Genomic DNA, 72,089 nt, shown 5'->3' on the forward strand with positions numbered 1-72,089 from the left:
GTTAATTTAATGTCAAGGTAAGTTAAGTAAATTTCATACGAAATTACTAAGCAATAGTAATGCTTATCTTGTTTTGTTTTCCTATCTCTGTTTAGGTCTTATTACAAAACGCGTCGATAGAATCAACTCGGGATTCACACTATCCAACCTTGATTCGGCATATTTTCTATTGTTCCTAACCTAGTTAAGTGGCATGTATATAGGTTCCATATTGTATAAGTGAATATCGGGATGTATGTGATATTGTATTTAAATGATGTTTGATTTTGGAAGTGTGTATGTTATGCATTTAAGTGTGCAAGATGCATGATGACAACCTACAAATGAAGTCATGAATGGCAAAATTTTGAATGTGGAATGATTGGGAAAATATGATAAATATGATTATGGAATAAGAATATGATGGCGTATAATGATAAATTCAATGCTTCAATTGCTAATAAATGTATATAAGTAAGATGTTTAATAGGTTCAATTTGGCACTTTGGTAAGTTATGCTTGAAACACATAGATGGACTATTTAGATGACACAAAAGTTATGTTTGATGAAGTATAAATGGCCACCTTGAATTGAAAGGATTTGGCATGTTATGGTATGAATTTTTGTATGTCTTGAACAGGTAGTGAATGTGCATTAATTATGTTTTGAAGTGTTGGAATGGTTGGCTTGAAAAAAATTGGTCTAATGGTCTAATTTTTTTTGTCTCACACAGTCTGCCACACAATTGTATGAGATACGCGGTCCAGAGGCACGACCGTGTGCATTGTGAAAAATGTTTTCAATATAGCCCACACAGTTACAGTTTGTTACACGATTTAACCATGCAGCAATGTAACACTTGCACACAAGTTGAGACACAACCGTGAAACACAGCCGTATGAGACACACGAGTTATGACATAGTTGTGTGATAGGTCGTGTGACTAATGAAATGTATTTAGAAGTTGCCACATAGGCACACTGAGTTACACGGTCTGGAGACACGACTGTGTAACCCTTGTTTTGCATGATTGTTTTTAACTTTTGACAATTTTGCAATGTGATCCATATTTGTTTCCAAGTTCATTCTAAAGCTCACGTAAGCTCGTTTGAGGCTTAGATATGGCTGTATATTTTATTTAATGATTGATATGAAAAAAAATTGCCATGTTTGACTGTGAATTACTTGTCATAGTTTCTGTTTGTTTCAATTCAGTCCCAGTTGGATTCCAAATAGATTTTAGAGCTTTGGCAAGCTCGATTTAAACCCAATTTTCTTCACAAAGCATAATTTATGTGAATGTATAGGATTTATTTAATGTTTAATTGAATTAGTGAATTAAAGTTGCATGAAACTGTTCTGTTGACTGTTGTAATATCTTGTAACTAGGGTCTAGCAACCAGACCAGGTGAGGGGTGCTACACTTGTATCCCTATTTTGAGAGTTCAATTAAGAGGCAATTAAAGATGTAGTACTACAAGGCTTTTCTTTTGGGGGCAAAAAGATGTAGTAGCAGATAAGTTTGGTGAAAGTTTTCATGGTAACTATGGAGAGAATTTTGTACCCCTTTTGAGAGAACTTTATGAAAGGGTTTTGTTTTTGGGGTTTGAGTTTGTACGTTTAGTACATTTAGGTTTATTTTCTCCATATTTTAATGTCGTTTATTTACTCATTTATTGAAAAGTAGAAGGCTCCTTTGCCCGTGGTTTTTTATCCTCTTCGAAGGAGTTTTTCATGTAAAATTTGTGTTTAATCTTCTCTAGCTTTTTTATTTCGTTGTTTATAAGGGTCAATCCCCAACAAAATTAAACCCCAATTTCAACAAATTAAAGCAATTATGGAACTCAATGTGATCTCTCTTATTAGCTATAAACGGTTAAGCTCCTCACTGTCGGCTGAATTAAAGCGAGCTACGAAGAAGGTAAAAAAATAAGGATCCATTACTAGGGGGCAGTGATGATTTGGAAATGGAAAGGTCATTCCATACAAGGCGATGATGTGGTTCTTGACAAAAATTTTTAATATATATTTTAAATTTTAGAAAAAAATTCTTTTTTTATTATAATGACTTATTTAGCCCTCTAATTTTATAAAAAAAGTCATTTTATCATTTATTTAATTTTCACCTCTTTTTAACGTTTGAACTTGTAATTTTTGTCAAATCATCCCAAAATGAATAGAAAATGTATTATAATTTTTTTTTTCAATTTTCACATCTTTTATTTGTTTTATGTGTATGTCGCCGCGTCAACCATTAATTATTTTTTAAAAATCAATTTTTTTAAAAAAAATCTAAAAATATAGAAAATTATTAAAATTATTTAAAAGTTTTGTAAAAAAATGTAAAAAAAACTAAAAAAAAGGTATTATAAAATTTTTAAAAAATTCAAAAAAAATTAAAAATTGATAGTGGATTTTTTATGGAAGAAAAATGGCAAAGCTAAGAGATAAAATCAAAGCTCTTATTACCATCACCTCATTCTCTAATAGTGCCCCTTATCTCCTTGTGTGTTGTTGTCATTTTTCACCTATTTTCTTCAAACTTCCATCATTTTCTCTTCAGTTGAAAAGGAGAAGAATCTCTCCATTTATTTCCTTTTTCATTTTCCACCCCTCTCTCTTCAAACTTTCATCATTTTTCATATTTTTTCTCGTAAAATCATTTTCTAGAAACCATATTTGAATCTCTACTCATCATCATCTTCATCACCTGCTCGTCTAGGGTTTGGTAGTCAGTGTGAGAAAGTATTGAGAAATGTAAGAGCTATTGGATTTTTGACATTTTAACATCTCATTTCACATTTATAAGTTGATATTTGGTTGTTGAGCCATTAAAATGTTCATTTAACATTAGCTCCATGTGTCGTTGATATGTATTTATTCTTCTTTGTATGAATTATAGAGAAAAAAAAAACTAGCTATAAGAGATTCTAGCAAAGGGAAAGGAAAAAATGGTAGAGTGAAGCCATTAAAAGAGCTCTCTTTTTATCTAGAGCAAGAGTTAAATGATTAAATGCATTAAATATGCTAAGGAATATTTGAACCATAGTGCATTTGACATTTTGGCATGACATGTATGATACTTAATGAATGGTTGTTTTGCTATGTTCAAAGGAGTATATTTATTATCATTAATGAGTTTGGAAAATAAATGTAAGAGAATTATGATTAAATACATAAATGTGTCTTGAAATGATTTTTGGTATAAAATATGTGAAGTTATGATGTAATATGAGACTTGATGTTTTGGTCATGTGAAAGTGATATGAATTCCTTTGGATGTGAATTGGAAATATGTTTGTCTATGAAAGACTATGAATACCTTTGTTATGATTGGTAAGTAATGTACATATATATATGAATAGTTGAATATCATATATGACCAATGTAAACTTAGTAGAAAGGTTGGGATATGGTTGACATGCTGTGTAACGACCCATATTTTACGGGCATCGGAAAAGTGAGTTTAGGGCTTCCGTCTTAAGAAAATGAGTTTGTAAATATTTATAAAAAAATATATTTACAAAGTTAGTTGTGAGTTGAATTAGATTTTAATTAGGTTAATTTATTTTTAATTAGAAGTAATTAGTAGAAAGGATTAAATTGAATAGAGCATAAAAACTTAATCATAGAATAGAGAAAGGATAAAGGATTAAATTAGTAATTAAACTAAATTAGTGACATGTGTAAGTTGGAAAATAAATACATGCGTATTTAAATTATTAGTACAAGTGTATATAATATATAAATCTACTTATAAATTAAGTAAAAGATATTTACTTCTTATTATTATTATACTTTATCAATTAATTGAGATAATAACAAATGTATGGTGATGAAATATTACATGTGTAAATACGTGTATGAATAAACATGTAGTATTTTTATTTGTATTGATTGGATATTTTATAATTAATTATTAATTTAGTAAATGAAAGAAATAAAATGAAATAAAGAATAAAGAAAAGAAAGAAAAACAAGAAAAAGAAACAGAGAAGAAACGGAATAGAAAGAAAGAAAGAAGAAAAGAAAAGAAAAAGGAGAAATTAGGGTTTGAAAGCTTGGAAGTTAAATTGGTAAGTAATTAAGTCCCTTTCTTAGTGATTTTAATGTTTTTAAAGTTCTAAAGTTGAATATTTTTGAATTTGTGTGATAATATTGAAAGATGATATACTTTTAAGTAGGGTTTATGTTGAACTAATGATGAAATTAGGAGTTTAATTGATAGAAATTTTGATTTAAATTGATTACAGGATTGAATTGTAAATAGGGTCATAAGTTTTGTGTTGTAGGGACTAAATTGATAGAAATTCAGAATTATGAAAAAAATGATAAAAGTTCGATGGTTTGTAGCACCCCAAACTCGGCCCAGACGTTATGGCCGGATCTGACATGCCACATCGAAGCGTTCAAAACATTTTATATTGTTGATCCAGAAAAACCTAATTAGTGTTTTAAAAGATAATTTCATTATAGGTTAAAGTGAATGGAAGCTGTGCACCAGGTAGGAAACCGAAAAAGAGGAGGTGAGTCTATCGGACTACTTAAGTACCAAGCTCCCTTTGGATCCAATCCTAGACATGCACACCACCATTGCCACACCTTAACGTCATGTATATTTCTAGGAAACCGATTTGGTTAAGTCATTTTTAGGAAAAGTGATTAATTTTGGAAAATACTTTCATTGCGGAAGCTTTGCTTATTGTCGTGTTATTTTGAAATCAATTGTTGTTTTTTTTTTAAAACGCGCCCTAAAGCTATCCAATTTCAACAGTTAAAATAAGTAATACCTATCTTAGTAATACATATTAAAACCATCAAAAATAATTAAGCGGTCTTATTACATTTAAAAACCCAAACCTCAACGTAAATAATAGGATGTCCAGTTCACCAGAAGAAAACCAAACTTTCAGAACGGGTGGCCACTCCGAATTCCCTCACAGCTCCAAGCCCACTATGGTTGGGGATTTCCTGCGTGGATGAAAATAAAAGGGGTGAGTTTGGGGAAACTCAGTGTGTAAGGAAAACCCATTCAAAGCCCAAGTCAGCTCAAGTCTATTAGGCCTAAGCCCATTCAGGTAACAGTGGTACTGGACCAAAGCCCTTTTCAGATTACAATAAACTGGGCCTTAGCCCCTTATTCAGATAACAGTATGGCCCATAGGCCCATTTCAAAATACATGCAACATCAATAACATATGCAAGCCCATTTGGGGAGACTACTCAACCCACCAACCACTACACTCCATCCGTACCAGCCCTACACTCCATGTGGGGAATAGCTCAACCCACCCAGCCCAACACTCTACAGTTGCAGCCTTGCTGCTCAGTTAACAGTAAATTGAGGCAAAGCCTCCAGTACGTGGACAAGCCACTTTCAGTACTTCCTCCGTCAATATCCCAATCCCATGCATCAGATAATAACAACATGGCATGCAGTAAATAACAACAGTCAAACATGCATTTAGGTTAATTTAACCTTAAGGGTATTTCGGTAATTTATCTACTAGGGATAAAACTATAAATTTTTCACTTTTAAAGGTATTTCAGTAATTTATCTATTTTAAGGTTTTTCATGCATATTCCCACCTTTCACGTACTAACAGAATCACTACTGAAGGTTCTTACCGAATTGGGCCCATTGGCCCATCATTCCAATTTTGGCCCATTAAGCCCAAAAATATCGAGGGCACAGAAATCATGCACTTTGCAGTCCAAACATTGCAGCTTACCAAAAACATTAATCGATTTACCTCACGAGCATTCGCACACTCGCAAATCAACAAAATATCAGTTTTTGGCATTTCGACTTTTCGACTTTTGCCGATCTAGACTAAGAAAGAGGGTGTTAGTTACACACCTGTTTGCGACGATATGCTGACGAGATCCACACATGAACCGCCTACAATTGGATTACTAACACGTTAATCTAACTATTCAAATACAAATTACGTATTAACCCCTTACAATATTCGGCCAACCACACCTACAGATCATAGTAAGCTTATAAGAAATCAATAAGCAACTCATTAACAAATTTTTGTCAATGTTTACCACATAATCATAATTTCACTGCAAGTTGTCTTCCTGAGCAACAGTCACTAAATCATTTATAACTGGAGCTACGAAACTCCAAATCAAGTGCCATTAATTTTCCCTGAAAATAGACTCATATATCTTATATCCATAAAATTTTCAGAATTTTTGGTTTGGCCAATCAATACCAGATTTTTCTCAAAGTTTCGCATGTTTCACTGTTTGGCTAATCTGACCACTCTTCATTACGAATCAAATTTCTCATTGTATAGAATTCAAAATATGTTCTTGTTTATTCCATTTAAAACTAGACTCATTAAGCTTTAATTACATAATTTGTGCAGCTTCTAACTCATCTCCCACAATTTATCGTGATTTTCCAAAGTCACGTTACTGCTGCTGTCCCAAGCAGATTTATTACCAAATCACTCTTTCACACATAACTTGCATGCATGTTTTTTTAAACATGTATATCACCAATCAATCATCACATATCTATGATTTTACTTAAGTATAATCTCCATTTCATCATTTTAAAGCACAACATATTAGCCGATTTTTCCCCTTAGCATCTAAGCACATGCATGCTCATTTGTTTGGCTCAACTTCACATATCTTCCATTTTCATCAAAAGAACATGAAACAACAACCATTTCCTTCATTTAATCATGACCAAATGTCAAAACAAAAAAAAAAATTCAAGATAAGGAAAAAAAATGAACATCAAAAAAGCAACTACATAAATACCTCAATTTTCCAAGACTGAACATTCAAGCTTTCCTTTCCTATGATGAACAAAGATGGACAAAACTTTGTTCTTTTCACCCCTTTTTCTTTTAATATAATTTCATATTTCATCCATTTAATTCTTTAATACAAAGACATGAAATTCCAATCATGGAACATTTACCTAACCCATTATCATGAAAAATTTACCTAACCCATTATCATGGAACATTTACCTAACCCATTATCATGAAACATTTACCTAACCCATTATCATGGAACATTTACCTAACCCATTATCAATTTGTATCAATTTGTACCATAAATTATGGATATCAAGTGCACATTTTGTCTACAACAACATGATGGCTGGCCACTTCATGTAAAATGGGAGGTTTGTCATGCAAATCCTCCTATTTTGCACCCCTATTTATTTGGTCACTTCAATTTAGCCTATAGCATTTTCAAACATTTTCACATAGGTCCTATTTCATAATTTCACTCACTAACGACAAAATTAAAGCATGAAATTTTGCCAACATTCACAGAATTCCCGAAAATTGGGGCGTTACATGGTTGTATTGAAGTTTTGATGGAAATTGAATAAGGAAATAATATGAATTATAAAAAGGAAGAAGATGAAAATAGTTAGGATAAATTTGGGATTTAGGTTAAAGTTGCATTGAAAGTTATTATTTTCTATAAAATAAGTGTGTTATTAATTAATTATAATTATGCTAATTTTCGTAGCAAACAAGGAAACCGAGACGTTGAATGTGAAGGGAAAGGAAAAAGTGATCGAGGAATAGCTTGAGAAAAATATCGGTTTGTATTATCATAATTCAAGTTATTTCTTATTAAATGTTTAATTTTAATATATGTGTATGGAATTTGAATGTGAGGTAAGTATTGATATTTAAGTTGAATTTGAATTAGATTTATTTAATGAATAAATATATGTATGTGAAATTGAATTGTATGAATGAATTGAGTAATGTTGGTATGCATATGAATTTGAATTGAGAAATATGTGAGAAAATGTTGTCAAAGTGAAATTTATGTGAATTGACTGAAATAGAGGAAGTTATCCGATACCCTATTAACTAGTCGAGCTTAGTGGATATAGTTGGCATGCCATAGGATTGGAAAGGTTCAAGGATACTTCAACTTCGAGTCGATGAGACACTTAGTGTGTCATTATTGCTTCGGATAGATTCGATGAGGCGTTGGCCGCCACTTTGCTTCGGCTTAGCTGATGAGACGTTGGTCGTCACTTATTTGCTTCGAACTATCTGATGAGGCGTTGGTCGCCATTCTGGTGTGTTTGGTTGGATCTGTGTATCCGTAAAAGTCCGAGTCATGTTAATAGGGGAAAATAAGTGAAATAATAAAGTCAAATGAATTTGATTAATTGAGCTATTGAATGAGATGAGAAAGTGATATTGTAAGATAGAATGTGAGGTGAAATTTGTAAAGAGATTGAAGGTATGAATCAAAGGTTCATGAGTTATTTGAAATTTCATTGATGATTTATTGGATCTATCATTGGAAATGATATAATGGAAATATGATAGTTTGGTATGAATTTATATATATGATTTGTATGTATGATTTGCTAATTATCTATGTATGTTATGCTATTTTATTGTTGTTATAATTTGAATTATGACAATACCACTGAGTATTTCCAATACTCAGTGTACAGTTGTTTCCAGTGCGCAGGTTAGGTAGAGTTGAAGTTCAGTCAAGCATCCGAGTCAATCCCGACCTCAGCTCAATTTTGGTGATGCATCTATCTTTTAGAAATGTGGCATGTACTAGGTTTGGTGTTTGTCACTTGTAAATGTTTTATATTTTGAATGTAAATGTGGTGCATAATCCTTAAGAGGTAATGAAATAAATGAATAAAAATTTGCTATGTTTGAAATGAATAGATGAATGTTATTTGATCAAGATTTATAAGTAAATGTTTTGGGCATGAATTAAGTGTGTTTAGTATGTGAAAATAGCTTTAAAATGGTGAAAAATCATGTTTTCACACGACCAAGTCACATGGGCGTATGCTCAGGCCATGTGGTAAAGTCAGAATTACTTACAAATTAGTCCCACGGCCGTGTGAGAAAGTCAGATCTGCCCATGGGCTGGCCCCACGGCCATGGGAGCCCCGCGGGCAGGCCACACGGGCATGTCCCAAGCCACACGGGTGTGTGCCCCTATTTTCAAAAAAAAGTTTTTAAAGTTTCTGGTTTAATCTTAAAACACTTTCTAAGTATATTTTGGGCCTCGTAGGTCCATATTAGGGAGTTAAATGTGGAATTTGAGAAATTTTAAATTGAAATACAAATTTATGACTCGGTGTTGTTCGTTTATTAATATTTATTTCTGGTAATGCCTCGTAACCCTGTTCCGGTGACGGGTTGGGGATAAGGGGTGCTACATTTTATTGGTATTAGAGCTATCAGGTTTAGTCAATTGTCAAACTAAATCAAGCTCGTAAGTGAGTCTAGAAGTACATGCCACGGTCAAGTCAAAACTGAGTTGGGATTTTTAGATGCTGACCTATCTAATTGTTTTTGTTTTATAGATTAAAGATGTCTGATGAACACCTTGATGATATAAATGAAGAAATGTTCATTGGGGATGAAGAGTCGTACGATTTAGACGAAACAGAGTCAGCTACTCCCAGTGTAAATCCAGTTAGAAACCAACCCCTTAATGTAGAAAGAGATGAAAAAGGTAGAAGTGAATCTGAATTAGTAAAAATATTAGCTGATGCTTTTCAGTGAGCAGTGGAGTCTATACCCACTACTACAGCTGTATCTGTTCCTAGATGGGCCCTAATTAAGGAATTGAGAAAATATGGTGCCACAGAATTCTCGGGTCTGAAAGGAGTTGATCCGTCTATAGCTGAAAATTGGATGGAGTCGACTAAGAAAGTATTGTAACAACTAGAATGCACCCCTCGAGAAAGTCCGTTATGTGTTGTATCATTACTGCAAGGGGAGGCTTATGTATGGTGGGAATTAGTGGTTTGACATTTACAAGAGAATCAAATAACTTAGGATCTATTTCAGAAAGAGTTTCAAAAGAAATGTATATCGAAGACAAGAAGCAAGAGTTTTTGACATTGAAACAGGGTGACATGTTAGTAATAGATTATGAGAGGGAATTTTTGAGATTCAGTAGATACGCCTCAAAGTTGATTCCAACTAAAGCTGACAGTTGTAAGAGATTTTTACGGGGTCTGCGAGATGAGATCAAATTACAGTTGGTATCTCAACGTATTACTGAATTTGTTGATTTGAATGAACGGGCCAAGATGGTAGAGCAAGTCTTAGGATTTGACAAAAAGTCCGGAACTTTTAAATTGGTTGGGAAACGTATAGGAACTACAAGTTCGAACCCTTTACCTAAAAGATCCAGGGATTCCCGAAGTGGATGGAGACCCAGTTTTAGATCAGATAAAAGAGAAAAGAGTCAGGGGAAACAAACTACAGTATCCATCGGTAGTGTAAGAGGTCCGTCCCGAGATGTTAATACTCCAGATTGTGAACGTTGCAGGAAAAAGCACAGAGGTGAATGCTGGAGATTGACCAGAGGGTGTTTTAAATGTGGATCTATAGACCATTATATTAAAGATTGGCTGAAGAATGATAGTGCTACACCTGTGACATCACAGAGATCAGTCTCTACTGCTAGAGGCAGAGGATCTAGTAGAGGTGGATCAGTATCTAGAGGAGGAGGTACGAGAAGAGGGAATGGCATAGTGACCTAGCAGTCTGAAGCTAGGGTACAGGCAAGAGCATATGTGGTTAGAAACCGCGAAGAAGGTGATGCTCATGATGTGGTAACAGGTATATTTCTATTATATTCTGAGCCTGTTCATACTTTAATTGATCATATATCTTCGCATTCCTATATTAATTCAAAATTAGTTGAGTCGGGAAAATTAAAATTCGAAATATCTAGAGTGTCTATTAAGGTGTTGAGTCCGTTGGAGCAAACAGTGTTAGTGAACCAAGTTTGTCCAAGATGCTCGTTGATTATACAGAATAAAACTTTTCCGGTTGATTTGTTAATTATGCCATTTGGGGATTTTGATATAATATTGGGAATGGATTGGTTATCTAAACATGAAGTGATTTTGGATTGCTATAAAAAGAGATTCAGCATTCAGACAGCGAGTGAAGGTCGGGTTGAAGTAAATGGTATTCGTACTAATGGGCCAGAATGAATTGTTTCAGCAATAAAGGCTAGTAAACTACTTCAGTAGGGTTGTTCAGCATATTTGGCATATGTTATTAATTCAGAATCAGTTGGAAGCCAGTGCAGTAAAATTCGGACAGTTTGTGAGTTTCCTGATGTATTTCCTAAAGAATTATCAGGTTTACCGCCAGATAGGGAAGTCGAGTTCGTTATTGAGGTTTATCCCGGCATGACTCCAATCTCTATACCTTCATATCTGATGTCACCTACAGAGTTAACAGAACTGAAGATACAGTTGCAATACTTATTAGACCGTGGTTTTATTCGACTGAGTATATCACCGTGAGGAGCCCCGGTATTATTTGTTAAGAAGAATCAAGGCTCAATGCGACTCTGCATTGACTATAGACAGTTAAATAATGTGACAATTAAGAACAAGTATCCACCTCCTCGCATTGATGATTTATTTGATCAGTTGAAAGGAGCTTCTATATTTTTGAAGATTGATTTTAAGATCAGGCTACAACCAGTTGAAAGTAAAAGAAAGCGATGTTCCAAAGATAGCCTTTCGCACAAGGTATGGTCACTATGAGTTCCTAGCAATGCCATTAAGGTTGGAAAATGCTCCAGCTGCTTTTATGGATCTCATGAATCATATTTTTCAACCATATTTAGACCAGTTTGTAGCAGTTTTTATTGATGATATACTAGTTTATTTGAAGTCAGATTCAGAGCATGATCAGCATCTCAGGATTGTACTACAGATATTACGGGAAAAACAATTGTATGGAAAGCTCAGCAAATGTGAATTTTGGTTGTCAGAGGTTGTATTCCTGGGTCATGTAGTATCTGTAGATGGAATTTGAGTTGATCCAAAGAAGATTGAAATGATTGTACAGTGGAAACCACCAAGAAACGTATCAGAAGGACATAGTTTTCTTGGTTTAGCTGGGTATTATAGAAGATTTGTAAATGGATTTTGGAAGATAGCTTTGCTGATGACCAAATTGCTACAAAAGAATGTACCATTTGTGTGGGATGATCAGTGTCAAGAAAGTTTTGAAAAGTTGAAGCAAATGTTGGCAGAGGCACTAATTTTGACGTTACCAGAATTAGGAAAGGATTTTATTGTATACAGTGATGCTTCACTAAGTGGCTTAGGCTGTGTACTAATGCAAGAGGGGAAAGTAATAGCTTATGCATCTCGTCAGTTGAAACCACATAAGCGTAACTATCAAATTCATGATTTGGAGCTAGCAGCAATGATTTTTGCCTTGAAGATTTGGAGACACTACTTATACTGTGAGAAATGCTATATTTATATGGATCATAAAAGCTTAAAATATCTCCTCTCTAAAAAAGAATTGAATTTGCGACAGAAACAGTGGATTGAGCTTTTAAAATATTATGATTGTGTCATAGATTATCATCCAGAAAAAGCTAATGTAGTGGCTGACGCTTTGAGTAGAAAAGCCGCAATTGATTTGAGAGCAATGTTTGCACGGCTCAGTATCTGTGATGATGGGAGTTTGATAGATGAATTGAAAGTTAAACCAGTGATGTTCAACCAGATTAAATCAACCCAATTGAAAGATGACAAATTGTTGAAGAAAAAAGAGATGATACGGACTGGTACGATAAAAAATTTCAGTATTGATGCACATGGATGCTTAAGGTACCGAGATCGAGTTTGTGTTCCTGCTAAATCTGAATTGAAAGAGTTAATACTCCGAGAGGCACACGATGGTTCATTTGCTTTACTCTCGGGAGGCACAAAGATGTATCGTGGTCTACGAGATTTGTATTGGTGGCTCGGAATGAAAAGAGATATAGTTGAATATGTTGGTAAATGTCTTACATGTCAGCGAGTAAAGGCCGAACATCAGGTTCTTACTGGATTGCTTCAGCCGATAAGTATTCTTGAGTGGAAATGGGATCGTATCACAATGGATTTTGTTACAGGATTGCCAATGTCGGCGAGCAAAAATAATGCCATTTGGGTAATTGTTGATCGACTTACTAAGTCAGCGCATTTTATAGTAGTCAGAACAGATTGGTCATTGCAGAAGCTTGCAGAAGTGTATATTCGAGAAATTGTTAGATTGCATGGTATTACAATATCTATAATTTCAGATCGAGATCCTCGATTTACATCAAGATTTTGGAGACAGTTACATAAGTCACTAGGCACACGGCTTAATTTCAGTACAGCATTTCATCCACAGACTGATGGGCAGTCCGAACGGGTAATTCAAATATTAGAAGATATGCTTCGGGCTTGTATCATTGATTTTGAATTAGGTTGGGAACGTTATTTACCTTTAGCTGAATTTGTGTATAATAATAGTTTCTAATCAAGTATTCAGATGGCTCCGTATGAAGCATTGTATGGACGAAGATGTAGATTACCTGTGTGTTGGACCGAACTGAATGAAAAAAAAGTGATTGGACTCGAATTGATTCAAGAAACAGAAGAGACAGTCAAGAAAGTACAAGAGAGATTAAAACCTGCATTTAATAGACAAAAGTCCTACATTGATTTGGAACGACGGGACATTGAGTATTCAGTTGGGGATAAAGTATTTCTTAAAGTTTCTCCATGGAAGAAAGTGTTGAGATTTGGTCGGAAAGGTAAATTGAGCCCTCGTTACATTGGGCCTTATGAAATTGTAGAGAGAATCAGACCAGTTGCTTATTGATTAGCTTTACCTCTGGAATTATAGAAGATACACGATGTTTTCCATGTTTCAATGCTACGCAGATATAGATCAGATCCTTCCCATGTCATTTCTATTGAAGATATTGAGATTCAATGGAATTTATCTTATGAGGAAGAACCAGTTGAAATTCTAGCACGGGAGATAAAAGAATTAAGAAATAAAAGGGTTCCTCTAGTGAAAGTGCTATGGAAAAGTCATAAGGTGGAAAAAGCGACTTGGGAATCGGAAGAAACTATGAGAGCTTAGTACTCCCATCTATTCTCAGGTAAATTTCGAGGACAAAATTTATTAAGCAGGGAGAAATGTAACGACCCATATTTTACGGGCACCGAAAAAGTGAGTTTAGGGCTTCCGACTTAGGAAAATGAGTTCGTAAATATTTATAAAAAAATATTTACGAAGTTAGTTGTGAGTTGAATTAGATTTTAATTAGGTGACTTTATTTTTAATTAGAAGTAAGTAGTACAAAGGATTAAATTGAATAGAGCATAAAAACTTAATAATAGAATAGAGAAAGGATAAAGGATTAAATTAGTAATTAAACTAAATTAGTGACATGTGTAAGTTAGAAAATAAATACATGCGTATTTAAATTATTAGTACAAGTATATATAATATATAAATCTACTTATAAATTAAGTAAAAGATATTTACCTATTATTATTATTATATTTTATCAATTAATTGAGATAATGACAAATGTATGGTGATGAAATATTACATGTGTATATACGTGTATGAATAAACATGTAGTATTTTTATTTGTATTAATTAGATATTTTATAATTAATTATTAATTTAGTAAATGAAAGAAATAAAATGAAATAAAGAATAAATAAAAGAAAGAGAAACAAGAAAAAGAAACAGAGAAGAAACGAAATAGAAAGAAATAAAGAAGAAAAGAAAAGAAAAAGGAGAAATTAGGGTTTGAAAGCTTGAAAGTTAAATTGGTAAGTCAATTAAGTCCCTTTCTTAGTGATTTTGATGTTTTTGAAGTTCTAAAGTTGAATACTTTTGAATTTGTGTGATAAACTCACCTGTTGTTGTGAAATTGTGATAGCAGGGAACAGTATAGTAGCTAGTTCATTTATTTAAATATGAACTGAGGTGAGTTATATTGTTTAAGTTGTGAATGATAATGGAACAAAATGACTTGAGTTTTAAATGGTCAAAAGATTGAACATGATGTTAATGTAATCTAAACATGGATTTAATTATATGCTTATGAATTCAGTATGATCTGGATATCATAAATGATGTTATATTGAGATACTGGATAAGTACATGTGATTCGTATTATAAGTGCATGATGTGTAAACAAATTAACTTATTGGTTGTTTTGTTGAAATGTCTATGAAAGCATAAGGATGTCAAGGGATGTCAGCTTCAATACCAACATGTTCTAATTGCTTAAGTTAATTTAATGTCAAGGTAAGTTAAGTAAATTTCATACGAAATTACTAAGCAATAGTAATGCTTATCTTGTTTTGTTTTCCTATCTCTGTTTAGGTCTTATTACAAAACGCGTCGATAGAATCAACTCGGGATTCACACTATCCAACCTTGATTCGGTATATTTTCTATTGTTCCTAACCTAGTTAAGTGGCATGTATATAGGTTTCATATTGTATAAGTGAATATCGGGATGTATGTGATATTGTATTTAAATGATGTTTGATTTTGGAAGTGTGTATGTTATGCATTTTAGTGTGCAAGATGCATGATGACAAGCTGCAAATGAAGTCATGAATAGCAAAATTTTGAATGTGGAATGATTGGGAAAATGTGATAAATGTGATTATGGAATGAGAATATGATGACATATAATGATAAATTCAATGCTTCAATTGCTAATAAATGTATACAAGTAAGATGTTTAATAGGTTCAATTTGGCACTTTGGTAAGTTATGCTTGAAACACATAGATGGAATATTTAGATGACACAAAAGTTATGTTTGATGAAGTATAAATGGCCACCTTGAATTGAAAGGATTTGGCATGTTATGGTATGAATTTTTGTATGTCTTGAACAGGTAGTGAATGTGCATTAATTATGTTTTGAAGTGTTGGAATGGTTGGCTTGAAAAAAATTGGTCTAATGGTCTAATTTTCTTTGTCTCACACAGTCTGCCACACAATTGTATGAGATACGCGGTCCAGAGGCACGACCGTGTGCATTGTGAAAAATGTTTTCAATATAGCCCACACGGTTACAGTTTGTTACACGATTTAACCATGCGGCCATGTAACACTTGCACACAAGTTGAGACACAACCGTGCAACATGGCCGTATGAGACACACGAGTTATGACATGGTTTTGTGATAGGTCATATGACTAATGAAATGTATTTAGAAGTTGTCATATGGGCACACTGAGTTACACGGTCTGGAGACACGACTGTGTAACCCTTGTTTTGCATGTTTGTTTTTAACTGTTGACAATGTTGCAATGTGATCCATATTTGTTTCCAAGTTCATTCTAAAGCTCACGTAAGCTCGTTTGAGGCTTAGATATGGCTGTATATTTTATTTAATGATTGATATGAAAAAAAATTGCCATGTTTGACTGTGAATTACTTGTCATAGTTTCTGTTTGTTTCAATTCAGTCCCAGTTGGATTCCAAATAGATTTTAGAGCTTTGGCAAGCTCGATTTAAACCCAATTTTCTTCACAAAGCATAATTTATGTGAATGTATAGGATTTATTTAATGTTTAAATGAATTAGTGAATTAAAGTTGCATGAAACTGTTCTGTTGACTGTTGTAATATCTTGTAATTAGGGTTTAGCAACCAGACCAGGTGAGGGGTGCTACACTTGTATCCCTATTTTGAGAGTTCAATTAAGAGGCAATTAAAGATGTAGTACTACAAGGCTTTTCTTTTGGGGGCAAAAAGATGTAGTAGCAGATAAGTTTGGTGAAAGTTTTCATGGTAACTATGGAGAGAATTTTGTACCCCTTTTGAGAGAACTTTATGAAAGGGTTTTGTTTTTGGGGTTTGAGTTTGTACGTTTAGTACATTTAGGTTTATTTTCTCCATATTTTAATGTCGTTTATTTACTCATTTATTGAAAAGCAGAAGGCTCATTTGCTCGTGGTTTTTTATCCTCTTCGAAGGAGTTTTTCATGTAAAATTTGTGTTTAATCTTCTCTAGCTTTTTTATTTCGTTGTTTATAAGGGTCAATCCCTAACAAAATTGAACCCCAATTTCAACAAATTAAAGCAATTATGGAACTCAATGTGATCTCTCTTATTAGCTATGAACGGTTAAGCTCCCCACTGTCGGCTGAATTAAAACGAGCTACGAAGAAGGTAAAAAAATAAGGATCCATTACTGGGGGGCAATGATGATTTGGAAATGGAAAGGTCATTCCATACAAGGCGATAATGTGGTTCTTGACAAAAAATTTTAATATATATTTTAAATTTTAGAAAAAAATTCTTTTTTTATTATAATGACTTATTTAGCCCTCTAATTTTATAAAAAAAGTCATTTTATCATTTATTTAATTTTCACCTCTTTTTAACATTTGAACTTGTAATTTTTGTCAAATCATCCCAAAATGAATAGAAAATGTATTATAATTTTTTTTTCATTTTTCACATCTTTTATTTGTTTTATGTGTATGTCGCCGCGTCAACCATTAATTATTTTTTAAAAATCAATTTTTTTAAAAAAATCTAAAAATATAGAAAATTATTAAAATTATTTAAAAGTTTTGTAAAAAAATGTAAAAAAAACTAAAAAAAGGTATTATAAAATTTTTAAAAAATTCAAAAAAATTTCAAAATTGATAGTGGATTTTTTATGGAAGAAAAATGGCAAAGCTAAGAGATAAAGTCAAAGCTCTTATTGCCATCACCTCCTTCTCTAATAGTGCCCATTATCTCCTTGTGAGTTGTTGTCATTTTTCACCTACTTTCTTCAAACTTCCATCATTTTCTCTTCAGTTGAAAAGGAGAAGAATCTCTCCATTTATTTCCTTTTTCACTTTCCACCCCTCTCTCTTCAAACTTTCATCATTTTTCATTTTTTTCTCGTAAAATCATTTTCTAGAAACCATATTTGAATCTCTACTCATCATCATCTTCATCACCTGCTCGTCTAGGGTTTGGTAGTCTGTGTGAGAAAGTATTGACAAATGTAAGAGCTATTGGATTTTTGACATTTCATCATCTCATTTCACATTTATGAGTTTGTAAATATTTATAAAAAAATATATTTACAAAGTTAGTTGTGAGTTGAATTAGATTTTAATTAGGTGAATTTATTTTTAATTAGAAGTAATTAGTAGAAAGGATTAAATTGAATAGAGTATAAAAAATTAATCATAGAATAGAGAAAGGATAAAGGATTAAATTAGTAATTAAACTAAATTAGTGACATGTGTAAGTTTGAAAATAGCCTAAACATACAACTTCATCAACATGGTAGTCATGTATTTCATGTGAATACCAAGAATCAGGGATGAGCTCATCAAATTTCCATGTGTTTTCAGGAGTATACAGGTAATATCTCATTCAAAATTCACCTTAACTTGTTTAAGAACTTTGTCCGTTGAACCATTTGAAATACCGATGGATACATGGTAATACACACGAAGTGTATGAATCTGTAATCCGTCAATTCATCTTCAGGAGTGCTCATTAAAGCACATAATTGGGAAGCCCTCTCTCGAGCCATATAATAGGAAGCTCATGTGAGCCATGTAACGGGAAGCTTATCTGGGCTGTATAATAGGAAGCTCATGTGAGCCAATAACGGGTAACTCCTAAGAGTCATTAACAGGGAGCTTCAGATAGCCATGTATCGAGAAGTTCAAGTAAGCCATATTGAGAAGCTCCAGAGAGCCATAATTAGGAAGCTCACAAAGAGCCTTTAATCGGGAAGCTCATGAAAATCCATATAACGGGACGCTCATAAGAGCTGTAGTGTGTCCACAACACATGTAGGATCAAAACCAATCAAGATGCTCTGAAAAACTATTATCAAGAAGCTCGCAAGAACCATATAACTGGAAGCTCGAGAGGGCTAATAACGGGACGCTCTTTCGAGCTATGGTGTGTCCGCAACATATGCAGGACCACAACCAATTCGGGAACCCTGTATCTATCGAATTTCATTTATTCAATCGGGACTTAATACTTATCGAGCATTATCGAATATGTGACAGATTTTCATACATGTAAATTATACAATACACATACATAACATTCAATTTAAACATATAAATATACACAATTTAGTTACACGAACTTACCTCGACAATGTACGTGAACTTGTATGCTACTAATCCGTTACTTTTTCTTTACCTCGATCTAGCTCTGTATTTGGTCTATTCGGATCTATACGAGTATATTTAGCTTAATTTAATACAATTCATATTCAATTCATATCTTAGGAAAAATTACCATTTTCCCCTATATATTTAATTAATTCTGATTTCGTCCCTAGGTTCGGAAAAAATAAAATTCATACAATTTAACCCTTATTCCAAGCCTAACTGATTTTTACATGTAACATTTGCAGCCCATGTAATTCATAAAATTTATAATTTTACCATAATTTTATATCTTTACAATTTAGTCCCTAAATCACAATTTCATCAAAATTCACTTTACAAAAGTTGTTTATCTATCAACAACCTTTCATTTTCTACCATAAATTTCATAATTCATGCATATTCATCCATGGAAAAACTTTAATACTTTGATAACTTTACAAATTAATCCCCGAGATAGCTAGATTAAGCTATTACGATCTCGAAAATATAAAAATTACTGAAAACGAGACAAGAATCCATACTTAATTGAGCCAAAATAGCTTGCTTGAGTTCTCTTCTCTTAGCTAGGGTTTCCATGTATTTTCATTTGGGAAAGATGATAATATGAAGATTTTTTTATTTTATCATTTATCATCTTTTATTATTTCACTTTCCAATTTAGTCCTTTTCTTTAATTAATTTTCCATGGATGAATCATCATACTTATTTAATAACCCCTTTTAATGGTCTATTTTCCATATAAGGACCTCCAAATTTGAATTCTATAGTTATTTGATACCTATAGCTACAAGAACTCAACTTTTGCTTTTTATGCAATTTGGTCCTTTATCAAATTAGACATATAATCGGTAAAATTTTCTTAACGAAATTTTTATACGACATTCCTATCATAATGCAGACCATGCAATAATAGTAAAATAATTTTCCTTACGAACTCGAATTTTTGGTATGAAACCACTGTTCCTATTTCACTAAAAACGGGCTATTACATTAGGTGTTTGGTGGCTTTGCACTTAAATGCCTTTTAGTGTTCTAATAAAGTAAGCTCTTTAGTGTTTGGTGGATTCTTATATGTTCGAGTTTTATTTTTCCAAGGTTACATTGGGAAAAAATGTTGAAATTTCGTTTATAATATGCTAGTGAAACTTAATATATTTATTAAGAATGTAAACTTTATGAATGTGCAAGTACGCTTTATATGGATTAGTTATGAATCATGTTTATGGGCTACAACTTTAGTCTGGAAAATCGTGCAGCCTTAGGTGATTCATTTGCTTCAAATTCGCTTAAGTTAATTTGTCTCTTGAAAGTGAGAATTCTTCAAGGGAAATTCTTTAAGGCATTGAAATAAAGCAGAAGTAACTCAAAAGACAAAGGAACTCAAATCAAACAGAAAAGTCACAAGAAAGTAATGCACACAAGGCGTTTGAGTAAATCCTCTCAAATATACTTAATAACTATGAATGGGATGATTACAAATGAGGTGGATGGCCTTTATTTATTGTTGAGCTCCTCAAGATCCAATAGTACGGTTTAAATTACATCAATGATCAAGATTAAAGCATATTTATAAGATGAAAGTTTTAAGGGATTTAAGCTCTATACAATCTTATCCCTTAGGATTTACAATATTCACTATGGTAAGTCTAATTTTATTGGAGTGTTCCACTAGGCCACCAAGGCTTTAAATAGATGGGCTTCTCCATATGTTCCACGAATTGAGCTAGTTCAAGTCAATCAAATGAGCCCCATTTAATTAGTTGACCTCCATAGGATGTTCTGTGTTCATTCATCACGAGCTTTTATTTGTGACCTATGACAAGTAAGCTTTATATGGATTAATTATGAAACATGTTTTGATATCTTGTGATAAGGAATAAGAATGTCATACTAATTTTGATTGTACATATTTGATCCATGTGTTTCTTGTCAAATCAATCTTATTTGTAGGATTTTAATTTTACCATGTCTTTATTCTATGTTAATTTATAATCTTGTTATCATAATGTATGCATGGTATGCCCACACCAAGGCAAGATGAGTATAGTTTTTTTTTTCGTTTGAACTTACTAGGCATTTTCTGCTTACGCACTGTTTGTTGTTTTTAGCGCGTAGATTTTATTTTGAGTTCTTAAAGCCTGACTGGACTTCGAATCTCACAATATTGTCAAGGCTTCGAGAGTATGAAATTAGCATATATGTAAATCATTGCATGTACTTAGGGTATCAAGCATTTTTACATGTGTTAGTTTCATATACCATTAGTACTTGAATATTTATCTTGATTCATGGAGGTTGGAAGCTCACTTGAGTAGTTTAAACTTTTTTATTTTATGAATACTTGATAAGAATGCAGGCATAACTCTTTTTTGATATGGGCAATACTTGGATGAAAATTAAACTAATCTTGAATGAATTCTTGAAGAATTAATATGTTTTCAATGATTTCATGTATGTGATTGATACGTCTAAAATATATAGGTTTTTCAAACACCTTTTTACTTATAATCTATGCAAATTTCGAGTATATAGACAGCTAATTGAGTCATTTTAGTTCATATTTAGACATTGGGCATAATTTTAGTAAAGTGTGTAATTTTATAAAATTAAGTATTAATTTTACATAATTTTACTATTTTATGTTACATTTAATTTTTGTCTGCTTAATTTGCTGCAGTTGGACCACTGAATTAAATAAATGTGGGAGCCAAGACACACATGAAAATGAACTAATATCTACTCGATGTGGATGGCAACACAAAAATTTTGACTCAGAAAAATTAATCAAGCCCATTTGAAAGTTGGTTGCTGAGAAAGGCTAGTCTGCTAGCTAGTTGGGTTGTCAAAATCGTCCAACAAGGGGGAGAAGAGCCCAAATCGGCTAAGGAATGAAAATAAACCCAAATTAGCTTTGGAATATTTGAATTGAAGATCCTTACATGTGTAAAAAAATCAGAAATCAACCCTCAACTTAACCTTTGAAAACCATCCAACCCTTTGCATGATTTATACATAAAATCAAGCAACCATTCAACCCTCTCTCCACACTTTATGGCCGGCCAAGCAATTGAGAAATCTAAGGGATTTCCATGCTATTTTTAGCAAACTCCTAAGTCATTCTTCTAGTATAAATACCATCACCCATCTCCCATTTCATTCATCCCTTAATTCACATTTCTATCATAGTTCTCTCATATTTCTTTCCTCTCTTCCACACATAAGCCATCCATTTCCCCACTTCCCTTTAGCTAGCATTTCCTTTGAGAAAAGCTCTCTTGGTTAACCACCTTGAGGAGCAGTTTGTGAATGAGTAATCACAAGAATTGGAGGAAGCCACCATGATCGGTCTTCGAAAAATCGTCAAAATCATCAAGAGTTCCTTCTTCCTTCTTCTTTATTTTTGTTCTTAGTTATTCAAATATGTTTATAAATTGTTTAATTGTTTTTCCATTAATGATAATGACTTAATTTTGTTTTAGCTGGAATGATTGTTATAATTTGATAGAATCCATTTGATTCATGTTTATAATGTTCTATTACTCAATTGTTCATGCTTTCAATTAAAATCATTTATGTATTTCATGCATTAAAACATGTTTGAATGCATTAGAATTAGTTGATCAATCCTAATCAAATGGCGATTAATGGATACGATAATTGGAAGGTGCTTGATTAATTTAGATATGATCCGATTAAATTAAAGATTTGTAATAACTCGAGAGAGCTTTATTACCTTGCATAACTTTAAGTTTGTGTGATTAAATTGTTTCAAACCTGATTTGTCTATGTTACTTCACAAAAATTATAAGGAACCTTAGTTAAATATAAACATAGAAATATACATGTTTTCCTAAGTATAAGACTTCGAAAGAACTTATATTAGATTCCAAGTTAATGAATGATCGAGTTGCCATGGATTTTTTTCCCGGAACATTGTGAAACATGATAAGAATAAATTGAGTCAAGTGTTGTAATTATTCTAGCTTATTCATGTTATTATTTTTAAACTGGTGAAATTGCTGCTAAGCCATCACTTTACATTTTATTTCATCTTATTTGCATTTAGGATTAATTTGCATCTAGTTAATTAATTAATTTTAACATCTATCACCCCGAATTATTGTGTTTTCTTTACCAACTTGTAAGTTAATAATTTTACAATTATTTGATTAACAGATACAATCCATGTAGAGACGATAACTCTTTTACTTTTTACTTGATAATGATTGTATACACTTGCACATTCTGTTGCGAACCAGTGATGTATGGTGGATGATCTGCCACAACTTGACATGTCAAATTAAGCTTCCATTGGACTTAACGAGCTTGTTTTCAAGGTCTTTGTCGTAGTTTTTGCTTAATTTTTTTGTTTTTTTTTTGTTTTAATAAAGGCTTAATGCATTTTATGCCATTTTGTGCTATTTTATGATCCAAAATGGCTAATTGTGCCATTGGGGACCTTAACGTTTGTTTGAGTGTTATAGGGACGTGTAAGCGACCCAAATAGAGTGGAATTCAAGCCACAAGCAATGGTGTCACGATATCGGAGCTAGGATATTACAATACCATCGACAAACTCAAAATTGAGAAGATTTGGGACCAAGCTACAAGGGTACCGCGGTATCCCCTTAGGGTATCGTGATACTTACCTTATGACAACAACCCTTGAGTGGACTGATTAGGATATCGCGATACCCCTACCGTGTGGGGACCAAAGAATGACATAAAGGGCAGAGTTTGTCCACCCAAAACACTAATCAAAAGCCAGTGTTTAAGGGCACTTTAGGCAACTTTTTTAGGTTAGAAATCAGATATTAAAAGCCACTCTTGGTTGAGAGAAAAAGATGAGGTTGTAGTTTAGGTTTAGAAAGCTATTTAGTTTAGGTTTTCTTTCATCTTTTAGTTTAGGTTTAGAGTAGTTTTCTTTTCCCTAGCTTAGGGTTTACTTTTCCTACACATTTTCTTGCTCTTCTTAGTGTTAATGGTTATTAGTTAGGTTAATTATTATTGTAATTAGGTTTATTTACAACTTTAATCTTTTTCCCTTTTTCTTATAATGACATTTTCAGCTTTAAGTTTGATGCATTTCAATTTCTTTTATGTTTAATCAGTTAAAGGTTGTTCCTTTTATATTCCTAGCTTTAGATTTCACTGTTAGATGCTTCCATATATATTTTTTGTAAGTTTTAAAGAGTAAACATCTTAACTTTTATGTTTTCTTTAGGGTTTATGTTTTTGACTATTAAAGTTTTGATTTTTATGTTTGTTTACTTAGTTTTTAACATGGATAACTAAACTTTGAAGGGGTTGGTTAATAGAGATGTGAGTAAGTTGATTTTTAGCAAAGAGACTAAATTGCAATAAATTGGATTAATTGAATGAACCTAAAAACTTAGGATTGATGAACTTAATGGAACATCTAGGCAAGTGAGACTGAGAAGAGATCTTATTGGGCACTAATTCATTAGTCCTAAGTTAACCAGTGAGATCGAGAGGTAATCTGGATTAATTTCTCTAACTTGATAAAATTGAGATCGAGAGGTTAATTAAATGGAGCCATTTTGGGAGTTCAAGCAGTTTAGGACCTTAGTTGAAATATTAATGAACCACATCAAAGGTAACCAACACCGAATTGTTAGTTATTTGTGAATTTTTAGTACTTTTACAATCTTCACCATTTAGTCCTTAGGATAGTTAATTTAGAAGTTAGTGTTAAAAATCTGTGGTTATACTTTGCCGTACTATAGCAATTATTGAGTAGCTAATTAGACTCCTTTCTTACATGTATTTTTGAATAGAAATTATTAAATCACCGAGTCCTTCGAGTTCGATCCTTGAAATACTTTGGTATTCTATTGTAACACTATAACACTATGTTTGGTTCAATGGAATGGCTATTCCATTACGACACGGTTTAAAATTCCACAGGAAAACATTCCTTTGGTTGGTTGAATGCTTAAAAAATCGAATGGGGATTCCAGATTCATTCTAAAAATCACCGAATAGCCATTCAGGGGAGGAGGTGCCGAATGGCTATTCCAACCTCTCCATCGAATGACCCTTCTTTTCCCCTTCAAAAATACCCTTTCTTAGACTGAAATTTCTCAACAGTTTCAACTTTTTTTTTGGTCATTCGACAATCTCAAGCTCAAATTAATCTAAAAGGAAGCAAATCAACTTGAAGGCCAAATCAATTGGATTTTGTTATAAGTTCAATTCAACTAGGGTTTGTTTTGCATTTTGATTGATTTTTTTTTGGTTTCTGGTGATTTGTCCAAAGGGAATTGAAATGGATTTTGCAATTATTTACGATGAGATCGATTCATTCTTTGAGTCAACTTCTCCTCTCAAAGATTCTGATAAAATCATAGACAAATTGAATCAGTTCATCCAATTTGATTCTCTTTTAGGTACAGTACCTGAAGCTAATCGATTCTGCATATGTTTTCCCCTACCGGATATTTGGTTGTATATGTAAACCGTTTCGTATTTTTCAAGAGAAGAAAAAGGGATGAGGGTTGAGGAGCTACTAAAACGATGCCCAAATATTAAGAAAATTATTATTTTTAGGGTTATTTCAAAAGCTAAGCCACACAAGGAATGCCAGGTATTGGCCAAATTCACCTCATCTATTATTCAACTCCTGAGGAAATACATGCATGTAGAGGTGCAATTTGAATGAGTAAAGTTCTCTCAATTGAATTTTTAAACTCAAGTCTTGTATCAGTTGTGAATTATATGAGCAGATATGCAGATAGATTTACAGAATGTAAATCCCAAACAGCTTCCCTTTTTATATCTTACAATTCATTGATGTTATTTTTTCAGTTTGATAGGAAAATATATGCAATCAAAAGAATAGTTTTTTTTTTCACTCAATTGTTATTTTGCTCATTTGCTATTATTGACCATGTTGTTCTCTTCCAAATTTGAAGATCTTTCTCATTTTTTTGTGTGCATTCATATGGAATGTCCTTTATGTATTATTTACCTTAAATTAACACCTTTAATGAAACTAAAGTTTTTTTCCCACAAAAAAAATAGTTTTAAAGAGCTTTATCCAAAATTAATATTTGGTTTTGTGTGTATACACATTATACCCATAGTATGTTATACCTATAAAATGAAATCAGATGAGAATCATTGATAAAATAGCAGTCTGTGATTAGAACATTTCAAGATTAAATGGTAAGTGCTTCTCTTTTGTGGATCATAATAAAACTATCTCATCAAAGCATTTCTACAGTTTTGGAACTTGTACAATTTGCACATTTACTTTATTGTCATTTTATAACTTAGCTTTTGGTTGAACGAATTACCAGTAGTGTTTGTATCTTTGGTTCTTTAACTAAGATTAATTCTTGTGCTCTGATTTTGTGCTCTGCTTGGGTCTTCACTTATGTTTTCATCTTTTTTAGCCAACTTTTAACACACTACTCATTTAGCTTGAATTCTTGTGGAGCAGCTTGAATTGATCAATTAGAATTTTAAAGTTGGTTTTTAGAGATATGTGATGTTTATTGTTACTGCAGATTTTGTAAGAATTGAAGCTATCATCATTAAGAAAATTAAAATAGAGCATAAATATGTTTTGATGCAATGGATTGATATTTGGTTAGTTTTATTGCAGTAAAAGCCTTAAATGAGATAAATGCATCACTTGGATGAAGAGTTGTATATGCATGGATCGGGGAGATCCTTGTGGTGATGGTGATTTACCGCCTTGGTCTGGTGTAAAATGTTCGACTCAAGGAGACTATAGAGTCGTTATTGAATTGTATGTATCATATATGTTATGCATTCTGTTTTTGCTTAATATGCTTATTAGTGAAAGGGATATGTCTTTGCTTCACAAACGCCATCTAATGAGCAATGCAAATGCCTTTTGCTATTGATTCTTGTTCTATATTTCATTCCAACTTGTATCTATATCTTATGTTACAATTTGGGGGGAAGATGCCGAAATGAATACCGTTCTGCCATGATTGAATTCTAATGCCTTCGTTTATCTAATGAACAATGCAAATGTATTTCACTATTGATTCAACATTCTATGTTTCATTCACATTTATGTTATATCTTACATTACGGATTGGAGGAAAGATGCCAAGGTGAATACTGTTCTACCATGATTGAATTCAAACGCTTTTTGGTTTCTCATTCTATGTGTTCTTTTTTTTTTTCTGATTTGTATCTTATCTCATTTTAGAGACTACTTGAAAGATATTCAAGTGACTACTTTTCTGCCTTCATTCACTATTGTATGTTATTCTGTTGGCATGTATTGACCCTGACCTTGAATTGTTATTATTACTATTTTCTTTTACAGGGAAGTGTATGCAGTATCCATTGTTGGTCCTTTTCCTATTGCTGTAACTAATTTATTGGATTTAACAAATGGATAGCTTGGGAGACCGAGTTTCTATTGATTGCAACTGCAAAAGCTTTACAAATTTTCAAGAAGAGGAGCCAATGGTTGCATGTTATTCAAGTATATTCATTCTATTGGTATTCTTGCTTTATATTTTCCAGCTTCTAAAATACATTCAGTCATTGATGCAGGGAAGCTTTATATGTTCAATAATTTTCCATTAATATATATTATATTAAAATAACCTTGTATTATCATATTTGATTCTATAAAATACTCCCGATCAGTATTTTAAAGGAACCTTAATGCTATTCTTTGTGAATAGATACTTTCAATCAATGTTCTTTGTGAAGTTTGGCACATGTAAAAATGAAGTTGCATGAGATTTTGTGGTTACGAATATTAAATCTATATTATTCATTTTCACTTTTACATGAAATTATTATATTATACACGTCTAGCAGCATAAATAAATTAATGAAAATATGTTATATATATATATACACACAACATAACAATTTTGTTATTTCTTTTGTTGTATTTCAATATCTGTCTATGAGTAAAAATATTTGAGACAAGATATTCTTTAAATTACTCTTTTAAATTATTCTTTAAGTAGCATAGAGATTATGATATATATGCTAAATTATTTGTTTTGCTAATAATATTCTAACACATTAAATATGCATTATATTTTAAAAACAATAAAATAGGTTGTATATTATTTTTTTGTAATATTATATATTATTTTTATTAATTCATATTTTAATAATTGTTATATTAAGAATATTATTAAATTATATATTATTATTGTTAAATTATATTTAATAATAAATTTATTAAAATAGAATTAAATTATGTATTAATGTTTTTATTAAATTATATTTAATAATAATCCTATTAAAATTTAATAACAATAATCATCCTTTTAACAAAATTTCTGCTAAGGGCATTCTGGTGATGTCAGCTTCTTTTCTTATGTTATTACAATTCTATTCCATTCAACCAAACATAAGAATACTATTACAGTTCTATTCCATTCCATTCAACCAAACAATTGAATTGCTATTACAATTCTATTTTATTACAACTCTATTCCATTACAGCCCTATTCCATTACACTGAATCAAACGTGGCCTAAATATTATAACTGACATGTGCACTTGCAGTAAAACCGCACTTTAAATTTACTGTGTTTCAACATGTTTTGAGGATGATTTTTGCATGTGTTTGAATAATTTTTAAGCATGATCTATGTATTCCAAGTTTGGAGGTGTATTAGAAGGTGTTTGTAGTGTTTTAAGCTTGATTTTTGAGTTCCTTGTGTCGATGTTCTGATACCAAGCTTCCATGTATCAAAACAAGTGAGTTAGAAGTTTAATTTTTGCTCCAGGGGCCCTTAGTAGTGATACTTGACCCTATGATATCGCAACAAGTTAGATAGTCAACAAAATGTTACAGTGTCAAGTAGTTCCATTGATACAACTCCTTAACTGTACCAATACCCTAGTGCTTTACCCGGACCACTACACTGTTTTGAGTTGTTTTGACTTTTCAAGATCTGATTTGAGTCCTAAACACCTTCAATCATGCTTGAACCACTTTTAAATATTTTAAATTATTTCTAAAGTCTTTTAATTGCCCTAGACTTGATTTGGTTATTTTATAAAAATGTTTTAAAGTTTGAATTTTTAAATAATTCCAAAATTTCTTGTTCCTGTATATTTTGATAGCATCTCCATCTACCTTGGATGTCAGGACGGACGAGGGGTGGCATAGGTGACCCTGACTTCATACGCATACGAACTTCATTGGGCCTAGATTTCTCACATGGCCACAAAAGGCCAAGTATGGGTCTTGGAGCCCATCCTTGAGAAATATAAGTTTAAAACTACTAATGTGGAAGTCTTAATGTGGATCTTGAAATTTATGGCTTCGTTGGCCTGATTGGATTGGATACCATCTTTGATGCCGCTATTGAAAGTCCAAAACAGCTGAACCCGAATATGGGTTTCTTTGAAACTTATTAAGGAATGGAGGGATACTTTCCATGGCGAAAACTAAGGAAAAAAGAAGCATACTCCAGTTAAAGAAAACTGACTGTTTTAAAATTTAAAGTTAAACAAGAAAAAATTAGTAATGTTGTGCTTGCTAAAAATTTCTAGATTGGCTACAAGGAGTCCTCATACCATCTGCATCTTATCCGACCAACCATGGAGCTCGAGGAATTTTCAACAGCCATGGGATGGTGTGAGGCCCTTGCTATAGTGTCTTCTAGGCCTTGTATCGAGGAGGTGGACTCCTACCGTCAGGTCTGGAACTGATTCCTTGTTCTTTTGTTCAAGAACTAGAGAATGACACCTCCTGATCTCTTTGACTCTGTTTTAGCCATGCTTTATTGTTTTTGGTTTCTTTTGTCTTGGCTCTGGTGTACATCAAATGGATGTTGTTGCGTGGTGTTTTCTCGACCACTTGTGGAGTCGAAACTTACGCATGACGCACTCTCATGGTTGTTTCATCCGATGGGGTTACCTTCCTCCCTGGATTCCACCTCTTTGATTTGCCTTCCTCGATGTTTTTGATCTGTTTTATAGCTATTATCTTTTGAACCTTTGGTCTTTTGTTCGGACCTATCTTTTGTAACCACTGTTGTTTGTCAGCTTTTAATGACATTGATATATTTCCGACCAGAAAAATTCAACATAAGTAAGGGACATCAGACGATTCAAAAATGAAACCAAACAATGAGCAATTTGTGCTTCTAGAACATTCATCTCTTCCTCATTGTCCTAACTTGATTTTCAAATTCTGACAAAAACACCCAAAACTATACATCCAATCAATGTAAATCCAACACCTGACACATTGCATGGGCAACACCTGCATCAATCCAATTCCTTTACAGGAAGGTGCCAAAAAACAAAATTCAAAATATTGCCCCCAAAACTAACTTTGTCCCTTCTTCACATTTTTGTTAAAGCCAAGCATCTTCCACCCCTTGCCTTTCTAAACGCAAACCTCTGCAATTTCTCCCTCTATACATATCCATATATACATGTATTTATACATTTATGTCTGTTGATAGTCCTTTATATTATTAATGGAGATGGGCGAAAAGATGAATAAGGAGGCATTAGTGGTTTGTAGTGATAAGAGTACGGGTATTGGGATAACCGTGTGGGACTTGGAAACTGGGGAACAACTCCTTCATATCCCCACCTGTGCTGCCGCTCCTCATGGGCTGTTTTGTTTGAGAAACCAGTTCATTGTAGCTTCTCAAAGCAACAGGCATGGCTCTTTTGGTGGTGGGTCTATCTTTATTTGGCCATTGAACAAGGTAATAAGCTGATCTCAAACTTTGTCTTTGGAAATGGCATCATACGGTTATTTGAGATATGGAGGATTTAGTTTTCTACAATTGATAGATTTTGATTCTTCCTTTATGCCTTTATGTGTGAGTACGCGTGACATGCAAACTTCACTAGGGCTCACAGTGACTGCTCTATTTTCCTGTTTTTAATCCCAAATCCCAAGTTAAATTGACCTTTCTTTTGTTTTGCATGATCTTTGAATTGAACCCCCCTTTCCTGCTTTTCCTAATAGAAACATAAAATGGAATTTGACATTTTTTCTAGTATTGCAATTCATGTATACATACATAAGTCCTTGTTGGAAATTTGATGAAAGCAACTGACATTCTGTAGATCAATGTTGCTCCGGTTTTTCATTTCGCTTGAAGTATAAATCTCCCTGTCCATACTTGTATGTGACACATTTTTAGCCATGAGTATGGGGAGACCATTCATGTGCTCGGAAAAAAGATTAAAAATTGAATATGTCCATGTCGGCTACGTACCTGAGTCTGAGTAGGTGTAGATTGCCGGTAAATAGCTAGACAGCTAATTTATTAAACCATTAGTGACTAAAGGGCTTTGTTCTGCTCAGTCTGTATCATTTCTGAATGTCCCTTTAATGTCCCATGCATAAGCTGTTGTATATCTTCAAAAAAATGCTAAAAGAACTAGTACTAGAATCAAACTCTGTTATACCATAAGAAACTTCTTCTTACATCCTTTTTATCCCCTCTTATCTCCAGCCTCAGTCACCATTGCGGAGCTACACATTGGAGGCAATGGGCCCCATTTCTTGCACAAAAGGTGGCTTATATATTGCGGGTGGAGCTCCTTCCGGGAATGCTTATCTTTGGGAGGTAAGTAACCACTCTCATCTGTCCTCTTTGTCCACAAGGGCGAATCGGTGAAGAACCAATCCTCCATTTCATCTGAAGAATACAATTCATGGAACTTTTATTTCAGTAGCTATAGTGCCTTGAACAAACATAGTCATCATCTAGACCACCTGCAAATGCTGTTGGTTGTTTGTATGTATTGATCAATTCTTTAATTTCAGTGCTAAAACCTAAAAGCTATAGTGTCAAGGCAAATGAAAGCACTATCTCAGCACTTTTATGACTTGATGAAATTGATCAGGTTACCAGTGGAAGATTGCTGAGAACATGGCATGCTCATCATAAATCACTGAAGTGTATGGTCTTCTCTGATGATGATTCACTTCTTATTTTTGGTTGTACCGATGGAATCATCTCTGTTTGGTCTATGATTAGGTAAAATTTTATGCTTTTTGCCAGTTGGCTGATGGCTCCAATAAATAATTTTAACATTTGATGCCTCAATCTAACCAATTTGATTGAAGTTTGGTAGATGTGGAAGATTCTGGAAGCTCACCTTCTTTGCTCTATTACTCATCAGAACATAGATCTTCCATAACTGGGTTAGTAACTATGTCCGCTGGTGCACGTTCCATTTTCATATCAAGCTCTCTCGATGGAACATGCAAGGTCAGTCAACATGACATTACTATTCAAGAATTGATTTATTTTTTCTGCTGCATTGCAACTTTTTTTATTAGAGGGTGATAAAATCTGTATTAGCAGGTTTGGGAACTAGTTTCTGGAAGGCATTTACAAACATTAGTTTATCCAATGTCAGTGACAGCCATCGCTCTTCATCCGATAGAGCGGCTCCTTTTTTCTGGTAGTGTAGATGGAAATATATTTGTTAATGTGTTTGACATTGGAGCAGTTGAGGATTGTTTCGTTACTACGGAAGATCAAGCATTTGTGCTAAAAGTACACAAGTAATGTGTAATGTATGGTGCTTGAAATTTCTTAAATTCTCCAGGATAACTAAATTTTGTTGAAGGCTTCTGTCGATATGGCATTAGAGTTGTTCTTGTAGTAATACTCACTGCTTTTTGCCTATGTAAATATAAATTCTATGAGGAGATTTAAATAATGGAATCTTATTTGCAGTGAATCTATAACTGCATTGACTTTTAGCGGATTTCATCTGATATCTGCATCGGAGGATTTTACATTCTGCCTATGGGATACAATTAACCGGGTGGTCCTTAGAAGATTCAACAATAGAAAAGGTAAACGTTAAACATTTCATTTCTTTTTCACCTTCTGCCTTTTGAAGAAGTGATATCTTTCTACCATATTTTCCTGCTACTTCATTTTAGCACTAGTTATATGTCTGTTTCAATTGTCAAACAGGTGCAGTGACTAATATGGTTGTGATTAAGCAGTCTTCATTGTTTCCCATCTTAAACCATCAAAGAGTTACTCATCAATTCCAGGTGTCTTTGCTCCAAAAGTATCCTCAGCCTTCCAACCCAGGGAAGGGGATGGCTACGTTCCTTTCTTTTCCAGCTTCCCACAGCAAGCCACCTCCCACTCATTTCCATGGAAACAATTTGCTAGACCATTTAATATCAGGTTCAGAGGTCTCTCTCTCTCTCTCTCTCTCTCTCTTTTTCTTTTTTTGGCACATAAAGATACTTGGGGGATCATTTTTCATTCCCTTATATCCATCTTCAAATATGTGCCGCACATAGGTGTCAAATACAGGTTTTAAAAAAAAACGTTTGGGTAACATAGGTGACAAGTGGTGTTGCTTGTTAAAAGTAGTGAAAAACATGGTTTGTGGTAGATTTGATGATATTCACACTACAGTTGCCAGTCTTGCTTTATATGGGTGTATGGGATCCAAAGCTCATTTTTTTCCAAGTTTTTCTAGATGCTTAGAAGATCGTACCCTCATATCCATGTCCGAGTGTGTGTTGGACACAAGTAATATAGGGAAAAATAGTTCGGGTAACATAGGTGACATTAAAAGAGTGGTTAGCTGTCAAAACTTCTGATTTGATGATCCATGTCATGTTGTATCCATGGTTTGATCTGATGATGACTAAGGATAGATTATATGTGTTTTGGTTTTTCATGGGCAGCAAGAAGAACAAACACCTGCTATGCTGCAAACGAAATTGGAGAAAAACATAGATGATCGACTATGGGTAACAAGCATGACAAAGCATGTAATGGAGATAAGCAAGCATTTGCAATGTCGTTTGCTGGATATGATGCAGTGCCGGTTGCTATGCAACCCGTATGAGCTAGATTCATCCCCAAAGAAAAAAAGACACAAAATTCAGTCTCAAAATCAAACTCCTACGGAGCAATCTCAGTAATTTCAAAATTTGTGATTATCAAATGGAGATGTATCCCGTCACCCTAAAACTATCTTTCTACTGTACTTTTTTTAATCAAATTTTGCCATGGATTAAATATCAATAGTAACCCCCATTTTCCTGGTGCAAGCAGCCTCGGAAAGAAAGTCTGTCATTTCATATATTTTCTTCTTCAGATAATCCCTCACTTGAAGCCTTAGCTTAATCCTTAAAAAATCATGAGAAATTCCACTTTCTAGACCCTTATAAGCTTAGTTTGAGCCTTAGAGAGCTAAGATTTGAGGAAGAAAATGCAAAGAAAGTTAAGAAAGCATGAAAAAAATTAAGAAAATTTGGGTTCATATTATATTTTATGTATCATTTCAGTATGAAATTTGTGTTTATGTATATATTTGAAAAAGAAAGAGGTTTAAAAAATTGGAAAAATCAAGAAGGGGAGATTAGTAAGTAGTGATAATTTTGAGCTTCATAAATTATGTGCTCTCTTGAATTCCATTTTTCCATAAAATATTTATGTTTGTGTTTTTTTGAAAATGTCGAATGCTTTTATTGAGTGTTTTAGAAGTGACAAAATGATATAGGACTTGTGCATGGCCAATGAGTTGATGGTTTTGAGAAATGAAATCATTAACAAGTAGTAGGCAATGAAATTTGAGCAAAAAGATTACTAGTAGACAAGCAATGGAAAATACTATGAATTGTTATAATGTACTTAAGTGTGATGATATGTATATGAAATGACAATTGGTTGAGAATTGGACCTAACTTGAAATGTGAAAAAATATAAATTTTTATTGAGCTTATACTAGCTTAGTTATGAAAATCTTAATTACAAAGGTTTAATGAAAATGGGTGAACTTCAAAATTAATTGATAAATGAGAGATTAGATAGATAATTGATGTGGTTTGAATTGAATAAGAGGAGAAAAGTAAGAAATTGTCTTGAATTTTTACTTATTAAGAATTAAGAGTAAATCCCATAAAAAGGGAATGAAGGATTTGTAGCAAATGATAATTGATTTAGAACTTTAAACAAGTGAATAATGATGTTAGTAATTAATTTCTATAAGAGTAAGAATTTGGTCTAAACATGTTTAATTATGGTAACATAAGCTAGTTGCAATAACAGTAGGGTACAACTTTAAAAATTTATCAAAAATTGTAGAATTTGAGTTAGAATCTTATATGGTTGAAAATTTTATTGAATTTAGTTTTTAAAGAAACAAATGGAAATTGTATTCGAATTTTGCATCGATAGATAAAAATATTTTAGTAAAGGTAACTTGAAACTACCTAACAACAATCTTTTTTTTATTTCGAAAAATTGCTTTACTATTAAATTTTGAAATTTTTATAAGAGAAAGATAATTGAGTTTAATTTCTAAACCATCAAGTGGATCTTAATCTTTAATTTTATGTAATGATATATAAATAATTTAATGACATGTATACGATTAGACAAGACTTGTAATAATAGTTGAAATTTGAGTAGGAAGAGGTTATCTTTTGTCAAACTTAAGTGTAAATACTCCATGGAATTTCATTGTGTTGTGTTTAAATGATAGATTTAAATAAGAAAGTAGAAATACACCTAATATTTAAATTTAGTTGGAATAATAAATGGTTAAATGTTTATTAATAAAGAGGTTTGAGGTATGAATTGGTTAGTAGAGAAACATCGATTGTGATACGTGAAAGATAGATATGGAAATTCAAAATGTATATATTAATGAAAATGCTAAACCAAGTAGTGATTAAACGAGTGACCTTGAATCTTGAGTAGAGAAAGTGGATTGTGAAATAACAGATAAATTATTGAGATTTACTCTCTGATATTGATAATTGAGTACGAATGGTACATATATGTATGTTTGCTCTATATTATGAATCGATGTGGACAATGATATCATAAATGGAATGAATGTATGTTATGTTAATTGAGATTGTTTGCGATCGACCCTTATAAACAACGAACAAGAAAAGTGGAGAAGATCGAATACACAAATTTTACGTGGAAAACTCCTCTAAAGAGGATAAAAACCACAGAGAAAGGATGTTTCGACTTTTCACTGAATGAATAAACAAATAAAAGTACAATATGGAGAAAATAAACTTAAATGTACTAAATGTACACACCCAAACCCTGAAAACAAATTCTTAATTGGGGACTGAAATTCTCTCCATAGCTATCAAGAAATTCTCTCCAAAACTTATAGGTGACTACATCTTGTCACCCCCAAAAGAAAAGCCCTGTAGTACTACATCTTTAATTATCTTAAAAAACAATGACACAATGGCCTCTTTAAATAGGCTAATATTAGAGCTCTAATTGTACCAAATTATACCTGAAGTAATCAGAGTTTAATCGAGAAAAGATAGCAAATTTTAACTAGAAGAAGAAATCTGGTCAAGTGGGGAACATGTCGCCACGTCGTGACATCGTCTTTGGCTCATCGAGACGACGGTTCTCGTTGGGACATGGTGTGTCGTCAGGACGTCAGCTCTTCCTTAGTTGTAATATATTAGTGGTAGTTAGTCGTGATGTAATTGACATGCCAATAGAAATATATAGCACGTTTGGTATCGGATATAGGGATTTGTATAGGATATTTGTAACACCTTGAATTTTTCTAATTTCTCTACTATTAGATTATAGGGACTTCATTCATGATGGTGGAGTTAGAAATTTTGACCTATTGAATTTGTTAGTGTTAGAATTAAGTGACCCGAATCCTTATTTAAATAAAATATAGTGGTAAAATAAAATAAAAGAAGAATCCATATAGAATTACACTTCTTTTATTTTATTTTAGAATAAGGTTTTTTAAACCTTATCAAATTCTATCTATTTGATATTGATTAGAATAAGATATTTCAGTCTTACTAGAATATGGCTTTACAAGCCTATAAATAGACATAGTCTATTCCTCTTGTAATAATTCGAATTCGACATAGTGAGTTTTCTTCTCCTCTGCCCATGTTTTTTTCCTGAAAGGGTTTCCTCGTAAAAAATTGTGTGTTCTTTATTTTATTTTATTTTATTTTTTACAAGTTGGTATCATAGCTTTCGGGTTGTTCATTTCGATCACGGTAATGGGGTCTTTGAAGTATGAAATTTCGCTGTTAGATCGCAACATCAGATTTGTATTATGACAGATTAAGATGCAAACAGTTCTTGCGCAGATGGATCTGGAGGATGCTCTGCTAGGGATAGACAAGATGCCTTCGACCTTAACAGATGAAGGGAAGAAGCGTAAAGATCGAAAGGCGTTAACACAATTACATCTGCATTTGTCCAACGAAAATTTGTAGGATGTGATGAAAGAGAAGACTGCCGCTGTATTATGGAAGAGGCTAGAACAAATATGTATGTCGAAAACTTTAACAAGCAAGTTTCATATGAAACAGCGTCTTTATACTCATCGTTTGGAGGAAAGTGCGTCTGTACACGAACACTTAACAATGTTTAAAGAAATTCTCTCAAACTTGGAGGCCATGGAAGTTCAGTATGATAAGAAAGATCTAGAGTTGGTTCTACTTTGTTCGTTGCCCCCGTCTTATTCAACCTTTAGAGACACGATTTTATATAGCCGTGAGTCTCTCACAATTGATGAGGTTTATGATTCTTTGACCTCGTATGATAATATGAAGCATCTTGTGGTTAAACCCGACTCTCAGGGAGAGGGTCTCATTGTTCGTGGGAGACAAGATCGAAATGCTGATGATGATCGTGAAAGAACACAGGAAAGGAATCCTCGCGGTAAATCTAAGGGTAGATCAAAGTCTTCAAACAGAGGTAAAATATGCAACTTTTTCAAGAAGAAAGGGCACATTAAATCTAAATGCTATAAGCTACATAATAAGATTAAAAAGAAGGCTGCGAATCAAAAGGAAAAACAACCAGAAAATTTCGGTGAAACTGATGTTGTAGAAGACTACAGCGATGGTGAACTTCTAGTCGATTCTATCAATGATTCTAAAGTAAGCGAGGAATAGATACTTGATTCAAGCTACACATTCCACATGAGTCCCAATCGGGATTGGTTTACAACTTATGAAATAGTGTCTGAAGGTGTTGTTTTGATGGGAAATAATGCTTCGTGTAAAATCGCAGGTGTTGGAACGATTAAAGTTAAGTTGTTTGATGGAGTTGTCAGAACACTTAGTGACGTATGACATGTTCCAGAATTGAAAAGAATTTAATTTCGTTTAGTACTCTTGATTCAAAAGGGTACAGATACACAGCCGAAAGTGGGGTTTTAAAGATTTCCAAAGGTTCCCTTGTTGTGATGAAAGGGCAGAGAAAGATTGTCAAGTTATATGTTTTGCAGGGTTCTACTGTTACTGGTGATATAGCTGTCGCTTCCTCTTCCTTGTCAAATGATGATATTACTAAACTTTGACATATGCGTCTAGGGCATATGAGTGAGAATAGCATGGCAGAATTGAGCAAAAGAGGACTTTTTGATTGGTAAGGAATTTGTAAACTGAATTTTTGTGAACATTATGTTTTTGGGAAGCAAAAGAGAGTTTGATTCACCAGAGGAATCCATAACACAAAGGGAACGTTGGAGTATATTCATTCTGATCTGTGGGGGCCATCCAGAGTGTCTTCGAGAGGTGAAGCTAATTATATGTTAACCTTTATTGATGATTTTTCCAGAAAAGTTTGGGCGTTCTTCTTGAAGCAGAAAAGCGATGTGTTTTCCACATTTAAGTCTTGGAAAATTATGATTGAAAAATAGATAAAATACCTCCGCACAGATAATGGCTTAGAGTTTTGTTTTGATGAGTTTAATAGATTGTGTAAGTCAGAAGGGACCGTGAAACACTTGACAGTTCGTCATACTCTACAGCAAAACGGCATCGCAGAACAAATGAACAGAACAATCATGTAGAAGGTTCGATGTATGTTTTCAAATGCCAACTTACCGAAGTCGTTTTGGGCAGAAGCAGCCTCTACTGCATGTTTTTTGATCAACCGATCTCCATCCGTTGCCATTGAGAAAAAGACTCCATAAGAGGTATGGTCTAGTAATCTTGCTAATTATTCTGATTTAAAGATCTTTGGGTGTCTTGCGTATGCTCATGTTGATAATGGAAAATTGGAACGAAGATCCATTAAATGCGTTTTTCTTGGTTATAAAGCTGGTGTAAAAGGGTATAAGTTATGCTGTCCTGAAAATAGAAAAGTTGTGATTAGCAGAGATGTTGTTTTTGATGAAACTGCTATGCTACCTAACTTATCTCTTAAAGACTTTTCCAATAAAGAAAATCAAAAGCAGGTGGAGCATCAGATTAATACAGAGTCAACTCCTCAAGCCAGTACAAAAATTGAGAATAGAGTTGTTTCTTCACCACAATACTCTATCGCCAAAAACAGAACTAGAAGAGAAATTAAACTTTCAAAAAAGTATGCCGAGGCTGATCTAGTTGCTTATGCTTTAAATATGGCTGAAGATATAGATGTGAATCAAGAGCCATCAAATTATTCTGAGGCAGTTAGCTGTGAAGATTCAGAAAATTGGATGTTTGCTATGCAATGGGAGATGGAATCACTCCATAAAAACAAAACATGTGATCTTGTGAAACTTTCTAAAGGTAAAAAGGTTGTTCGTTGTAAATGGGTGTTTAAAAAGAAAGAAGGGACTCTAGGAGTTGAAGAACCCAAATATAAAGCAAGGCTTGTTGCAAAGGGTTACAGTCAAATTCCAGGAATGGACTTCACTGATGTGTTCTCCCTAGTTGTTAAGCATAGTTCGATTCGAGCTTTGCTTGGTATTGTGGCCATGCATGATTTGAAGCTTGAGCAGTTATATGTAAAAATTGCATTTCTGTATAAAGAACTTGAGGAGGATGTTTACATGTAACAACCAGAGGGTTTTATAGTCTCAGAAAAAGAGGACTATGTTTGCTTGCTGAAAAAGTCCCTTTTACGGTTTGAAACAGTCACCAAGACAGTGGTATAAGAGGTTTGATTCCTTTATGACTTCTCATGATTTCAAAAGAAGTAGTTTTGACAATTGTGTTTACTTTAAGAAAAATAGTAATGGTTCTTTTGTGTATCTACTTCTTTATGTTGATGGCATGTTAATAGCATCTAAAGATAAATGAGATATAAGAAAGGTTAAAGCCCAACTAAGTAAAGAATTTGAGATAAAAGATTTAGGACCAGCAAAGAAGATACTTGGAATAGAAATTCTCAGAGATAGAAAAGCAAGTAAATTGTACCTAAGTCAAAAGGGGTACATTGAGAAAGTTCTTTGTAGGTTCAATATGTAGAGTGCTAAGTCTGTTAGTACTCCTTTAGCAGCCTATGTCATACTTTCATCGGTTTTGTCTCCACAATTAGATGATGAGATTGAGTACATGTCACATGTTTCATACTCTAGTGCAGTGGGATCTCTCATGTATGCTATGGTTTGTTCACATCCAAATTTATCATATGCAGTCAGTGCATTTAGTAGATACATGGCGAATCCTGATAAAAAACACTGGAAAGTAGTTTAGTGGATTTTAAGATACTTACGAGGTACTACTGATGTTTGCTTACAGTTTGGAAGAACTAGAGATTGAGTCATTGGGTATGTTGATGCTGATTTTGCTGGAGACCTTGATAGAAGAAGATCTCTCACAGGTTAATCGGAGGTTGTGCAATCAGTTAGAAAGCCACTTTGCAATCTGCAGTCACTTTGTCTACCACAGAAGCTGAATACATGGCGATTACTGAGGTTTGTAAAGAAGCTATTTGGTTGAAGGGACTCTTTAGTGAACTCAATGAAGACCTTCAAATCAGCATAGTATTTTGTGACAGTTAGAGTACCATCTTTCTTACAAAAGATCAAATGTTTCATGAGAGAACAAAACACATTGATGTACGGTATCATTTTGTTCGTGATATTATTACTCGTGATGATATTATTGTGAGCAAAATTAGTACTCATGAAAATCCTGCAGATATGATGACTAAGTCACTTCCTATAAACAAGTTTAAGTATTGCTTAGACTTGGTTGGTGTTCATTGTTGAAGTTAAACCCTTAAGGGGTTTTATGGAAGAGGTGGAGAACTTGTTTGTTGAGAGTTCGCGATGAAGAACTGGTTCATTGAGAATTTGTGTCAAGGTAGAGATTGTTAGAATTAAGTGACCCGAATCCTTATTTAAATAAAATATAGTGGTAATAAAATAAAAGAAGAATCCATATAGAACTACACTTCTTTTATTTTATTTTAGAATAAGGTTTTTTAAACCTTATTAAATTCCATTTATTTGATATTGATTAGAATAAGGTATTTCAGTCTTACTAGAATATGGCTTTACAAGCCTATAAATAGACATAGTCTATTCCTCTTGTAATCATTCGAATTCAACATAGTGAATTTTCTTCTCCTCTGCCCGTGGTTTTTTTTTCGAAAGGGTTTCCACGTAAAAATTTGTGTGTTCTTTATTTTAATTAATTTTATTTTTCACAGTTAGAAATTCAAGAATTTCTCATATCATGAGTTCGTATTTAGATTTTAGAATTAATATAGTAATTTTTTTAGAGTGAGGTAAAATGGTCAAAATTACCATTTCCCTAAGGTGTTACATTCCTTGGCGGAGTAACTATTATTAAATTCAATTCATTTGTTATTTTAATTACACTATTAATATTAATTAATGTTTACAACTTAATTTAAAAACTTATCTAAATTTAATTTGAGCTTCCGACATCTCTTGTAACAATTTGTAATTGAATAGGGACTAAATTACAAAGTTGACAAAACCCCGAGCCGCCGTCGCAATATTGGGGATTCCTCGTTGCGACGTCACTCACTGTCTTCGCTTGTTGCGACATGGTGAACTTGTCCTCGCGACGTCAATTCTGTGTTCAATTGATTTCCATTCTATTATTTCTTATCACTTACAATCAAATTTATATACCACAATTCTACCAATTTCACCCTACATATCATTCACATGTAACTATTTTCAATTTCTATACCATATGATTCTAGATCAAATTTATGAGATTAATACAAGTATCAAAGTTTTACAAATAAATCCATTAATACATCATATTACAATTATTCACTTAATGTCTTAACAATTCATTTAAACTATTCTTATGTATTAATAATTCTATCATTTTTAATAATTTCTTAGCATCACACTCTTCTACTATTTTTCCTCTTCATCTTTCTCTCAATTTCTCATCTTTTATGTACGTGTAATTATACGAGAATTTATGGCTTTTGTATTGTATGCCTATATGCAACATTAATTTTAAATCTACTATTCACATAAATTTAGCAAAATTATCCACTTGAGTAACAGTCGCTAAATTATTTATATCTTCATCTATAGTGTTTCAAATTAAAACATGTTTGTTGTTTTTGAATCTAGCCCAATGACCTTTCTATCATAAAAAATTTAAAATTTCCTCTTATTCAAATTAATACAGTAAATTGTTTTAGTTTTCCCCTGTTCTGTTGCTAGGCAACTTTTACCCTTCTTCACTAAAAATTAATTATCTTTCAGTACAGTATAATGTTTTTGTTTGTTTCCCTTAAAATTAGACTCATCAATATTTTAAACATATAAATTTCATCTAATAAACATTTTTTACAATTTAAAATAATTTTTCAAAGTCAAAACAAGATAATATGAAATCATTCTGACCTTATCTCAGAAAAATTAATATATCTCATGATTTACTATTCCTTTACTTACACTATTTTTTATGATAAACTAGACTCAATAAGCTTTAATTCTATATTTAATTAAACTTCTAAATCGATTTATACATTTTTTTGTGTATTTTCAAAGTTGGACTACTGTTGTTGTCTGAAATTATTTTAATAAAAAATTTTACTTATTATCACTTATATCAACATTTAACTCTTATTTCACTTATCAAACTTGTTAGGATCGACCCGATTTAAGCAACGAACAGGTAAAAATAACAGAATAAATTGAGAAATTGAACACACAAATTTAACATGGAAAAACTCCTCCAAAGTGGATAAAAACCACGGGTAAAGATAATTTTACTATAATGGAAAAATAACGAAGAGTACAAAAGATAGAGATAAAAAAAAACTAAACCCTGAAAACCCAAAAACAAAGAACCCTCAAAACGTAAACACAAAATTCTCTAAATGTGTTATGAGTTCTAATCTCCAATTGGTGTAAGGCACCAAGACTCGACAGGTCCAGGCAATTTTGTTCCCTTTTGAAGTCTTTGCTCCGTTGCCGTTATACGACAATGAGCAAAGAGGGGCAGCTGTAAGGCCCAAAATTTGCCCGGCCCAAACCACTAGAAGCTAAGCAGACCTAAACCTAAGTACCCATTTACAAACATGGCCCAAACAGCCCAAAAACACAAACAAATTCCAAAAAAAACTCTAGGAGCCATCATTTGCAACCGAGGCAGTCCCCAGGCACCGCATGTCACGCGAATTTTCCTATCGTGCACCACTCCACCTCCACGTCAGAGTCCACACCTAGCACGTACCTGCAAACAAGCAAAAGAGTTGGAAAATTGGCTATAAAAGCCAAATTGAATCAAATGGAAAAACATCTTTGTTTTCCCGATTTTTGGATATACACAATAGCAGAACGTGCAAGAGTAATTGATATCAATAAAAAATCAGATTGAAGGCCTAGAAGGTTGTTCTTTATTCTTTTCCATTTCATATTTCTTTTTTTTTTCTTTTTCTTGCTTTCTTTTCCTTGCAAACTATTTTTACATCAAAATCGGGGAAAAAGAGGCTTACCTGGCCTTACCCCGTGGTTCGGCGTCAGAGGTGGAGGCGCAGAAGCGCCGATGACCCTCGTGCGCGGCATCTTAAAGCAGAGGCGAATCCCTAGCAGAGGGTGAGTCTAAAAGGGGGTTTTGAATTTTCTTGAAGATAATCTGCAAGGCTGCTGTTTTGGGGAAGGGGTTTCTTTCTTTTTAGCTTTTACAATACATTTAAAACAGCACCATTTGGTGCTGGGCTCACACGTTTGACCCAAAATGGGTAATTTATGTGTTAAGTCCACCCCTTTGCAATAGTGATCAATTGGGCCTTGCTTATGCTTTCTTGGATTCTTTAAATTTATCCCTAAAATTTGCGTGTCATTCCAGTTTAGTTCGCGTTTAGATGCAGCATTTTGGGACTTGGGGAATTTGCATTTTTAGTTCCTGCTTGTTAGTGCTTATCTAGTTCAAGTCCTGGATTTTGTTTTAATAATTTGATTTGTTTAAAACTATCCTCTAGATTTTGTTTTTGTTCCAATGGAGTTCTTTCTTAGTTTTTTAAATTCTTTTACTCTTTTTTTTTATTTTTTTATCTATTTTAATATTTTACGTTCTAAAAAAATTGTTTTATTTTGTAATTTTTTTATTTTAAATTTTCTTAAATACAATTTATTTCTTCTAAAAATCTTATTTTACTACATATATATATATTTTTCTTAAAAAAAAACACTATGATTCATTTTTTTTTTCTACTTTATGTGCATTATAAGTTGTTAACAAGCATTTTTTTTATATTATAAAGATTGTATTTCATATATATTCGTTAGCATATTTTTATATAATGGTACAAATAGTTTATTTATATTGTCTGGTATGTATATTATTTGTTTTAAAATTTGGCCTGAGCAGACGTTGCAATTTTTATGTACATAATTGATGTCACATTTTTGCTAAGTTTAGTTGTAAATTATTTTGTACAGCATTTATGTTAAATTTCAAATCATAATATTTGTTTTGAAATTCATTTATATTAAATTTTATATTTAGGCATTAATATTTATATATTGCCTGTTTGCCTATTGTTGTTTTTATGCATTTTAATTTTTATATTTGTACCTTTGTACTACAGTCGATGAACGGTGAGCTATGATATTTATTGTTTGTTTCAAATTGTTTATTTCATTTTTTTTCCTATTTTTAAATAAATCGTATAAATGAGCTCCACTGCTTTTATAACCACTCGTGTTTCAAAAGAACCCTCTCAACATAAGGAAATATCTCGTATTTGGGGAGTTTGAGAGATCGTGCCCAATCGTGCTGGGTTTCGTTCTTTTCATTCGACTAAAATACGGAATATCCTTTGAAAATTTCATCCATGTTTTTTTAAAAAAAATAAAATGAGGTAATATTTCGTATTTGGAGAGTTTGAGAGATCGTGCCCAATCGTGCTGGGTTTCGTTTTTTTCATTCGACTAAAATATGGAAAATCCTTTTTTGAAATTTTCATCCACGTTTTCTTAAAATAAAACGAGGGAATATTTCGTGCTTGGAAGTTTGGGGAGTCGTGCCCAATCGTGCTGGGCTTCAATTTTCCATTCGACTAAAATACAAAATATCCTTTTGAAGTTTCGTCCATGTTTTCTCAAATTAAAATGAGGCAATGCTACGTATTTGGAAATTCGATAAATCGTGCCTAATCGTGCTGGGTTTCGATTTACCGTTTGGGCCGAATGGTCAAATATCCTCTTTAAAAAAAAGTTTTAAGTGCATGTGTTTTGGAAATCCTGAGATGATCTTGTGTCGAGTGTTTATTAAGGGGACGTAATGTTTTATTCCTTCTAAGCGAGAGAACCTCAACATCCAATTCAAGTTATCCAAACGTTTTAAAGATTGTATTTTAAAATCTTTTCAAATTTTCAACATTAGGACATTAATCGATCAATACGGTAACGATTTTGGGCGTTGCGAGGGTGCTAATCCTTCCTCACGCGTAACCGACTCCCGAATCTGTCTTCTAGTTTTTCGTAGACCAAAAACGTTGTTTTAATAAACCAAAATGTTTTATTAAAATGATCGACCACAGGGTGACCCGATAAACAAAAAGGATTTGTGGCGACTCCATTTTCGTTTTAAAGTCGATCTCTATTTTTCAAAGTAAAATGGTTTCGACAGCTTGGCGACTCCACTGGGGTCCCTTGCCATGATCTCTTTCAAGCATTTCGCATTGAAATATAGATTAAAATATTTCCATAAAGGAGATTCTGCTTATGACTCTAAAAGTTTCTAAATAATACGGGAACCTGAAACAGGACTATTGTTTAAAATTTACCAAGCCTAAGGGTTGGAATTGTCTGAGGGGCTACCCCTTAAGATTTTCTGTCAAATATATCAGAGACAAATATTGCATCGAAGGTACAATTTTGACGAATAGCAAGCAATGTCAAACCAAGCTTTAAAAGGGGATCATTCTTGAGAGAAAAATGGTATTTTGCATCCATGCAAATATCAAGCATATACATCTAGTCATGACACCCAAGGAATGGTGTAGCAGACCAAATTAATGGAAGAAGAGTCAAATCCTGTACCCTTAAAAGTGCGGGGGGAATAAATTGGAGAGGAATTAGATTATATTCCCCCGAGTTGCAGTAGGAGAGTTTGAAGATGGTGTAAGTCTTATATCCCATGAAGTACAGTGGATTGGACCTTGAAATTATAGTAGGGCAAACCAGTTGAAGAAAATGGATTGTTTCTATGAGTTTTCTGTCGGAAAGTAGCAGCTGAACAAGAAAGACTCATGTCAGTGAAGCGATAGCCTTAATAGACAGCGAGTTATGGTAGCCTAAGCATTAAAATGGGATTATTTTCATGACATTTTGCATTCGTACAAATGTCATTCATAATACATTTAGTTAGGGGCATTTGATTCATGTTGATCATAGCATCCTAATCATTTAGCATAAGCATAAACCATAGGAAATCACTTCTACAGATGGATTCCCCAGTGGACAGTGTAGCAAGATTGATTAAAATTACAGATTTCGGCAAGCCTTATCCCACTGAGCAGGAGTGGAGCAGGCTAAATATAGCAGATCTCATCCCACTGGCAGGAGTGGAATAGATCAAATTTCGACAGATCTTATCTTCGCTGAGCAGGAGCGGAGCAGATCAAATTTTGGCGAATCTTATCTCCATGTATCGACATTGGAGCATATTTCAGCCACAAGCCTTATCTTCACTGAGCAGGAGTGGAGCAGGCTAAATACTAGATCTTATCTTTACTGAGCAGGAGCGGAGCAGATCAAATTTTGGTGAATCTTATCTCCATGTATCGGCAATGGAGCAGATTTCAGCCACCAGGCTTATCTTCACTGAGCAGGAGTGGAGCAGGCTAAACATACCAGATCTTATCTTCTCTGAGCAGGAGTGAAGCAGATCAAATTTTGGCAAGTCTTATCTCCATGTATCGGCATTGGAGCAGATTTCAGCCACCAGCCTTAGCTTCACTGAGCAGGAGTGGAGCAGGCTAAATACTAGATCTTATCTTCGCTGAGCAGGAGCAGAGCAGATCAAATTTTGGCGAATCTTATCTCCATGTATCGGCATTGGAGCAGATTTCAGCCACAAGCCTTATCTTCACTGAGCAGGAGTGGAGCAGGCTATATACTAGATCTTATATTCGCTGAGCAGGAGCAAAGCAGATCAAATTTTGATGAATCTTATCTCTATGTATCGGCAATGGAGCAGATTCCAATCATCAGCCTTATCTTCACTAAGCAGGAGTGGAGTAGGCTAAACATACCAGATCTTATATTTACTGAGCAGGAGTAAAGCAGATCAAATTATAGTAGATCACATCTCTGTGAAGCAGTAACGAAGCGTTTTGAAGCAATAAGGTGCGGTGGGTTGTGGCAAAGAAGACAAGACTCAGCCAGCCCAGAAAAATTTGGCCCTTCTAAAATCTTTGCTCTATTCTCGTTACACGATAATGAGCAAAGAGGGGCACCTGTAGGACCAAATTTTTGCCCGGGCCCAATCAAACCAGCCCAAATTAAACACCCCACTAAATCGACCACTAACTCTATCACCCTACTAAACCATCCACTACCTCTATCACCCCCACACCCTACTAAACCGTCCACTACCTCCATCACCCTACTTGTTATAAGTTGTAAAATTTGACTATAAAAGCCATGGAAAAACTATTGTATGCGGGATTGAGAGAGGATTTTTAGAGGATTTTTGGGAGAATTTTTTAGAGAATACACATACGAAATCAAAGAGAATACAAATTAGATTTTTAAGGTAACCTTTTATATTATTCAATTTTGTTTACTTTGGCGTTCACATTTTTTCTTTACATAAACGAAAGAAGGGAAAAGAGAGGGAGTTTACCTCTGATTTTATTTCCTTTCTGATTTGGCCCCAAAGTTTCATTTTTAATTCAATTTAACCCATTTTTTATTTTTGTTATTTTATTGTTAAATTAATTAATTTGAGCTTTATTCTCATTATTTTTATAGTTGTTTTTTTATTTTCTATTAATTTAATTAATTTGAGTTATGTTTCATATTATTATATTATTTATTATATATATTTATTATGTAAATATATATATTTTTAAGCGAAGTTAATTATTTTAAATATAAACTTCTATTATACATAGATTTATTATATTATTTTTTTATACCATTCTTTATTATCGGTTACCATTTTTATATCAAATTATTTTTATTTACTATTTCTCACTATTACTAATTTAACATTGCTATTCCAATTTTTTTTTACTATTATCCCCCATATTTAATGTTATCGTCAACATATTTTTTGTTATTATCATCATGTTTTTAATATTATTATTAATACTATTAGCACAATATTTATTACATTATTGTATTTATTATTACTGTTGTTTTATTAATTATTTCTATTAATTACTATTATTATTATTTTTTATTATTTATATATGGTTAGCATTATTCTCATATTATTATTTTCATGTTGTCTATTATCATCATTTTAAAAAAAATCTATGTCCTTAATTCATTTATCCATTGATCTTCTCTCAAAATTTTTCAAAATAAAGGCAATGTTCGGTATTTAAAGAATTCGAAGAATCGTGCCCTAATGTATTGGGTTTCGTTTTCTTTGTTTGTCTTGAATATTCGAATATCCTCTTACCAGTTCACTCTCAAAAATTTTCAAAATAAAGGCAATGTTCAGTATTTAAAGAATTCGAAGAATCGTGCCCTAACGTACTGGGTTTCGCTTTCTTTGTTTGTTTTGAATATTCGAATATCCTCTTAAGGCTAAAACGCACGTTTTAAAGGCAAGCTCACAATTGAGGGTAAAAAATGTTGTGCCCTAACGTGCTGGATGTAATGTTTTACCTTGAGATGAGATGGTCTTTAATACACATTTGACTTACCTAAATGTTTTAAAAGCCAATTAAAGGAGGATCACGTTTTGAACTCTATCCAAATATTTAATTTTCGACATTAAAACACTAAATAATCAATCAAGTACCAATTTCGGGCGTGTCGAGGGTGCTAAACCTTCATCGTACGTAACTGACTCCCGAACCGATTTTTTATTTTCCCAGACCAAAATCGTCGTTTTGAAAAATTTATTTATTTATTAAAAACGACCGTGTTTTGAGGTGATCCAATCACACCCTATTAAAAACGATTGGTGGCGACTCCCAACTTTTCATTTTCAAAAGTCGATTTCCCGTTTTCAAAAAAATGGTTTCGACAGCTTGGCAACTCCGCTGGGGACAATAAAAGAGTCAAGCCGTAAAATTGATTATTTTCTATCCTTCTGTCGAAAATTTAAAATTTGATTTTTAGCATACAATCCTTTTACTGCATTCATTTTGGTTCAAGTCCCCTTGCATTACATGCATTCATTTTAGTTTAAGTCCCCTTGCATTACATATTGCATGACCGTCGTGGTCACACCCTTTAGGTGGGAGCGAGAAACTATGCCTTCGTGAGGTTTTCACCTCCGCATGGGCTAGTGGACTGCTTCCGGGATACATTCGTACCTATGTCTTCGTGAGGTTTTCACCTCCGCATGGTCATAGGGAAATGTATTCCCCTGAACCGAACTCGATCCGTATGAGCCTATAATGGGTGAGGGTTGAGGAATCTGCTGGTTCGGGTACCCTTTTCTTTAGAACTGAGCCACATATAGTGAACCTTAGGGATCTACCCTAGATATAGCTATGTTGAACTTTTAGTGGTACCCATATAAGTGTTTAATTATTCTCTATTTGTTTTGGATTTTATTATCTGGTACTAACTCGTTGTGTTTTGATTGCATATCATTCCATCGTTAAGGAGGTGTCGATTCTTATTCAATTACTAAGTTAGAAAGCTTGCTATGGAGAACGAATTACTTGATAAAGTAGAAGATAATGCGGCTGTGGATAAAGTTTCTTATCGGGTTTTCTCCGAGAATTATTCCCCACTAAAGGAGATAACAGCCACGCCCAGGAGAGACGATATATCAGAGGAGAATTGGATCGCGCTCCTTCGAAATCTCCAGGAAGAAGGCGTCGAGTGGAAAGCTCCCTGGTTTGTTCCTGATGAGATCCTCTATCGATGTGGTAGTTTTGATTGGGCACCTCTACCTGGAATTTGGGGAGCTATTGGATATGCCCCATTGCTCGTGTTGAGGCAATATAGATCGAGATAGTTTGTACCGATAACGCATGGGTTAGCTCAGAGTGAGTTCTCGTATAGGAAGAGCCATTATAAGAAGAGAATCCGAGAGATTGCCGATGCCTGGAGACAGACACGTCGGATGAAGAGGTTGGCAGTAGGTTCGATGACAACCCCGGAATATGAAGGGTGGTTGCACAGAAGGACCAATGATAATATCCCTCAGCCAATGTTAGGAGACGTCAAATCGATGGATGAATACCTACAAGTAATTCCTTCTGAGCTAGAGATCATCAAGCAAGACTTCGATGAGAGAAATTTGGAGTTAAAGAAGAAGATAGAGCAGTTGGAAGAAGAAAAGGTGCATTTGAGGTTAGATGTCGATGTTTAGAAACTCAAGCCCGAGAAGTTAAGAAAGGGAAAGAGAAAGGCCGAAGAGGACTTGGACGGTTTGAAGGCTGATTACAAAAAGCTGCACATGTCAATAAGAACAGCTGGATTGGGAAAGACATCGGAGCAGTGGCGACGAGAAGTTCAAGAGGAAAAGGCCAGAGTTGATCAGTGGGAGAAGAGGTTCCACAATGCTCGAACACGGGAAAGCGCCTTGAGGAAGAGTTTGATCGAAGGCCAAGATGAGAGGCAGATATTAGCATCTCGGGTAGCGAAATTAGAAAGGGTGTTGCATTAGAGTCGTGGTCATAACTTGGGCATTGAATAAAGGCAAACTTAAGCAGGATCGAGGATTTTAAAGGAAGGGTAGAAGAGCTTGAGGCCACATTACAGAACTGTTAGCATCGAATTGAATTTCTCGAGTCGAATAATGAGCAATTGAAGGAACAACTTCGTCGATCGCAGGACCAGGTCAGGGATAGAGATCATATCATGAGCGAAGCCGTGGCACAGATTCGATCAGTGGCTGATTATTTACAGACTTTAGCGGTTCAGGCTGATGTGCTAAGTGTGAAGTATGAGTTAGAGTTGGATCGGGGTCGTGAGTTGGCTTGCCTTCTTGAGAAAGTTAAAACTTTGAGCATTAGGGGAAAGTCATATATATAGTCTATTTTATGTAAAGGATTTTATTTTCTAAGAAAGTTTCTAAATAGAATTGGATCAGAATCGACGCCCTTTTAGTTTTGCATTCATTTCATACATTTTCATTTCATCGCATCACGTGCATTAAGTTTCAAAAAAACTCTTAATTAATTTAAAATTATATTATAGTTACCCTGGAACATCAATACTACACGCGCAAAAAAACTAAAGCTATGGATCAAAGGCTGGAAAAATTGGAACAAATGCAGAGTGAAATGCAGGAACGGCTGCAAGCACAGATGCAAGAACAACTGGCCAAGATTCAGTAGGATATGAAAGATCAGATGCAAGAGTCGCAGAAGGACATGATGAATCAGCTAACTCAGTTGTTGCTCGGAGGGCCAGGAAAAGGAAAGAGCCCTATAGTCAACCCAGATGGTGATAGCGAGATCCTTACTTACCCTCCAGGTTTCACTCCAGTGCATACCCCAGTACCACCTCAAAGGGTGTCTGTTAATGTCAAGCCCCAGTATCAGGCTAGTATTTCGGCACCAATGAATTTCCCGACGGGCTCGTGTTTTAAACCCGAGGACGATCGGGTAAATCCTTCGGTCCCTGACTTTGATGAGATGGCAGAAGTAGGAAAGGCAAAAGGAGAACTCCCAGAGCAGCTGGAAATCCGATACAAATGGCTGGAAGAGAAATTCAATGCGCTGGAAAATGCAGATTATCAATGCGGCATGGATGCTAAAGAGTTGAGTTTGGTTCCTGACCTAGTGCTCCCTCTGAAGTTCAAAATACCGGAGTTTGAGAAATACAATGGAACCAGCTGCCTTGAGGCCCACATCACGATGTTTTGTCAGAGGATGACTGGTCATATCAGTAATGATCAGTTGCTCGTTCACTGTTTCCAGGATAGTCTGAGTGGGGCTGCAGTCAAATGGTACAATCAGCTGAGTCGTACCCAAATTAAATCGTGGAGAGACCTAGCACAGGCCTTCATGAAGCAGTATGGCCATGTGACGGACATAGCGCCCGATCAGGTCACGCTACAGAACATGAAGAAAAGTTCAAATGAGAGTTTCAGACAGTGTGCTCAAAGGTAGAGGGAAGTCGCTACACAAGTTCAACCGCCACTCTTGGAAAAGGAGACAACCATGCTTTTCATTAATACTTAGAAGGCACCTTTTATCAATCTCATGTTGGGAGGCGCGACAAAGAGTTTCTCGGACATAGTGATATCCGGTGAAATGATTGAGAATGCGATAAGAAGTGGAAAGATAGAGGCTGGGGAGAGCACCAGAAGGTCAGCCCAAAAAAGAGAGAAAATGAGGTCGGCAATGTAAGCATGGAACATGTAAAGCCAATCACAGTTAATCAACCAAGGACGACGGTCATGGGCCAGCAAGATTCATCAAGACAGAAACACAATACAAAGCGGAATACAGATAAGCCCCAGTTTACTCTTATTCCAATAATGTATCGGGAGTTGTACAAAAATCTATTCTATGTACATGTTGTATCCCCGTTCTATTTAAAAATCGTTGCAGCCCCGTATCCCAAGTGGTATGTGCAAGTGCCCAATGTGAATATCATGCGGATGTTACAGGATACTTGATCGAGAATTGCACCTCTTTTAAAAGAATGGTCGAAAGGCTCATTAACATGGGTGTTGTCAAGTTCGATGAGGTGCCTAGCACAGGAAACCCATTACCCAATCATACTGTTAATGGGGTAAATGCGGTAGACGGAAATATGGGAAGGAGAGTTAGGTTGGATATAGCGGAGGTGAGAACCTCGATGAGGGAGGTTCTAAAGAAGATGGTAGAAAGAGGTCTAATCATACAAGACTTTAGGAGCAAGTCTCGAGAAGTGGGGAACTATTATGAGTTTCACGGTGAGGAAGACCATGAGATAGAAACATGTAATAAATTCAGGGCCCTGGTACAGGGTTTAATGGACAACAAGGAGATGGGGTTCTTCGAGTTCGCTGAGGAGAAACATGTGTGCACCTCAGAGGAGGGGCTAATAAAGAAGGTCTGTGAAGTCAATCACCCAGTGGTGATCATTTCACGATCGAGAACAAATGAAGCTGGAGTAAAAATGATGCCAAAAGTGGTGATTCAGAAACCGGCGACTTTTCCTTACAAGGATAACAAAAGGGTGCCTTGAAGTTATAATTGTAATGTGACATTGCCAGGAGAGGGAAGGTTCGCCAGCATACCAGATACGGAAGTTGAGCCTGTAAAAGAGAAATCTTTGATGTCGAAACGAGGGAGGGGAGAACAAAACCACTGGTTAATGAGCCAGTAACAGCAGATGAAGCTAAAGAATTTTTGAAGTTTCTGAAACACAGTGAGTATAGTGTTGTGGACCAGTTGCACAAGCAGCCAACTCGCACCTCGATACTAACTTTGCTTCAAAATTTGGAGGCACATCGTAATGCGTTGATGAAGGTGTTGAATGAAACCTATGTTGCTGAAGACATCTCGGTGAACAAACTGGACCTACTCGTCAACAATATTAGTGATGATAACTTTATTTCTTTCAGCGATGATGAAATACCGCCAGGTGGCATGGGGTCCACCAAGGTTCTGCACATCACTACCCGATGCAAATGGTATATACTACTGGGGGTATTGATTGACAATGGATCGGCGCTAAATGTCTTGCCCTTATCCACATTGAGCAGGTTACCCATAGTTAGCTCTCATATGAAGATGTGTCAGAACATAGTGAGAGCGTTCGATGGCACCGAGAGGAAAGTAATGGGTAGGATTGAGATCCCTCTTCTGATCGGACCTAACATGTATGAGGTAGACTTTCTCATGATGGACATCAGGCCTTCTTATAATTGTTTATTGGAGAGGTCTTGGATTTATTCAACAGGAGCAGTATCATCATCATTGCACCAGAGGCTGAAGCTAGTAACAGAGGGTCGGCTAATAACCATGAACGCGGAGAAAGATATTATCGCATCCATCGCTAGTGATACACCATACATTGAGAGCGATGATGAAGTAATTGAATGCGCTTTTCGGTCATTAGAGTTCGTAAACGCAACTTTCATCATTGAATGAGGCAAGATTCCAATGCCAGAGTTATCTGAAGCTACAAGGATGAGCTTACAATTGATGGTAGGAAAATGAGCATTGCCCGAAAGGGGGCTCGAAAAATACCTCTACAGACGAGTTAAAGTACCAGTTTTGGTTAGAAAATGAGATCGTTTTGGCTTGGGACATAGGCCGGACACCGAACAGAAAAAGGAAGAGCTAGTGAGGAAACAGGAGAGACGAAGGGCACGATTGAGTGGGGCAGGGGTTAAATGGGAGCCAATGACCTTCCCCCATATATCCAATACATTTGTGTCAGGAGGAATTATTCATTTCAAGTCAGAGAGGGTAAGAGAAGAGACAATTGAAGAGCTGATGGGAAGCTTAGGCATTAACGTCATATTGGAGGAGAAGGCGATGGAAGGAAACTTATCAAGCATCCGCCCTTATGAGCTGGGAAGTGTCCTGAATAACTGGACTGCAAAAGAAATTCCTGTAGTTCTTAGAGCTAATACAGAGTAATATTCAGAACACACTTATTGTTTTAAGCCTAGAAACAATATGAAAATTTTGTGAAATAGGCTCATGTTTGAACCTTTGTTTTCAATAAAAAACGCATCTTTTGTGTTTCATTCTGGGCAAATCTTTTTTCATATTATCATTATATTCATAATAATGTCATACAAATAAGCCATCCTTAAATTCATTCTCTGGATATTTTTTTCATGTTATAATAGGTCTCCAGATATCGACGTTACGAGTAACACCGTTACGGACTCAGAATCTCTTTTCGAGCCAGATATGTGTTTAGAGGGATCTCAAGATTTTGAAGATGATGAAGAATGTGGGTTATCTTTGGATTTGTTAAGGATGGTAGAACGGAAAGACAAACAAATTCTACCCCATAAAGAGACGACCGAGAATGTGATTTTGGAAGAGGGGAAAGAAGTGAAAATCGAAACTTGCATATTTGAGGAAGTAAGGTGAGACCTCATTAAATTGCTACAAGAGTTCAAAGATGCCTTCGCGTGGTCGTATCAAGACATGCCTGGGTTAAGCGCCGACATTGCAGTACATTGAATCCCCATAAAAGAAGAATACAAGCCTGTTCAACAGAAGCTTCGAAGGATGAGACTCGACGTTACAGCAAAAATAAGGGAAGAGGTCAGGAAGCAATTCGACGCTGGGTTTTTTGCAAGTTGTGAATTACTCAGAATGGGTTGTTAATGTTGTCCCTGTCCCAAATAAGGATGGAAAAATACGAATGTGTGTGGATTACAGATACTTAAACAAGGCCAGCCCAAAGGACAATTTTCCATTGCCCCATATCAACTCGTTGGTGGATAATACGGCGGGTTACTCGTTATTCTTTTTCATGGATGGTTTTTCTAAATACAATCAGATAAAGATGCATCCTGCAGATATGGAAAAGACCACATTCATAACCTTGTGGGGAACATTTTGCTATAAGGTGATGCCATTCGAGTTAAAAAATGCGGGAGCAACGTATCAAAGAGTCATGGTGACCTTGTTTCATGACATGATGCATAAGGAGATTGAGGTTTACGTCGACGATATGATTGCAAAATCCCAAACAGAGGAAGAGCACATACAGGTTTTGAGGAAATTGTTCTTGAGGCTGAGAAAGTTCTAGCTAAAACTCAATCCGACAAAATGTACTTTCGGGGCTAGATCAGAAAAGCTGCTCGGTTTCGTCGTCAGTGAAAAAGGAATCGAGGTTGACCCCGACAAAGTCAAGGCTATACAACAATTGCCCCTGCCACGCACTCAAAAGGAAGTTCGAGGTTTTCTGGGAAGATTAAATTACATTGCCCGATTTATTTCGCAACTAACTGAAAAATGCGACCCCATATTTCGTCTTCTCAAGAAACATAACCCAGGTGTGTGGGATGAAGAATGCCAGAAGACATTTGATAGAGTTAAAAAAGGAGATATACTACCTCAGTAAGAAATTCACTGAGTGTGAGATAAGGTATCCGCCAATTGAGAAATTATGTTGTGCTTTGGTCTGGACAACTCGGAGATTGAGGCAGTACATGTTGTACCATACGACTTGGTTAATCTCGAAATTAGATCCTCTTAAGTACATGATGGAGTCAGCCGCTCTGAATAGAAGGATGGCTCGATGGCAAATTCTGCTTTCTAAGTTCGACATAGTTTATGTGAACCACAAGGCTGTAAAAGGAAGTGTAATAGTGGATTTCCTAGCCAGTAAGCTTTAGAAGATCACGAGCCCTTGAACTTTGATTTTTCCAATGAAGATCTAATGTATGTAACAGTCACTTAAGAAGACACTCTAGAAGATCGCCCCTGGAAACTGAATTTTTTACGGAGCATCAAATACTGTTGGTAATAGAGTTGGGGCAGTCTTGATATCCCCAAATGGAGATCACTATCCGTTTACTTATAGATTAGATTTTGATTGCATAAATAATATGGCAGAGTATGAAGCATATATCATGGGCATCCGTGCAGCCGTAGAACGCAAAATCAAAGTGCTAGAGGTGTATGGAGATTCCGCACTAGTGATCTATCAGCTCAAGGGTGAATGAGAAACAAGAGACTCAAAGTTGATCAATTATCGAGAACTGGTTCTGGACTTAATCAAGGTGTTTAATGATATCACTTTCTACTATCTCCCACGTGATGAAAATCAGATGGCTGATGCCCTGGCTACGTTAGCTTCCATGTTTAGAGGGAATAAACAAGAGGATATGAAGTCAATCCAGATGGGTATTTGTGATGTTCCAGCTCATTGCTACAGTATCGACGAGGAGGAGGAGGAGAGGGATGATCATCCTTGGTATCAGGATATTCTTCGATATGTGAAAAATCGTGTATATCCTGATCAGGCAACCGAAAATGATAAAAGAACATTGAGGAGGCTGGCCGGTGACTATGTCTTATACGGTGAAATCTTGTATAAAATAAGAAAGGACCAAGTGCTGCTAAGATGTGTTAATGCTGTTGAAGTAAAGAAAATCCTGAAAGAAATCCATGAAGGTGTCTGCGGGACGCATGCCAATGGATTTACAATGGGCAGGCAAATCATAAGATTCGGGTATTACTGGTCTATAATGGAAAGAGATTGCGTTAACTATGCCAAGAAATGTTATAAGTGTCAAATTTATGGTGACAAGATCCATGTACCTCATTCTCCTCTTCATGTCATGACTTCCCCATGGCCTTTCTCAACGTGGGGCATGAACGTCATTGGGCCGATTTCACCGAAGGCTTCTAACAGACATCGTTTTATCTTTGTGGTTATTGATTATTTCACCAAGTGGGTGGAGGCTGCTTCATACGCCAACGTCACGAAGTCAGCAGTCAACAAGTTCTTAAAAAAAGAAATCATATGTCGATATGGCATGCCAGAGAGGATTATATCTGACAACGCATTAAATTTGAATAACAGCGTGATAATGGAGGTCTGCAGTCAATTCAAAATTAAGCACCAAAACTCATCACCATATCGCCTAAAAATGAATGGGACAGTTGAGGCGGCTAATAAAAATATAAAAAAGATCGTGGGGAAAATGGCTGAGACTTACAAGGATTGGCATGAAAAGCTACCATTTTCTCTCTATGCTTATCGAACATCGATCAGAACTTCTACCGGGGTAACACCTTTCTCATTGGTTTATGGGATAGAGGCAGTTTTGCCTATTGAAGTCGAGATTCCTTCTCTCTGAGTTTTATCTGAATTGAAACTAGATAAAGCAGAATGGGTCCTATCCCGGTATGATCAGCTGAACTTGATTGAAGAAAAGAGGATGAGGGCTATTCGTCATGGCCAAATGTACCAAAAGTGCATGATGCGAGCTTACAACAAGAAAATTCGCCCGAGAGTATTCTAGGAAGGGGACTTGGTATTGAAAAAGATTCTCCCTATGCAAAAGGATTTCAGAGGGAAATGGATGCCAAACTGGGAAGGACCTTATGTAGTGAAAAGGTTTTTTCTAGAGGGGCACTAATATTAGCAGAAATAGACGGCAAAAGCTTCCCCAACCCGATAAACTCAGATTTGGTTAAGAAGTACTACGCTTGAAAAAGAAGAGGCCAAGGTGAAAACCAGCAAAGGGCGCCTTGAGACCGAAAGAGTTTTGAGTTGAAAACTTTAAAAAGGGCAGCTTAAATTGTGAGCAAGGATGGGGCATGTTGCGACCTTGTTCTACTAGAATTAACAAGAAGGTGGAGCATTACATCTTGAACGCATCAACGAAATATCTTGGGCCTCCTAAACACACATCTGGCCTCCAAGGGTTTTCGAACAGTCCGAATAGAGGAGTTCACGCTGCTATATCTGGGGCACCTATTTTCCATCTCATATATCTTTTGTACCTTAGCAAAATTTGTTGTCTTGATTAACATTTTACCTCGAGTTTCACTCTCAATAAAGTTTCATCTTATTTATTATGATAGCCTACTTCAAGCATTTTTTGTTGAAATATTTAGTTAATGGACTAATAACATTTTCACAAAAGGGGTTCTGCATATTACTCTAGAAGTTTCTAAGTAGTGCAAGAACCCGAAATAGGTCAATTATTCAGAACCCACCAAACCTAAGGGTCAGAGTTACTTGAGAGGTAAAAAGCTTAAGTGAAAAATACTACTTCAGATATGTGTTAGTTAAATGAGAGGAAATACGTCAAGAGCAAACGATGAGCAATAACAGCTTAAACCTTAAGGAAAAAAGAAAAGAAGGCATTTCTCATGACATTCAGCTTTCATACCAATATCATTCATAGTACATCTAGTTAGGAGCATTTGATTCATCTTGATCATAGCATCCTAATTATTTGACATAAGCATCATATTTAGCTAGGAGCATTTGGATTATTTCGATCATAGCATCCTAGTTATTTGGCATAAGCATAGATACAGGAAACGGAGTCTACAGGACATGTTCCAAAGGACAGTGTAGTAGCATTGGTGAAGTCAGATCTTATCTCCATGTATCGGCTATGGAGCGGATAAAAAATGGTGGGTCTTATCTCCATGTATCGGCTATGGAGCAGATTTAAGCCACCAGCCTTATCTCTCTGAAGTTGCAGAGAGCAGGTTGGAGATACAGGTCTTATCTTCCTGAAGTTGCAGGAAGCAGACTGAAAAGTTACAGATCTTATCTCTATGTACCGGCTATGGAGCAGATCGAAAATGACAAGTCTTATCTCCTTGAAGTTGCAGTGGAGCAGACTGAAGACAGCAAGTCTTATCTTCCTGAAGTTGTAGGAAGCAGACTAAAAGTTACAGATCTTATCTCCATGTATCGGCTATGGAGTAGATCGGAAATGGCAAGTCTTATCTCCCTGAAGTTGCAGTGGAGCAGACTGAAGATAGCAAGTCTTATCTTCCTGAAGTTGCAGGAAGCAGACTAAAAATTTACAGATCTTATCTCCATGTATCGGCTATGGAGTAGATCAAAAATGATGAGTCTTATCTCTCTGAAGTTGCAGTGGAGCAGACTGAAAATAGCAAGTCTTATCTTCCTGAAGTTGCAGGAAGCAGACTAAAATTATAGATCTTATCTCCATGTATCGGCTATGGAGCAGATAAAAAATGGCGAGTCTTATCTCTATGTATCGGCTATGGAGCAGATTTTAGCCACTAGTCTTATCTTCCTGAAGTTGCAAGAAGCGGACTGAAAATTTATAGATCTTATCTCCATATATCGACTATGGAGCAGATCGAAAATGACAAGTCTTATCTCTCTGAAGTTGCAGTGGAGCAGACTGAAGATAGCAAGTCTTATCTTCCTGAAGTTGCAGGAAGCAGACTGAAATTACAGATCTCATCTCCATGTATCGGCTATGGAGCAGATCAAAAATGGTGGGTCTTATCTCCATGTATCGGCTATGGAGCAGATTTCAACCACCGGCCTTATCTCCCTAAAGTTACAGTGGAGCAGACTGAAGATAGCAAGCCTTATCTCCCTGAAGTTGCAGTGGAGCAGACTGAAGATAGCAAGTCTTATCTCCCTGAAGTTACAGTGGAGCAGACTGAAGATAGCAAGTCTTATCTTCTTGAAGTTGTAGGAAGTAGACTGAAAATTACAAATCTTATCTCCATGTATCAGCTATTGAGCAGATCTCAGCTACTAGTCTTATCTTCCTGAAGTTGCAGGAAGCAGACTGAAAAGTTACAGATCTTATCTCCATGTATCGGCTATGGAGCAGATTTTAGCCACCAACCTTATCTCCCTAAAGTTGCAATGGAGCAGGTCGAAGTTATAAACATTATCTTTTGAAAGTTGTTACTTGAAGAAGAGGGGCACCAAGACTCGACAGGTCCAGGCAATTTTGTTCCCTTTTGAAGTCTTTGCTCCGTTATCGTTATACGATAATGAGAAAAGAGGGGCAGCTGTAGGGCCTAAAATTTGCCCCGCCTAAACCACTAGAAGCTAAGCAGACCTAAACCTAAGTACCCATTTACAAACATGTGCCAAACAGCCTAAAAACACAAACAGATTGCAAAAAAAACTCTAGGAGCCATCATTTGCAACCGAGGCAGTCCCCAGACACCGCACGTCACGCGACTCTCTGCACCGTGCACCACTCCACCTCCACGTCAGAGTCCACACCTAGCACGTACCTGCAAACAAGCAAAAGAGGTTGGAAAATTGGCTATAAAATCCAAATTGAATCAAATGGAAAAGCATCTTTTTTTCCCCGATTTTTGGATATACACAACAGCAGAACGTGCAAGAGTAATTGATATCAATAAAAAATCAGATTGAAGGCCTAAAAGGTTGTTCTTTATTCTTTTCCATTTCGTATTTCGTATTTCTTTTTGTTTTTCTTGCTTTCTTTTCCTTGCAAACTGTTTTTACATCAAAATCAGGGAAGAAGAGGCTTACCTAGCTTACCCCGTGGTTCGGCGTCAGAGGTGGAGGCGCAGAAGCGTCGATGACCCTCGTGCGCGGCATCTCAAAGCAGAGGCGAATCCCTAGCAAAGGGTGAGTCTAAAAGGGGGTTTTGAATTTTCTTGAAGATAATCTGCAAGGCTGCTGTTTTGGGGGGGGGGTTTCTTTCTTTTTAGCTTTTACAACACGTTTAAAACAGCACCATTTGGTGCTGGGCCCACACGTTTGACCAAAAATAGGCAATTTATGTGTTAAGTCCCCCCCTTTGCGATAGTGATCAATTGGGCCTTGCTTATGCTTTCTTGGATTCTTTAAATTTATCCCTAAAATTTGCGTGTCATTCCAGTTTAGTCCGCGTTTAGATGCAGCGTTTTGGGACTTGGGGAATTTGCATTTTTAGTTCCTGCTTATTAGTGCTTATCTAGTTCAAGTCCTGGATTTTGTTTTAATAATTCGATTTGTTTAAAACTATCCTCTAGATTTTATTTTTGTTCCAATGGAGTTCTTTCTTAGTTTTTTAAATTCTTTTACTCTTTTTATTTTTATTTTTTTATCTATTTTAATATTTTACGTTCTAAAAAAAATTGTTTTATTTTGTAATTTGTTTATTTTAAATTTTCTTATATACAATTTATTTCTTCTAAAAATCTTATTTGACTACATATATATATAGTTTTTTTCTTAAAAAAAACACTATGATTCATTATTTTTATATTTTATACTCATTAAGTTTCTACTTTATGTGCATTATAAGTTGTTAACAAGCATTTTTTTTATATTATAAAGATTGTAATTCATATATATTCGTTAGCATATTTTTATATAACGGTACAAATAGTTTATTTATATTGTCTGGTATGTATATTATTTGTTTTAAAATTTGGTCTGAGCATACGTTGCAATTTTTATGTACATAATTGATGTCACATTTTTGCTAATTTTAGTTGTAAATTATTTTGTACAGCATTTATGTTAAATTTCAACTCATAATATTTGTTTTGAAATTCATTTATACTAAATTTTATATTTAGGCATTAATATTTATATATTGCCTGTTTGCCTATTGTTGTTTTTATGCATTTTAATTTTTATATTTGTACCTTTGTACTACAGCCGATGAACGGTGAGCTATGATATTTATTGTTTGTTTCAAATTGTTTATTTCATTTTTTTTCCTATTTTTAAATAAATCGTATAAATGAGCTCCACTGCTTTTATAACCACTCGTGTTTCAAAAGAACCCTCTCAACATAAGGAAATATCTCGTATTTGGGGAGTTTGAGAGATCGTGCCCAATCGTGCTGGGTTTCGTTCTTTTCATTCGACTAAAATACGAAATATCCTTTGGAAATTTCGTCCATGTTTTTTTTTAAAAAATTAAAATGAGGCAATATTTCGTATTTGGGGAGTTTGAGAGATCGTGCCCAATCATGCTGGATTTCGTTTTTTTCGTTCGACTAAAATATGGAATATCCTTTTTTGAAATTTTCATCCACGTTTTCTTAAAATAAAACGAGGCAATATTTCGTGCTTGGAAGTTTGGGGAGTCGTGCCCAATCGTGCTGGGCTTCAATTTTCCATTCGACTAAAATACAAAATATCCTTTTGAAGTTTCGTCCACGTTTTCTGAAATTAAAATGAGGCAATGTTTCGTATTTGGAAATTCGATAAATCGTGCCCAATCGTGCTGGGTTTCGATTTACCGTTTGGGCCGAATAGTCAAATATCCTCTTTAAAAAAAAGTTTTAAGTGCATGTGTTTTGGAAATCCTGAGATGATCTTGTGTCGAGGGTTTGTTAAGGGGACGTAATGTTTTATTCCTTCTAAGCGAGAGAATGTCAACATCCGATTCAAGTTATGCAAACGTTTTAAAGATTGTATTTTAAAATCTTTTCAAATTTTCAACATTAGGACATTAATCGATCAATACGGTACCGATTTTGGGCGTTGCGAGGGTGCTGATCCTTCCTCACGCGTAACCGACTCCCGAATCCGTCTTCTAGTTTTTCTTAGACCAAAAACGTTGTTTTAATAAACCAAAATGTTTTATTAAAATGATCAACCACAGGGTGACCCGATCACACCTAAACAAAAAGGATTGGTGGCGACTCTATTTTCGTTTTAAAGTCGACCTCTATTTTTCAAAGTAAAATGGTTTCGACAATGGGTATATTTTCCAAGGTTGTAAAAGAGCCTATTTATAGGCTAAATTAACAAGTCAAATAAACTATGCTAATAAATGCTAAATATATTATACTAATAAATACAAAATCTTCTGGAAAGAAAATATATTTTTGTTTAACTTGACTTCCAAGCAATCTCTTAGAATTTGGGTCACACAACTCTAACAAAACTATAATATTCTTATACTTTTGATTGTTATTCTATTTAGTCTCTTAAAACTTACATGGAAACTTAAGTACATCTTCACTTTATATAGTATAATTCATATCACTTTCTTTTCATAGTTTACAATATTTTCATTACCTTTTCTTCTTTCTCACTTTATGAACACATTAAAACATAATAAATACTTATACTAAAAATCACGTTCTCATGTTTTTAATAATTGTATTCATAGTTTACAATATTTTCATTACCTTTTCTTCTTTCTCACTTTATGAACACATTAAAACATAATAAATACTTATACTAAAAATCACGTTCTCATGTTTTTAACAATTGTAGTCATTTCTAATTATTTTTCAATCTAGTCCTTAACATTACAAAAACTCAGTAATTATTATAATTGTCCTTCTAATTCCACTTTTCATTCAATTTCTCTATCACATAACACTTTAATCAAATTATTCATTATAATTTCTCACATCACATATCTGATCCTATGCACTTCACTTCAAATATTTTAATTCTAAGTTTTACTAAGTTTACAATTTAGTCCTTAGCATCATGAAATTCATTATTTACTATAATTTCACCTTAACATCACTTTGTAATTAATTCTCTAACACTTAACATTTATTTAAGCTCTCTATCGTAATACTTTATTTCACACATTAATTTTCTTACAATTTATAATTTAATTTCAATATATCAAATAAATTCATTATATAACATTAGTTTATTCATAAATAATTCAACTATTTAGCATAATCTATACTTCGATTAAAATTAAATAAAGTAAAATTCTTGAAGTACTTATCTTGTCTCTTTAATCTCACTTTTTCCACAACTTTCTCCACTTCCACTTTCAATTTCTTTCTTTCAAGATGATATTCAAGCTCTCTAGTATATTTACTTCACTTCTCCTTTTGGGTGGCAATGAGAATTTTCAAGGAATTTGGGAGAAAAACTGAGATTTTATGGTAAGGGACCAAGTTGTAAAGAAATGAAAATCCCTTTGCAGATATATAAGTGACGTTGGAAGCATGAAGAATTTTCTTCATGTTTCCATGCAAGTATCTCATAATAAAATATTTCAATTTAATATAAAATACCTTATGATAAAATAATAAAATATTTCACCAATCATATTTCATCATTTTTCTTCTTTAATTATTACACCATATAATTATCTATTTTGGGTAATGACCATTTTACCCTCCATGTTTCTACAAACTTTCATCATCTAATCACTTCTCACTTTTGGTAAAATTACGATTTATTCCCTCATTTTTTTACTTATTCAATTTGGTCCTACACATAAGAAATTGGATTATTTTCTCTTTTGGTCCTTCAATTTTTCTCTTTTACATTTCAACCCTTCAAATTTTGGATTATCATACTTGAATCCTAAAACTTTTTACATCTTTACAATTTAGTCCCCAGCTCAAATTAATATATCACAACATTCTTCTTATTTCAACTTTCTCTAACATCACTCAACCTTTCTTTTCTTTTCTTTTTTTATCTATTTTATTTTTCGTATTTCACTTTATCAAAAAATCAGATATATACAATCTTGATTTATTATTGATTTTATGGTCTAATAATTTTCCGGGTGTTACAATTAAAATAATCTTTTAACATGATTCGCCCAAGTCCATTCGTGCATTAAGATGCTATCAACACAAAGGTTACCATCACCAAATATGACAAGGTTTCTCTGCTTCCAAATAACCCAAAAAAGGATTGCAAAAAGAGACTCCCAATCCACCATCTCAAACACAACAGTAAAATCATTTATCAAATTCAAGGTTAATCAGTCTCAAAGAGGGAGGGAAAAGAACTTGGCAAGTTTATTGTTTGGGATTAGAAAATCCTAGACCGTCCTCAGACATTGGAAATCTTTGAGTACAAGCAACATAGTTTCGTTCTTTCTACCGCAAAGTCGACAAATATCATCACCGGACAACCCCTGCCTTTGTCGTTCGCTATTCGTAAGAATTTGATCCTTCATTACCAACCATAGGAATTGTTTAACCTACGGTGGAATCCTGAGCCCCCAAAGAGATTTCCAAGTACTATTCAGAGGTCCCTATTTACTCTCAGTGAAAGTTGTGTAGGCTTTCAAAACCAAACATTGTTCCGTATTTGAACCTCTCCAAATGCACGTGTGTTCCCCAACTTGGCCATTCGATGGTCTTACAATGCGTAAGAGGTTATCATAACTTAAAAAAGTAGCAACAAGGTCCCAATTCATATTTCCACTAGGATACCATGTCCCAATTACAGTATGTGTCTAGAGGCTGCAAATCCGACACCCAAGCATCATACCAAAACCGAACCTGCGCCCCATTAATAATTGACTAAGCAATGTAGTTATAGAGTTGAGTTCACACCTTCATTATAGGCCACCAAACAAACGAACAACAAGACCGTTCAATAGATGTCTAACAATCATTTCCTATTTTATACTTTCCTTTCAAAACTTTGACCCAAAGTTTATCTTTGTTGATGAGAACATTAAATGCCAATTTCAGCAATGACCAATTTTGCTTATCCAATTTTCGGAACCCTAATCCACCTCTATTTAAAGGTTGGCATAAAGAATCCCACTTAACCAAATGTGCCTTGTGAGTGCTAGTGAATGAGCCCCAAACAAAACTACAAGCAAGCCACTCAATTTCATTACAAACTCCTACAGGAATTAATGTCGTTTGCATGAAATAATTAGGGATCACCAATAAAACTGATTTAGCAAGGGAAACTTGTACCGCCATAGACAAAAGCTTCACGTCCTACCCATTTAACCGACTCTTAACCTTATCAATTATAAACTGGAAAGTACCTTCCTGGCTCGTATGATTCCATCGGGTGAATTAATAACTCGATAATCCATCCAATACTAATCACTAATCTGTCTGGGACTCCTGTCTTAAGGAATTATAGGTTGTTGCATTTCCTAAGCTAAGACCTAATAACACGTTGATAGAAAAGCGGAATGCCTAGATAGAGACCCAAATCATTGACGCGTTGGAATCCAAGAGTGCGACTAATATTCACAGCCAAATCATCATCAGTGTTATGAGAAAAAAATCTGAGTTCTCCTAGCATTCATCTTAAGTCCAGACAACATGCAAAAATCATTCAGAATACTTCTCACCAATAAAGCTTGGTCCATAGAAGCGTGATAAAAAAAAGACTAAATCAACTACAAAGAATAGGTGTGACAAACTAGGACTATCCTTTCCCATCTGTATAGGTTTCCACCTCCCTTCTACCACCGCATTTTGGATCATATTCCCAAGACGTTCCATACCCAACACAAACAAGTATAGAGAGAATGCATCCCCCTGCCTGATTCTCATCGTCAGTTTAAAGGAATCTGTTAATGAGCCATTCCAGATTATCTGCATGGACAAGGAAGAAATACAATTTATGATAAGCATAACTTATCTATTCGGAAATCCAACACCTTCCAAATCAACTTTTATAGCCATCCATCTAACTTTCCTCTTACAAACCCACATCGAATGTCAAGGTCGGCTCGCATAATACTGAAGAAATAACCATAAAAATATCAGTCAAATCGTTTAAACCAAACTAAATAAATCAAAAAAATTTGATTAAATTAATTTTCGCTTAATTCGGTTAGTTATATTGGTTTACTTAGTTTAGCTGAGTTTTGAAAACTTAAACCAAAATAATAGAACAAATCAAATTTTTAAACATTAAAAAATAGTTTTGTAACTATATCCAACCCAACCTACTATAAATCTAGTCCAACCAAGTACCCAACCAAAAAATTAAATATAAACTAAAAACCCAACCCAAATATAAAAAATCAAACCCAAACCCAATTTAATAATTACTTTTTTTAAAAAAAATCCCTAAAATTAAAAACCTAAATTGGGGCTTCATTTCTTCCAATTCTCAAATGTTGAATAATTTAAATATCAGTCCCTTAGTTGTGATGTACTTGTCTTTTTGGAAACGATGGTAGAAGACGAGATGTTGGTGCAGGTGGAGTTAATTGGGGGTCTATTAATTTACAAGTGAAAGATATGTAGGGAAAAAAAAAACGAATGAGATGATAGAAGATGTCGTGTTTGGATAGGGTTTGTAATAAAAGTTGGAGGTCGAGGTGGTGGATATGAGGGAGTGAGTCCAATAGGTGAAGTGTTGGACTGCTTGTATTGGACCAGGTTTAAGAAAAACAGTGGGTTTGATTATTTCGATGATCTCCCAAATTTCAGTTTGTTTGGTTGGGTTAGTATAAAAATTTCAGTTAATTTACTTATTGTCATAAAAAAATATGGAAGGTATGAAATATACAGCCCTAATTAGTAAATATGTGGAATGATTATTAAAATTAAAAACGAAACATATGGATGGTTTAAAATTAAATAATGCCTACCTAGAAACATAAAGCTAATAGCCATAGATTAAAAGCCCTGCTCAAATCATTATTACATGCTGTTTATATCCCAAAAATTTTCGATTACTTTTACTGCCCATTTAAAGTAAAATTTAGAAAACATTAAGCTGGTTTTTGGGGTGCTAAAATACCAAAGTCACTTACCTAAAACCCCTTCAACTGAACCAAAAGTCACAAATTAATCCTACTGAAATTCCTTCTTTTGAACAACTTAGCTCTTCTTTAAGATTTCCACAAACCTAGTTAGAATCATATAAATCGAAAAACTTGTCACATTCTATAAACCAATCACTCAAAACTTTTTAGATATAATTAAGTCAGATTTACAAAATTAATCATATCTTAAACTACAAAATTCAAAATCATGATTTATTTTAATATTTAAAAATCCAACTTAATGAATCTCAAATTTTAATCCCCTATAAATAATATAAAATAAGATTAAAAATTTATCCTTAATGTGATTACCGAATAACCTGAACAACATTTACTAAAAATAAGATATCTCTAAATTTGGAATTTATATTTTAGTTAAATTTTAACCATCAAAAACTAACTTAAATATCTTTCCGACCACACATTTTAATCATTTTTATACCAATTGAGGATACATTAACTCTTTATTTGAATTATGATTATATTTTCTATAAATGAAATATGTAAATCTGCTTACTACTTTGAGTTGCATAAATATATCCAAGTATGTAAATCATACATACATAAATCCTTCACTTGCTAACAAGTGAATTATCCCGTTAACATATTCAGGATTAACTCACTTAGGGTCCAATTTGATTTATTATCAATCAAATAATTATATCTATGTCTCTATTTTGAAAATTAATGTTGCTCTACTAGTTAAGACAAGTCATTTCCCCAGTAAAATTTATAGACAACATAATATCCTTAACATGAATCACTTGCTCTCAATGATTCCATTCACTATGAACTTAGTTTAGGTTATCTACTAATATAAATTATCTTCTTCATTACAAAATAAGCTTTTTTATACAACTTATTATCAGTTTAAATTATGTCAAAAATTAAAATATATAAATTAAATCTCAATCTTCAACATATATAACAGTCAAAGCTGAAATTTAACCATGGTGTTGTAATTTAAAAAAAAAAAAGAACAAAACAACCCCAAAAGAAATAGGAAGCCTCGTGTCAATCTTTAAGACATTCAAATTATATAAACATGTAACATTTTTAATTAAAAATTTAATGATATTAATTATTTAGACTAATTAATAATATTATATAAAATATAGAGATCAAATTAAGTTAAAAAATAAAGCATAAAAATTAAATATCAAAATTAAACTTAAACTTAAACAAAAGTACCAAAAGGAAATTTAACCATTTTAGGAAAATGAAAAAAAAAAAGAAGAAGGAGAAGAAGAAGGAGGAGGAAAATAGCACGTGTCAGCAAAAAGATATATAGTTATATAGAAATGTGAAATAAAAGATAATATTATATTTTTAATATTTTTTAAACATGTATTTTATTTACAAAATTCACAAGAACTACTTAAAATCTAGATTAAATGATACAGTTAGTCATACAATTTTTATAAGTTTTAATTTTGATCATCGAAAAAAAAAACTGTAAAAAGGGCATTGCAGTTACAAAACCATTTTATTTTGGTCACATGCCATTAATTTGAATTAGGAAATATTATTGCTTTAGTTACTTGATTTTAATAAGTTTTTATATTGATAATTCATTTTATCTTTTTAATTACTTTTATATTTTTAAAAAAAATTAACTAAAGTTGAGTAACTAAAATAAGTATACAATAACCTTACTTAACCCAAATTAACAATGAAAGACCAAAATGAAAAATAATTCCAACAGAGAGTATGTTTTTACAAATTTTATTTATGGTACCAAAACTAAAAACTTATGAAAAATGTGCGATAAACTTTATAATTTACTCTAAAATAAAATCCGAAAATTAGCCTCTTTAATTTTTTTTAAAAAAAAAATTGGTCGTAATGAATATTGAAATTAAAATAAATAAATATTGAAATCACTTGCTTTATTGAATCCTTTATTTGTCCCCTTCTTTTGATGAAGTGCAAAGTAATGAGATAGGAATGGATGACGTTTGAGATAATGCAGAGTGTTTGAGTGTTGAGCAGCCAATCCTAAAACTATATTCCAACCAAAATCTTTCTGAAATTCAATCCAATAAAATACAACCAACTTTACTCTTTTTACGCACGCCACTTACACGTTACCAACGTGCTACCAATTTTTTATTATGTTTTGTTCATTAATTTGATTACGCCTAATGTTTATATGTATATATATATATATATTTTTTTAATTTGATTTTAATTTTTTAGTTAAATTTGATCTTCTATCTTTTAAAAAAAGTCAAATTTGACTATTAATTTTTTAAAAATAATCAAAATAATTTTTTTAACGAGAATTCTAATTAAGTTGTTAAATTTTTAGACATGACAATCTTCTATACTAATTTTTTTTTAATTTTGAATTTAATTTATTTTTAAAATTTTTAAAATTTTTTATTGACATGATGTATAAGACAAATGATACTTTGTTAGCATGATGTGTACATTAACTGTCATGCAAATTGTCACGCCAACGTTAAAAATTATTGTTTTAGTCATTATTTTTGTTTAAAAAAGTGTTTTGATTCTTTTTTGAAATGTTAAGAGCCAAATTTAGCTGTAAAAAAAAAGAACAATGGCCAATTTGACAAAAAATATAAACGCAATGCCAAAAATATGAAAAATGTAAAAGTATTATGGAGGTTTTGTACTAAAAATCAGATTATATTTTGCTTCCTCTACTAAAAAAATGAACAAATTAATTCTTATTCGTTAGATCAAAATAGCAAATTAGTTATTTCAGTTAAAAAAATCATCTATTTATATTGTTAAAAAATGGTGTGGCTCACAAAATAATCTGACAGTGGACACGTGACATGTCACATGTACCTTATGCTAATATATAGAGACCAACTTTTAACAAAAAAAAATAGCTGAAATTTTTAACAGAAATATCAGTTTGCTCTCTGATGTAATGTATAAGAATTAATTTATCTATTTTTTTTAGTAAAGTGGATAGAATATAATTTGACTTTTAGTACACGAACATTCATGGTACTTTTATCGAAAAACCCAATAAATAGAATAATATGAAAAACAGGATGCATTCATGAATTACCAAACGTAGTTGGAGGACAAGCAAGTGTGATGAGTTAGATGTTTGGGTGTAGGGTTTTAGACAATGGAGGTGGAAAGTAGATTAAGAAGCGAAAGAGAAGTTGCTTGATATGGAAAAGAGCATCTTTGGTGTGGATGGGTTTTGGGTCATGGGAAACGAGGTAATTAGTTAAGGAATGTGCGATTACAGGTCAGAAATGAAAATTTGATGATCCCTTCTGGAGGCCTCAATACACCAAGTGGATTAGATTCTCATCAATTTATGTATGGATATCCATTCAAAAGCGTCTTATCTTCCAACATACCTTCCCATTCTAGAATTCTAATTTTTACACTAATTACTCCTTTTTCTAATATACTTAATTTAAATTATTTTTTAATTAAATTTCAGTATATTTCAAATTAAAATGAATAGCTTTTCTAAATAATGGTTGTTTGTAATGATAGTCTTTTTTTTTTCTAAAAAATGAAATATTTATCCTAATTTGATAAGTATATTGTAACTAGACCTGTTCATAAGCCGGATTACTCGCTCAAGTCTGAAGGCTCATCCAAAATTTTGGAAGAGTTTGGGTAAAAATATTAAGCTCGAAAAAATGGGCTTGTGTAAAAAAATTAGGCCTGTTTAAAATATGTGTCGGGCTTGGGCTTACACATTTAAGGTCTGAGCCCAACCCGACCTGTCCCGACCCATTTTAAGTTTATAATACTTTATATTATGTTATTATATATTATGTAACTTAGATCTCATTAAAAAAACCTATACTAAATATATAATACAGCTCTAATGTAAATATTAAAAAAATGTTAAGATGACTATATAAAAATTTTTAATAAATAAAAAATGTATACAATTATTAAATATTAAAATAAAA

The 72,089-nt window shown here is 33.9% G+C and overlaps 2 protein-coding genes and 1 long non-coding RNA gene across 7 annotated transcripts; all 3 read left to right on the top strand.

The window, feature by feature from the left end:
* Positions 1-24,759: 24,759 nt before the first annotated feature.
* Positions 24,760-27,571, top strand: LOC107886232 (uncharacterized). 3 transcript variants are annotated; one of them, XR_005922664.1, is made up of 3 exons: positions 24,850-25,638; positions 26,587-26,733; positions 27,286-27,571. It is a non-coding gene; the product is annotated as an uncharacterized lncRNA (long non-coding RNA). The 3 variants fall into 3 exon arrangements; XR_001680669.2 differs by having other exon boundaries at positions 24,857-25,563; XR_005922663.1 differs by having other exon boundaries at positions 24,760-26,733.
* A 1,818-nt stretch (positions 27,572-29,389) lies between these two features.
* LOC107941239 (protein ROOT INITIATION DEFECTIVE 3) lies at positions 29,390-34,005 on the top strand. Of its 3 annotated transcripts, none has more exons than XM_016874791.2 (8): positions 29,390-30,664; positions 31,424-31,537; positions 31,818-31,951; positions 32,041-32,185; positions 32,282-32,484; positions 32,660-32,781; positions 32,906-33,135; positions 33,640-34,005. In XM_016874791.2, exons 1-8 carry the CDS (start codon positions 30,428-30,430, stop codon positions 33,877-33,879), a joined length of 1,425 nt encoding a protein of 474 aa, XP_016730280.2. In that variant the 5' UTR covers positions 29,390-30,427; the 3' UTR covers positions 33,880-34,005. The 3 variants fall into 3 exon arrangements, with proteins under 3 accessions (XP_016730280.2, XP_016730281.2, XP_016730282.2); XM_016874792.2 differs by having other exon boundaries at positions 29,398-30,664; positions 32,906-33,127; XM_016874793.2 differs by having other exon boundaries at positions 29,398-30,664; positions 32,282-32,331.
* Positions 34,006-57,027: 23,022 nt separating this feature from the next.
* On the top strand, positions 57,028-61,319 carry LOC121217817 (uncharacterized). The gene is made up of 2 exons (XM_041094192.1): positions 57,028-57,413; positions 61,211-61,319. The coding sequence occupies exons 1-2, from the start codon at positions 57,028-57,030 to the stop codon at positions 61,317-61,319; spliced, it is 495 nt and encodes a 164-aa protein (XP_040950126.1).
* Positions 61,320-72,089: the final 10,770 nt, after the last annotated feature.

This window comes from Gossypium hirsutum, chromosome A03 (genome assembly GCF_007990345.1).
Source record: "Gossypium hirsutum isolate 1008001.06 chromosome A03, Gossypium_hirsutum_v2.1, whole genome shotgun sequence".
NCBI classification, from domain to species: domain Eukaryota; kingdom Viridiplantae; phylum Streptophyta; class Magnoliopsida; order Malvales; family Malvaceae; genus Gossypium; species Gossypium hirsutum.

What these genes read in the sequence shown, in the direction of transcription:
- LOC121217817 (XM_041094192.1), top strand. Translation starts at nt 57,028, where the DNA reads ATGGCTGATGCCCTGGCTACGTTAGCTTCCATGTTTAGAGGGAATAAA. An exon ending in AATGGATTTACAATGGGCAG is followed by an intron (nt 57,414 to 61,210) that starts GCAAATCATAAG and finishes CATCAAAATCAG; the next exon opens with GGAAGAAGAGGCTTACCTAG.
- LOC107941239 (XM_016874791.2), top strand. Translation starts at nt 30,428, where the DNA reads ATGGAGATGGGCGAAAAGATGAATAAGGAGGCATTAGTGGTTTGTAGT. An exon ending in GGAATGCTTATCTTTGGGAG is followed by an intron (nt 31,538 to 31,817) that starts GTAAGTAACCAC and finishes GAAATTGATCAG; the next exon opens with GTTACCAGTGGAAGATTGCT. An exon ending in TCTGTTTGGTCTATGATTAG is followed by an intron (nt 31,952 to 32,040) that starts GTAAAATTTTAT and finishes ATTTGATTGAAG; the next exon opens with TTTGGTAGATGTGGAAGATT.